This window comes from Beta vulgaris, chromosome 5 (assembly GCF_026745355.1).
Source record: "Beta vulgaris subsp. vulgaris cultivar EL10 chromosome 5, EL10.2, whole genome shotgun sequence".
NCBI classification, from domain to species: Eukaryota; Viridiplantae; Streptophyta; class Magnoliopsida; order Caryophyllales; family Amaranthaceae; genus Beta; species Beta vulgaris.
The window spans coordinates 26377019-26436575 of NC_079206.1; the positions used below are offsets into that span (position 1 = coordinate 26377019).

The window sequence follows — 59557 nt, forward strand, 5'->3', positions numbered from 1 at the left end:
CAATGTAATTATACTATTATAGTACTAAATTTTGGTATTGGATTGTAATTATATATATTTATTTTAAATAAAATTCTCATTTGTTTAATTCTTAATTTTTGTTATTCTAACATTGTTCATTTTGAAATAATAATTGAATTTTAATAAAATGAATTAAATAAAAATAATAAAAGTAAAACCTTGGGCAAAGTGAAAGCTCATAATACCTGTCAAAAAAGAAAAGAAAAGAAAAAGGAAGCACATAATTACAGCTCATAACAGCCTGATTTTACAGCTCATAAAGCTCATAATTACAGCTCATAATAAAAGCTCATAATACCTGCGCAAAGTGGTTTAGCGTTTGATTTTTACAGCCTACGTCCGCCATTTATCGGACGCTAATTAGCTTCCGTCTTTAATCGGACGCTAATTAGCGTCCGACTATCAATCGGACGCTAATTAGAGTCCGATGTTAATCGGACGATAATTCTGAAAATTCGGACGCTAAATTTTTAACGTCCGCTAGCGGACGGTAATTGGACAATTAGCGACCAGGGGTTTTGCATCCGCCTTTTAGCGTCCGTTAACAGACGCTGATCTCTTTAGCGTCCGATCCCGTGTTTTTAGCGTCCGATTTTAGCGGACGGAAAAAGTGACATTCTTGTTGTGTCTTTATTTAGTCGTATTTCCGTGTGCTCCACAACATCTAGCTCGTGCAGAGATCTGAAAAATTTTGCATATGGATTGTACTGCATGATTTCCATCAAGATAGTTATTACATTAGGTCTCAATTCAGGGAAAAGGTTCAAACGGTTCTGTGATTCGTGTTGAGCATCATAGAAGTATAGTTGTAAGAATTTGGGGTTGTGGTCATTAGGCAATAGATTAGGTATGAAATGGTAGATTTGGCCATGTAATTTGAATACATAAATTCCTTTTTGAGTGCATGAATCAAACTTGCCACCCAGAGAACTAAATGCAAAGAGGTTATTGTAGAGTCGCGCATACGTTCTAAAGTGCACAGCATCATCATCCTCTGAAGTAAAGAGTCTAATGAGTTCTGATGGGAACAAATTGGATGCAATTTCAACTTCACCATCAGAACAACAGAACCCAGGTGGTTAAAAAAAAACCTTACTGCAGAACATTTTGGAGAACATTCTGCAGGAGGCAGGCCCAGCGCTGCTGTTGGCATCTCCTGGCCAACACTAATAGCAGCCCCAACTGGTTGAGCCGTTAGGAGCGATTAGTTGACTATATGCAGTACATACTATATAGAAACTACAAAAGCAAGGGTAGGCACAAGTGTTATTTACTCTCTTTTTTTTTTTGACGTTTGACTCGAGGTTGTTTTGGCTGTGCTCCAGCAGCAGGTACGCTGGCTAACATGCGAGTCATGTTATGTTGTCTAGGGGCAACCGTTGAACTCAAAAAACCTTCCGAACTGGTTCCAACTGCATGTTCTTGCAAGGCTCGCATGCGTTTACTAACATGAGTTGTAGGTGGTTTTGTATTACCTGGGCAAACAAACCTATTAAGCATCTAAGCTCAAATACAGGTTACCATAACTAACCATGTGAAGAGGAAATAAGCGCATGGATTTGACGTGCTTTGGACAAAAGGCTAACCGTTTACAGGGCACTTAGAGGCAGGCAAACTAAGGTAGAACCTCAACTGCAACCTAACAATTGCAGAAGATTTAAAACTATAACTTTAGCTTTGTCTGTTTGTTTTTGAAAGAAACTAAACGTACCATACAACAATACATGCTAACATCCCTTATTTGGACCATTGCATGTTGCAATTACAGACATCACATATATCTAACCATTTAAAGCATTGGTTAAAAAAGAGTTCTTTGGAAAAGTACCCATAGAAGCGGTTCTCAACAATGATTGGATTCAATTTAGACTTTGGCGGGAACGCGCATGATTCTTGGAGAGAAAATAGGCAATCCTGCATTTTTGTAAACCACATAACAACAGGGTTACTGCAAAATATTAACCGAGACTATAGTGAAGCAGCACTGCAACAGTTAGAACAATGGATACAAAGCCTAACACAATTCGTGCAAAATGGCTTCTAACATGCACGCAAACATGACGCAAATGTGTTGTGGAAAAGACTGCGGCCACAGCACAGTGCCTCTTGTATTTTTAAGTCTTTTTTTACCCTGTGGTGCATGTGTTTATTTACGTATTAACTTTCAATGGTGCACCGTGTTTGCGACGATTTGTTAAAACCTGTCCACGATTTGTTATTTAGTTTTCACAAGCACAGAGAAACTGGGCATGTTGCAGGCCACCAAAATTGTAGAGGAGCAGACCAATTCAAAAGCAACCATTATATAGCAAAGATTTCATTAGCTGCATTGAAGCACATTTAAGTTGGTACAACCCATCTAAGCTATTACACGGAACACAGACATTACAAAAGGGCGCTTTTGCTACAAAAGGCCAAAATGAAAAGCATAGATAGTAGAGTTTTAGAAATACATCAAAGCAACAACCTTTGTTTTGGAGGAAGGCACAAACAACTCACGATACAAAAGGGCAAGCACAGACAACTATTACAAATGGTTCCTAATAACATAGACAATTGGGATGCCTAGACTCCACTCTTCTTCGCACGCTTGAAAACAGTATCAAGCTCTGAAGGTAGAGGTACTGCAAGGCCTTCAACAAAGCTCGGTACGTTTCCAAACGATGGTCTGGCTCTGCGTTTCTTTGGAGGGAGGGGAGGCGATACCATTGTAGGTATCTGAAACTGGCTACCACGCGGAGTCAAGCAATCTTACTCCACAACCAAAGGGCTAGGTTGCATTGGTTCTTGGATGTTGAGCACACGTTCTTTAACGGTTAAATAGCTTTCTCTTTCAAGAGCACAGAGAATTGATGCATAGTTGGAGGCTTTGTAATTTGCATCAATGATGGCAAAGTTGTATTGGTGCATGAGGAAAGTAATAGCCTTCTTTGCGAGGCTCTGCTTGGCCTGAGCTAAGATGGCACAGGCATTTCCAAAGATATATGTTATCCCATTTGCACTATGGGGGCATGTAATTGTCAGCCATGAAGTGTGCCTACAACCATCAAAGCACATGGTTTCCACTGGAGTTAACAAAGCTTGAGTGTGCTTGACTACCATAGGTAAAACACTCATGTAGTCAAGTGTAATGTGCCTAACAGTAGGATAAGCAGCTAGGTGTTGAACTTCAGATGGCATTCCTGATGGCAGGCCCCTCTCAACAGCTTCAAGTTCAAGCCTCTTAAGTCTACAAAGGTATGCACATCTATCAAACATGCGTTTTTTGCCAGACGTGAAATCCTCAACATGAACACCATATTTACCAATGAGGTCACAGACAGCTTGTTTAGCAGCTTTGTCGCACGAGTCATTTAGATTGCTAGCCTCCCCACCAACATACATATAAGCAATTGGGCCACATCCTGTCCTAACAGCTATGCAAACGTTGTTCTTAGCTAGGTCGACAATACCATAGGTAGGACCTTGGAAGTTTAGGCACTCGGTAATTTGTCTTAATAGAGGTTGGAACGGGATGCGCATAGGGTTTAGTGACATAGCTAAAACCTGTTAAGACAAAACAATTCAATTTACGGTGGATGCCTTTAACCAAAAACAAACACAAAATTCAAAGCACAATATCTCACAAAAAACTCTCCCAATGTGTTTTCACAATCACATGCTTATGTGGGGTTTTCCGATTTTACCAAGACAAGCTCTTTTGGAAAGGGAATTTACCAACGACAGAACACATATCTAGAGACACTTTTATTCCTAAAAGCACAGCCAATCTATCGCTACCCCTAAAGCAAGTTAGCAGACATCTGCAAAGTGGGCAAGTCATTTATTTCCCAAACCCTTTGAACCACTAAATAAGGGGTTAGAACAGGAAAGTGATTAAGACCAAGGACCAATGAATAGCAGCATAAAGCGTAACTTAATGGGAGAAAACAATAAGGAAGCCACGAACACAGCAACACCAAGATTTGTATTAAAAACAGGCTGAACACAGCTAAGCAAATATATGCTCATGGGTTGCTAAGAAGGCCATAACATCGTTTTTTTCCAAGGGAAAAGAAAAGAATTACCAGGGATTTTGAGGGGAAAAATTACCTGGGCCTGGTTTGCAAACTGCCAAGAACAGAGGAATGAGAAACAGCTGGAATCCTACAGGGAAAACAAAACACAATAGTTTAGCAATTGTGCAACAAATCTAATCCACAGGTGTTTCCACAGAATAATAAGCGGCAAAATATAAACTAAGATCCTAATGTTTATGTTACGTGAACATGAGTTTGCCGCATCCACCAAGCATCCATTTTTTCTTTACGGCCCAAAACTAACAACCAAAACCAGTGAACGCTTAAATCATATTTACCAAGACATATGGACAACAGATCATTCAGATTCCAGAGACAGACCATTGGGGAAAACCCCCCTTATAAACCTACTCATTATTCATTGTCTATATGATCACCAAACACCACAAGAACATGCGGTTTTTTTTCACTACTACCCTATATGGTTATCTATCTGTTTTTGCTTTCCAAGATAATATATGGTGCTTGTCTAGATGGCTACATGATCATTGAACACCAAAAGAACACCCAGAGTAAAGCCTAATATATAATGTAACAGAATTTCATATTTAAAGTAACAATAAACACAACGATTCGAAGATAATATATGGTGCTTGTGTAGATGACTACATGATTATTGAACACCAAAAGAACACCCAGAGTAAAGGCTACTATCTAATGTAACAGGAGATAATATATGGTGCTTGTCTAGATGACTACATGATTATTGAATACCAAAAGAACACCCAAAGTAAAGGCTACTATCTAATGTAACAGGATTTAATACTTAAAGTAACAATAAACACAACGAAGACAACATCTTAACTGTATTGCTTTTTAAAAAATTAAGTTTATCAGAGTCAAGAATTGTCAAGTTAGATCCAATGTGCAAATATTTGTATGTTGTTTGTTTTTGCAATATTGTAAAGGCACTAATAAAGTGTGACAGTTTATTATCATCTTTGAAGAATTAATTTCTGTCAAGTTCAACTTGTTTGTATAATTAAACGCAACTTAATTGCAGAACCAGTAACCATTTGCTAACATGAGAAGAGCATGGAGCAATGACCTACCACTCTGAGATTGCAAGCTTTCTATGGAAAAAAAATGCAGAGATAAAGGAGCACTTTCTTTCAAAAGTGGGTATTTATACTATAGAGTAACATTGGAGCTCAAGTTGAAACCCTAGAATGGAAAGTACTGTATTAGGGCAATGACAACATTGTTTGAATAAAATATGGAGGCCTATTGTACTTCATCCCTTGGTCCTGTTCTGCTTTAGCCTTAAAACAGAGAACTATTAACTTTTCCCTGGTTAGAATCTGGTTAGAGGATCAGCAAAGTAGCTTTACTTTCGGGAGGCAAATGTATAAAATATTAGATAAGCTTAGCCCTGCTGGACAGTTCCCGAATTCAAATTTTCTCCAAACAAAAGGGGCATTAATGGTTTGATACATTATTACCTAATCTTTCTCTGTATGATACGATGATGATGACGATTACGGTAGTTAATGCGTTAATAATGCATGATTATTACATTGCTACTGGTTTAGTGTTTGATTACTGATGGTTTAATTCAGTTTTAATTCAGAATTACTTGATTAAGGCCAAAAATATATGATTTAGCTGACGATGATGATTGATAATTTGCAAAACAAAGTGGAAGCTCCATTTCTCTTGCATAACAAACATCCTAATAATGATTGATACTTCATTATTACCTAATCATCTTAAACACGAAATACGAAGCACGATTCCACAATTATCAATAAATCAATTATAAATTGCAAAACTTACCCTTGCAAACAAAGTGGAACCTCCATTTCTCTTGCCCAACAAACATCCAGCCATCCATTTCGCTTGCCCACCACACGCAATTGACCATGACCAAGCATAAAAGTAAACCCATTTAAATTGATAAAATTGATGGAGAGGAGAGGAGAGGAGATGAGAAGATGAGAAGCTGAACCTTGATGTAGAATCCATGACTAAGCATAGAAGGAAAAGGAAACCCATTTAAATTGTTGGAGATGATGAGGAGTAGAGTTTGATGCAGATGTAAAATTCATGACGAAGCATAAAAGCAAAACCATCTAAATTCATGGAGATTCATGGAGATGATGAGGAGCAGAAAATTATTGCAGATGTGAGGATGAGGAAAGAGAGAAGATGCAACCTGAAGGCGCCAAGTTGATTTGGAGACCTCTGGTGTGGCGGGCTGGGACACGTGGAGGACACGTTGACAGTTGGAGCTTTCTCCATCACGCGAGGCGCACGTGACACCCTTATGAACATTGAATTTCACTTGTTTGTGACTCAGAACACTGTAGAAATGAACAGTGCTCAACTTCCAACTTTTAAAGGGTCTAAGATGTAATCACCTTAAAGTTTTCGACTCGCTAAAAATCACTACAACTCATTCTCATACCAAGATTTCGGCCAAGTAAAATCCACATAATGGTATAAATTTTTTCTCCTCTTTTATACTCTTTCTCTCTCTCTTCGATTTATCTTTCTTCCTTCTCTGAACCAGAATCATATCATTTTCTCTAACCATTCTTCCAACTCAAATCTCGAATTCCATTCTTCTATATCCAAATTGACTTATACTTGTATGCTATATATTCGACCATGATTAAAGGACAACTTCAAATTGTGTAATTATAAAAAAATGTATGAATTTTTTATCAGATTTCAAAAGTTAGGGAGGTTGGTTGAGTTTTGGTAAAATATAAGTTCAATTGGGGTTCAATTGGAACATCTAACTTGTGGAAACTCAAATTAGTTTATTTCAGTTCAATACAAATACGATAAGTTCAGTTGAATTCAATTTAGTCTAATAGAATAAAGCCTAAGTATGACGTGGTAAAATAATAAAATCGAAATCCCGCTAAATTGAATTCAAACAAAGCTTCTCACTCGTCCAAGCACAACGAAGAGAGGAGGAGAGGAAAAAGAAGAGAAGAGAAAGTGACAGAGAAAGAGAAAGTAAAAGAGGATAAAAATGGAGGAAAACATGAACAAATTAAGCAAAAGTTTAGCAAACTTCTGCAACAACCTTGAATCCACTTCTCACGCTTTTAAACAATCCCTCGATCGGCGTCCCATTCCTCTTGGTATACTGATCTCTCACTCTCTCTCCTATTCTTATAGAGAAGTACATAATACTCTTTGTATTACTAAAACTGTTTTCTTTTTGTTTCAGATTCCGCATCAACGACATTCATCCAATCCCTAAATCGGAGAGTATCATCAATACTGGGTGACCTCAATTTGCTGGAATCAATGTCACTTGGCACCGTTTCCTTTGAAGAGTTATTGGGTCACTGCAATCAGCTTTACAAACTCAATCATTCTCATCTTCTTCACCTTCATTCCCATCTTCAATCATTCCATTACATTTCCCCAAGTAATTTCACTAAACTGCTTCAATTTTAGTGCAATTTGAGTATTTAGTTAGGTGTTAATTTTTGTAGGTCAATTTTATAGGTGATGGAGTTGAAGATCTTGAAGAGGATTTTATGGCTCATAGTATTTGTGGTAGTCCTGAACCCGAAACACAGTTGTCGGGTTCTCGTTTCAGGTCTATTACCAACAATATGGATGATGATTCTTTGTATCCTTTTTCATTAATTTCGTTTCATTTTCTTACAGTTAAGGCATAATTGTGTTTTCTTGGTTATTTTTGGTTTTATTGGTGTAATTGTTTTGAGGAAGATTTGTTATGCTTGACTGAATTTCAAGATTCGACAAATCACCCAGCTTGCTTAACCTTGGTCTATCTGATATTTGCCTAGCTACACTTGCATCTGGAGGTTAGTGGTACTTCAAAAATTGTCTATCACAGGAAAATTGGTAACAGTCTTACACGAGTTAAAGATTGTTGAAGTCTCATATCTAGACACTAGATTTTTAGGCCTAGCATGTTTAGCCTTGTGATATAACATACTAACAGGTCATGATTTATAGAATAATGATCAGTTTGTGTATGCGTCTTTTTTACTGCATTTCTCTCCAGGTGGTCGCGGGCATGATGCGCTTGATAGTCCACCAAAGTAAGATCTCTAATTGCACCAATACCATTATTGAATTTTTATGATTTAAGCTCTGTAGAAATTCATGTCCTGCGTTTTGATGTCGATGAACAGATTACATAGTTTGGAGGTCCAGAACCAAAATGCTGTGAATTATATTGGTGGTAATGCTTCAAAGCTGTCAGAATGCTTCATGCTTACTCTTGCAGCGTTCTATATAATGTTGTACTAATAATTTCTGGAAAATGATATATAAGAAAAACAAATTATATACCATAGAGAATCTTGATAACGAATCCTACAAACTTGATACTTGTTTCTTACAGGAGAAGAAAGAGATGAACTCAAGTTATCTGAAACTTCAAAGTTGATACTTGTTTCAGACGATGATTATGAAAGTCTGCCTTCTTACATGAAAAGTGTCGCTCCGTGGAAGGTATGATATTGATCTACAGTAATCTACTAATCTTATTGCATAATCCATCATGTTGTGTATATCACTTCAGTTTTGAATTGTCGTTGAAGATACTCGCTAGAAGGTATGATATTGCTCATTCCATAGTCTGCCTTCAAATGAATTGTTTTCAATGATTGTTTCTGTTGTTACTTCAATTGTATAGTATAGGAATCTATAGTGACTTGGTGATTAGACTTTGTTTTTTATACTAACTTTTCATGTTAACGTATAAAGCATTATTTTTGTAGGATCTACAATCTGCAGTTGAGAAGATGAACTCGTTTCTAAGCAAGAAAGGAAATATGGAACAGTGTACCTTTTTCCATCCCGAGGAACTTGAATCCATGGGATTAGGTACATCAAATGATTTTCATCTAAATATTTACTTGAGAATACAGATTTTATCTTTCATGTCAGATATCCTTCGCATATTTGGCTCTTTACACATTTGATCATAGCTTAGCTAAAGGTTTACAATCTATACTAATGGAGGCAAACTTACTGAAAAAGCTTTATATCATTTTCTGCCCCAGCCTTAGAGTTTTTAAGCTCATTAATGATTAGAATTACTGGACTAGAACAATGGTGTTCTTAGCCCAAACTTTCTGAACTGTTTTCGTTTCTGCTCATCTGCGATCCATAGCCTGATGGACCAAAGGTAATCACCAGACAAGGCAGCAGTGGCTGCCAGCAACCTCAACATCTCTCATAATGAGTTAAATCTACTTTCCAAAGCTAATCCATATAAAGGGTAGAATGCATACTTAAATTGGTGCTATTGATAATAAGAACGTTCAGTTGTATTGCCTGATTATTGCTTAAAGATGCAATTAGGTTTGAGCTGGTTGTTTGCTTTATTACTTCATGGTATCTCGACATTGCAGGGACTAAGGGAAGATCATATGTCTTGTTGCTTGTGCGAATGAAGCGGCTGAACGTTGAGACTAATAACGGATTAATTTCTTATAGAGTGTTGTAGAAGATCGGCCAAGTAATGAGCAAAGCTGTAAATATTGGAGACCATTAATATTTACATGTTTAAAACGAGATTATGTCTATAAAAATCTCTGGTAGCGTGCAACTCTAGTAGGTGACTTATGCTTTTTTCTCAGCTTTTGCTTTCACAAATTCGTATTTTACTGTAACATACGCTGCAAATTATGTGCTCACTTTTTAGGTATTTGATAATTTACATCATAAGTAGGAGTGTGACTAATCTTGGTCGAAAGATACTGTCAAAAGTTTTGGGTCATTTGACAAGTCACAACACCAAGTGGTTGTTTGGTATAGGCAATAGAAATTTTAATGATTTTTTAATTTTGGTAGTTATTTGGTTGATAGAAAGTGGGAAAAATAGGGGCAATGAAAATTCATGAGAATTTGAAATTCCTACAAATGTAGAAACTGATTTACCTACCCTCCTCTTAGTCATTCACATAAATTCCTATAAATTACAACTTCCCTTATGACTAACAAACAACTTAGTCTAATTCTGACTTAGTCGGTATTATCAAAGGAAAAGCAAGTGCAATTCCTAGAATGAACATACAGATTTACAAGCGATAAATCTGTAAAAACTCTGGAATTCACCAGAAAGAATAAGACTCTCAAATATTATTGCCAAGATAAAAGATGCCTTATAATGACACCTAATAATATTTAAATAGTCTAAACAAAAACCTAATACAAAAATTAGGAAATAATAAAATTCGGAAATAATTTCAATGATATTTTTTGGGACCTAAACGAACTTAGATGGCTTAAAAAACTTGTAGGTCACAACATAGCGTTGAGTTGGACTCAGAAATGTCATCTACGTTGTACTCAGAAATGTCAGCAACATTAAAAGTGTTGGAGATGTTCATGTCATCCGGAAGAGCTACCACATAAGCATTGTCATTGATCTTGCGAGTCACCTTGAATGGGTCATACTTGTGTGGTTTCAGCTTGTTGTAAGTACCAATTTGGAACCTCTCCTTACGCAGAAACACCATCATCACATCATCTCCCACACTGAAAACCTTAGTTCTCTCGCGTTTATCAGCAACAACTTTATTTTTCTGCCCCATAGCTTGTAACTTAACCTTGGCAGTTTCTTTAATTGTAATAATCTCCTTAGTCATATTCCCCGTTGCTGCACTAATTCCAGGACCTTTAGGCAATTTAATCAGATCAAACACATGCCTAGGAACAAAAGTGTAAACCAGCAGAGAGAATGGTGACTTCCCCGTAGTTGAATGTACCGCACTATTATATGCAAACTCCACCTGGGTAATGCCAAATCCCACAGCTTCGGTTTATCGCCACAAACACTATGAGTCATATTCCCCAGGGTCTTGTTACTAACCTCAGTATGCCCATCTGTTTGTGTATGAGCTGTAAAACTCTTGTTTAGCGCCATCGCAAACATCCTCCAAAGAGTAAACCAAGAATGACTAAGAAACTTTGTGTCTCTATCTAAAGTGATAGAGGTAATAGGAACATCATAAAGTCTCACCACTTCCCAAAAGAACAACTTTGCTACATTTAAAGCATCATCAATTCTATTATAAGAAATGAAATGTATCATCTTCAAGAACCGATCAACAACCACAAAAAACAGAATCCACACCTTGTTGAGTACGAGGTAAACCCAACACAAAATCCATTGCCAAATCTTGTAAAATGTCACAAGGAGTAGGCAAAGGCATATAAAGACCAGTATTTTGGTACTGACCTTTGGACACTTGACATGCATGAGATCTTCGGACTATAACACCAGCATCTCTCCTCAAGTGAGGCTAATAACACCTCTCTTCCAGACCAGCAATTGTTTTGTCCTTATCCAAATAATCGCCAAGTCCACCACCAAGAAGATATCTGATCAACTTTTAATTGAGGAAGAATAAGGAATGCGCAATTGATCACCTTTGAAAACGTAGCTATCTCGAATATGGAACTCTGCAATAGGCTACCCTTTACTGCACTTGGCCCATAACTCCATGAATTCAGCATTCTCCTCATACAACTCCTTCAAACACTCCAAACCCACGATCTCTTGAGCTAAAGTAATGAGTAAGGAAAGCTCTCCTACTGAATGCATCTACCACCTTGTTCAAAGCCCCTGATTGTTGTATAATAAAAGGGAATTTCTGCAGGAAACTCACACACCGAGCATGCATCTTAATTATCACCTTCTGGCTGTGAAGAAACTTCAAAGCTTGATGATTAGTGAACAGAATGAACTCCCTACGAACCAGATAATGTTCCCACTGTATTAGAGCCCTAAATACTGCATAGAACTCTTGATAAAAAGTACTCCATTTCTGCCATGCATCACTTAATTTCTCACTGAAAAATGTCATTGGTCTCTTTTCTTAGTACAAAACTGCACAATACCTACCCCACTTGCACCACAGTTAAATTGAAACAATTTATGAAAATTGAGAAGGGCTAACACGAGGGATTACAAAGCTTCTCTTTAATCAACTCAAAACTCTGTTACTATTCAACTCCCCATTGAACATCCCTTTCTTCAAAAATGTAGTTATAGGTGCAGTAATGGTACTGAAATCGTTGATGAATCTCCTATAAAAGTTGTCATGCCATGGAAACTACGAGCTTCAGTCATTGATGTAGGTGTGGGCCAATCTTGGATTGCACTCACCTTCTCTTCATATACCCGAATCCCTTCTTCACCAACAACAAAGCCTAAGAAAAGCATTTGTTGATACATAATGTACGCTTTTTCAGATTAATGTAAAGTTAGTTCTCATGTAGCACTTGCAACACCTTTTTCACATGCTCAAGATGCTCTTTCATGCTCTTACTATAAATCAGAATATCATCAAAATAAACCACTACAAAGGAAACAATAAAAGAACGAAGAACCTGATTCATCAACTCAATGAAAGTGCTAAGGGCGTTTGACATTCCGAAAGGCATCACCAACCACTCATACACCCCATCCTTGCTCTTAAAAAGTGTCTTCCAATCATCACCAGGACGAATTCTTATTTATTGATAGTACCCACAACGTAGATCTATCTTCAAAATCACCTTAGAACCCAACAACTCATGAAGCATATCTTCCAGTCGAGAAATTAGAAATCGATACTTTATAGGTATTTTATTGATGGCCTTGCTACCAACAAACATCCTCCACTGATTTCCCTTCTTAGGGACTGGAAGAATTGAGACTGCACATGGACTCATACTCCCCCGAATTAACCTTTTCTTCAGCAAATCCCCAATCTGCTTTCTCAGAATCTCATCCTCCTTAGGGATCATATGATAGTGAGGAAGGTTTGGTAAGCTACAACTAGGAATCAAGTCAATCTGATGTTGTATATCACGGATGGGAGGCAAGTCATCCGGTGACTTATCAACAATCAATTCTTTGAAATCCTCTAGGATTTCCATCACTTCCACAGGAATTGAAGTCTCTTCCTTTTCAACACTAAACAACCACTTAACCACCATCGGACGGAAATAATCAGTTTCTTTTATAGCCTCTTCAAGTTCTTTGTTATTGTAAGTCATTACTAAGAAACTGGATTTCTCCCCCTAGCTTATGGTCCAAATTCAAAATAGGAACCATTGGAATTTTATGGGTACCCCAAGTAAACATCACCACATTATCCCTTCCCCGATAAGTCACATCATTGTCAAACTACCAAGGTATACCAAGTAAAATATGATAATGTCCATTTTAAGAACATCATGAATTACGTCTTCCTTGTAGTGTTTCCCTATGGAGATGGGAACTTTGCATGTCATTGTGACCCGAACTTGTGACCCCTTGTTGACCCAGTCGATAGTGTATGGCTTCTCATGAGGTTTTGCGGGCAATTTCAAGTACTCTGCCAACTTATGTGACACAAAAATCTCCGTGCCTGCATTATTCACGATCAAGTTACAAACTTTGTTTTGAATTTAACAATGAGTTTTAAACGAAATCTTGAGCTGGCCCTCGTCTTTGGATGTTAACAGGACCCTTTGCAACACAAAGTTAACTCCCCATCAAACTCCTCCCCTGCAAACTCCACGTCAGCATATTCATCATTCACTCCTTCAAACTCCTCTCCTTCTCCTTCTAAGATAGTAGCAACTCTTCGGGACGGACAAACATTGAATCGATGACCTTTGCCATTACAACGATGGCATGTGTCTCCACTAGGTTTGACGTAGGTATTATTTTGCTTTTGACATGTGCCTTACTTTGTTGTCCACTACTAGAATCGCCCTTATTTCCAGGGTTGGAATCCTTAGGGGCTGCACTCTTCTCCTTATCACCTACAAAATCAATGTTACTCTAGGGTGAGTATATTTTAAAATATGAGAAATTTCGAGGGGATTTCTCTATAAATTTGTCCTTTAATTTAAAGAAAAACTGGATGCCTTTGCCACAGTTTGCAAGCCCAAATTCTCTTGCAGGGAACTCTTCAAACCACTAATAATACATCTAGCCACTTCTGACTTTCTGACTCCCCTAAATCATTATGCTCATAAAAACGCAAAAACTCCGTTGTATATTATGTCACAATCCTCTTCCCTTGAACACACTCTGTATACATCTTATATGGAATCTGCTCATAATCTTCTGGCAAAAAGCGCTACAACATCAACTGTTTCATTCTTCGAAAGACTGGCCCCTTCCATTGTCTTTGCCTCTGTGCGACCAGCTTATGCTAGCAAATAGCAGCAATACTTTTCAACCTAATCGCCACCATCTTAACTTGTATTATGTTCATGAACGTCCATCACTTCGAAAAATCTATCGACATCAATGTGCCAATATAGGAAGTCTTCTACTCCCATAGTTCCATAGAACAAAGGAATATCAGCCTTACAAGATCAAGAGTTAATCATGGAAAAAACATGAAATATAAGAAAAAGTACTAAACAACTTTTGAAAATTCTCTCTCTCGCGGGTTTTCCAACACTCTGCTTGTAGCCATGGATTGACCTCGGGGGTCGAAAAATTCATAGGCAACTAGCAAGGGAAAGGGGAAGATGAATGTTCCATCATCAGCTGAGGCAAGAAAGACGAGATCCATGGACGAAGTTCTGGCGCGCAATATTTGGAGGTTCATAGTGCACAACCTAGCGAGGAAGAAGGTGAGATTTTATAGCCCAAATCTTCGTTAATTACATTGAAAAAAAACAATCTAGGGAGAAAACAAATGTTCTCTATATGGCTAAATGTGATCAATAGTGGGGTGAAAACTCCAAATCTTGTTAATAATCAATTGAATTCTACTGTGAGTAAGAGGGCTTCATCGGGTATAGAAATTGAGGGTAATAATGATGAGATTCATGTTGCGGATAATCATGATAACATCAATCATTCTGCTGTAATGCCTATAATTGAATAGGATGATGTTCAAGATGAAATTCTTTTTTGGTGAAATTCAATGTGTGTTACATTTTGGGGGCTAGCCCACCTTAGCATGTAGTATGCGGTAATTGGGAATTGATAGGATTGCTATCATTGAAAATGGAGTTTATACGATTAGATTGACTAATTAGGAGGATCCTGATAAAATATTGGCAATGAATGTTAATTTTTTTGATGGGAAGCCATTAATTGTGCAGCCATGACAACCAAATGTTGAATGGAGTGTGAAAAAGGTGGATAAGGTTCCTATTTAGGTTGAATTACATGGTTGGACCTAAAATACTGAGGTGAAAGATGTTTGACTAAAATTGTTAGCGTCATTGGGAAGTTTGTGAGGGTTGACCAAGTGACTCTGAAAAGTCTAACCTTCTTTTTTTGCCAAGATCATAGCTGCAGTTCATGTGGATAAGGTTTTCCCTGATAAGATACAGTTTCTGAATAAGAAAGGAGTGGTGATGGAGCAACATGTGTTTTATGCCTGGAAACCTATTTTGTACATGTTCTAAGGGATATGGGTATACTCAGGAGCAATGTGTGTAGCCTAAGAAGATAAAGGTGTGGGTGGTAAAGAACAAGGGTGTGGCAGTTAACCCAGTTGTTACACAACCTAAGCCAATGCAAAATCTAGAGAATGATGTGGTGCAAGATGAGGATAGAAGAGATGCTTTTGTGCACAGGTCTCACCATAGGGTGAGCACTACATCGTGAAAAATAACTTCGCTACTTTGATTGAAGTCACAACTGAGGAGCTCTACTATGAGGTGAATCAGATTGGTGGTAAAGACACAAATGGTGAGATGCAAGGGTTAGAGGCCCCTGAGAGAAATGGATATGATCTTGGTTTGGAACATCACAGGGATTAATAAGAGCAATAAACAATTATAAGTGAAAAAATTCATTTCAACTCATCAGGTTGCTCTAGTTGGCCTCTTGGAAACTAAGGTAAAGATTTCTAAAATAGGAAATCCCAAAACTTGTGCTCAAGATAGTGCTTTACCACTAATAGCATTATTGTGGAAAAATGTAGAATTGTGATTGCTTGGCTCCCAAGTGCTTTTCAAGTTTCTGTGGAGATAATGACTGCTCAAATGGTGCATCTTAAGGTAGATCCAGTGGGCCTGCTCCTTGGGTTTACTGCACCTTTGTGTATGGGTCTAATGATAGGCGGAAAAGGGAATTGTGGAACTCGCTTAAGCAGGCTTATATTGGTCATCATTAGGTTGTTCTTGGAGACTTCAATGTTGTCTAAATCTTGATGAATGCATTGGTTCTCCTGTGAGGGTGCATGAATTTCAGGAGTTTAGGGAGTTGTGTGGCTCATTGTGGCTTGGTGGATATTAAACAGGCTGGTAGATTCTTCACTTGAACAAATAAGCAGGATGGTGAGAGTAGAGTTTTCTCAAAATTGGACATGGTAATGGCCAATGCTAACTGGTTAGAAAAATTTGAACAAGCAGTGATTACTTTTCTCCCTAAGGGGGAGTATGATCACTGCCCTAGCTGATGGATATTCCGATATTGTTAAAAAAGTTTGGCAGAGGCAAATCAGGGGTTGTTTGATGTTCCAAGTCATTCAGAGGTTGAGAATGTTAAAAGTGCAGCTGAAGATGTTTAACCAAAGGGGATTTTCATATGTTCAAGCCCAGGCTTTACAAGCTTATAAGCAGATAAATAGCTCAGGATCAAGCTTATGAGCACTTAAGAGATGCTAAGAAAATTGCTGCTGAGAAGTAGGCTACTGAGCATTATAAGTAAGCACAAAGAAGATACTTGAGTTTCCTGAGAAAGAAGACAAAAGAGAGGTGGATTGATATGGGTGATGACAATACTAAGTTGTTTCACCAATCCATAAAAGCAAGAATACTTATTAATAAAGTGTATGCAATTAAAGACAGATCTGGCACTTGGATGCATGATGATCAGCAGGTTAAAGATGCTTTTATAAGCTTTTATCATGGGTTGCTTTAGAGAGTATGGTGGATAGATGCAAAGTGAAACAACAAATTATTGTTGAAGGAGATGTGTTAACTTTTGAGCAACATAGGTAGTTAACTTGCACTTTCACGAGGGAGGATGTCAAGAGAGTTATGCTTTCTATCCCTAATGATAAAGCACAAGTATGGATGGCTTTAATAGCTTTTTCTTTAAGCACTGCCGGGAGGTTGTAAGAGATGTAGTGACTGATGTAGTGTTAGATTTCTTTCACACTTGGAAACTACTTAAATTTGTGAATGCTACTTCCACTACTCTGGTGCTTAAGGTCAAAAGTCCTACTCATGTGAGTGACTAAGTTGCCTATCTCATGTTTTTCAGTGATTTACAAGTGTATCACTAAGTTGTTGTGTGAAAAGATGAAGATGGTGCTACCTAGTTTAATCTCACATAATCAAGGTGCTTTTGTGGCCAATAGAAGCATTTTACATAAAGTTCTATTATGCCAGGATATTATTAAGATGTATAAAAGAGTACACAAAAGAAAAAGTGTTGTCTCATGAAGATTGACATCCAAAAAGCTTATGACACAGTTAGCTGGAAGTTTCTAGAGGAAGTTTTACTTACTTTAGGCTTTCTTAGCAAGTTTGTGTAATTGATTATGTTCTTTGTCAGAAGCCTTACCTTCTCTTTGATGATCAATGGATGTCCTACTGGGTTTAACTCTAAGAGACGGATAAGGTAGGGTGACCCTATGTCCCCTCTCTTATTTGTGGTATGCATGGAGTATTTTTCAAGAATCATGAGCTACATTGGTAAACAACCTGAGTTCAACTTCCACCCTAGATGTAAATTATTATCCCTCAACCACCTATGTTTTGCTGAGGATGTCATTTTATACTGTAACGGGGACTATAAGCGTATTCTCTTGCTGGTACAAGGGATTCAATTATTTGATGCTACTTCAGGGCTCAAACCTAATCCTAATAAGTCGGACTATTATAGTTGTGGGATGTCTGATCAGCAGAATGGTAGAATAAAGGATACCTCAGGATTTAAACAAGGGCAATTGCCTTTCAGATATTTGGGAGTTGTCAATTAGCACCAAAAAGTTATCTGCTACTGAGTATGAGAAGCTGATTGAGAATATGGTCATGAAGATTAGAATCTGGAGTACTAGGGACATCTCATTTGCTGGAGGAGGCAGTTGGTGAATTCAGTGTTAATGAGCATCATTGTGTATTGGTCTCAGATCTTCCTACTTCCTAAGGTTGTACTGAAGTAGGTGAATTCGATTTGTAGAGCTTTTTGATGGACAGGCACATGTAATACCCCTAAACCTAGCTATGTAAGTTGGACTGAGGTGTGCAAGCCCAAGATGCATGGTGGATTGGGGTTCAGAAGCTTGGTTACCTAGAATGTAGCCATTGTAGGTAAATGGGTGTGGGATACCACTATGAAAGCTGATAACCTATGGGTCAAATGGATCCATGACAGGTATATTAGCGAGCAAAATTGGCTTATCTTGATTGTCCCTAGTACTGCCAGCTGGGTGGTAAAGTATATTTGCAAGACTAAGCTAATGATTTCTAGTAAGTCTGGGCCAGATTGGTTTACTAAACCTAAGTTTAGTACATCAGAGACATATAAGATGTAGGAATTAACGGAGAAAATGCACTGGTGTCAGGCTATTTGGGACAATCATAATGTTAGTTGGCTGACTATGAAGAACATATTGCAAACAAGAAGCAAATTGGCAGCAACTGGTGTTTGTGCAAGTATTACTTGTCTTCTGTGTGAAACTGCAGTGGAACACCATAACCATTTATTCCAACTATGCTTTTAGCAAGCAATGCCTGATCGGGATCAGGAGTTGGCTTGGAATTCAGGTGCTTACTTGCAATTTACCTCAGTTGATTGGTTGGGTGCAAACAAGATGCAAAGGCAGCAAGCTAAGGAAGCATGTATTAATAGAGTATGGGAAGAAAGAAACATTGCACTGTGGAATCATAGTATACATACTATAGTGAAGATTGTAAAGGGTATACAATAAAATGTGAAGGGTATAGTGAAGTTTAGGCTTCCCAGACATATAAAAAGAGGAAGATGCTCAGTGGTTGTATAGCTTATAAGCTCTCATGTTTGGGTAGATGGTTGACAAGTTGCTGTTGCAAGCTTTAGGGTGTATCTTTGTTGTTTGAGCTCAATATTAATTACTTACTTACCAAAAAAACAATAATATCAACCTTCACTCGATAATCATGTTTATGATAATGATTACCTTCATCACTCCTTTCTTCCTCGAAGGGCTCTTCTTCCTCAGAATTCGAACTATCCACGTTAACAGTTGGTTTACCTCTACCCTGTGGAACTTTATTCAGTTCTCCTCTCCTATCTCCTTGCTTAATAATATTAATATTATTCTGCATATTGTTCATTTGAGTAGTCAACGCAGTTATCTGTTCGATCAAAGCAGTAAGGTCGTGGTAAAAGCCACGGTAACACCTTCGAGATCTGCTCCGGTCACTTGTTTTCCCATGGCTATTCAAGATACCAAAATAAGCAGGAGAAAGCCTGCTCTGATACCACCTGACGTAGTTGAATTATCAAAGGAAAAGCAAGCGCAATTCCTGGAACCAACAAACAGATTTACAAGCGATAAATCTGTAAAAACTCCGGAATCCACAAGATAAAATTCGAATTAAATATTATTTAAATATTATTATTAAGATAAAAGCTGTCGTTTAATGATGGCTAATAATAATTAAATAGTCTAAACAAAATCCTAATACGAGAATTAGGAAATAATAAAATTTGAAAATAATTAAAATGATGCTTTTGGGCCCTAAACAAACTCAGAAGGCTTAAAAAGCCTATAGGTCATAGCATAGCGGTGAGTTGGACTCGTTGGTCCGTTTCACTTTTCGAAAAGGTATTTTATCAAATATTCTGACACCGGGAGCCCGACTAATAGAAATCATTTCAAACTTTTTCGACGATGGGCTTCTTCGTCGAACTTTACGACTAACCTTTGAACCTCAAATTCCTAGCAATTTTATAAGGGAATTAAATTCCTATGAATTGTAAATTGCTATAGAAAAATAATTTCCACTGCAATTTGACAAGAACTAAGTATATAGAATATCTATTAAAACATCATTTAAACCAACTTCTGTTGGATTACATGTATCTTTTGTAAAGATTAACCTATGTCAATTGTCAAGGGTGGTATGTATCTTTTTTTTATTCTGTTTTAAGTTTTTCCTTTTTCTCGGAAGACATTACTCATTATTATAGTAATTTTTTAGGATGCACATATATATTGTTTCGTGTAGTCTAGCAGGTTCAATCTTGCAACATAAGGGGCTAATTCAACATTGAGCCCAAATGACATATAATCAGTAGTAGGGGTATTGTGCATTAAAAAAGGTAAGTTTGAGGGTACCTTGTGCAATTTTGAAAATATTGGGGTACAATGTATAAATTGAAAAAACATAAGGAAATAATGTAGACAAACCCTTTTCTCAATGGATAATTCCAAGTTGGTAGCATTACAAAAAAAAAAAGCTCATATAGCGTTTCTAATTTAGAGACGAAAAATTTACAATCCGTCTCTAAATAAATTTTGAGACTGAATTTGAAAATCTGTCTCTAACTTAGAGAAGGAATTTAAAAATCCGTCTCTAATTTAGAGAAGGAATTTTAAAATCCGTCCCCAATTTAGAGACGGATTTTAAATTCCGTTTCTAAAGTGTTGGGACAATTTTTTTCTGAACTTTTCAAAGAAAGTCAGATCTAATTTAGAGATGGGTTTTAAAATATGTCCCTAAATTAGAGACGGATTTTAAAATTCGTCCCTAAATTAGAGACGGATTTTGAAATTCGTCCCTAAATTAGAGATGGATTTAAAATTTTCGTCCCTAAAGTCTTGGGGTAATTTCTCCTAAACGTTTTCAAAGAAAATTATATCTACTTAGAGACGGAATTTTTAAATCCGTGCCTAATTAGAGGCAGATTTTAAAAATTCGTCCCTAAATTAGAGATGGATTTTAAAAATATGTCTCTAATTAGAGACGGATTATAAAACCCGTCTCTAATTTAGGGGACGATTTTGAAATCCGTCTCTAAATTAGGGACGCGTTTTGAAATTTGTCTCTAAATTAGAGACAAATTTCAAAATCCATCCTAAATGAGAGATCGATTTAAAAATTCCGTCCCTAAAGTGTTGGGGGGAATTTCTCCTAGATTTTGCCAAAGAAAGTTAGTTCTATTTAGAGACGGATTTTAAAATCCGTTCCGTCTCTAAAATCAGGGATGAATTCAAAAATCTCCTCCCTAAAATTAGAGACAGATTAAAAAAATTCATCCCTAAATTCACAGATAGATACCATCTCTAAATTGAGAGACGGAATTTGAAATCCGTCTTTATATTTTATAGACGGAATTTGGAATCATCTCTAAATTTTAGAGAAGAATTTTATTGATTTTCATCCCTAAGTCGAATTTACAACAAGGTTTTCAACAACGGATGGGTTTCGTCTCTAAATCCGTCACTAAGCTCATATAACGACGGACTTGGTCAATTTCATAAAAGATTTGCTTCGTCCATAAAGACCAATTTTTTTTTGTAGTGTAATACTCTTCCATAGTTCTTTTGGGAATTAGTAAGATTAATTGTCCAACCGGACCGAAACCTTGCACAAGTAACCCCACCCCACCCCCCCCCCCCCCCCAACCCCCCCGAGTTATCGGACTAGATACTCTAAAGAGTAGAGAGTGATAGGGGAAACAACTACAATCAAAGTGCCCGTAATGTAATGAACCCCCAACCTCAAGGTCTTGAAGCACAATCCCAACCAAGTCTTTCAAGAGCCTTCCTTTCTTTACGAGATCACTCCAATTGGAATTTGATCAACTTATTAGATAAAAAAAAGGACATCCACAACATGCTCAGATTAGCATTATCAGCCTAATAGGTAGAGAGAGGAGGTTATGAAGAAGAATATAAACTTAGACCCCAAAAAATAACAAAATTTAACATGTCAAATTAAATATGAAGAGTATCACCAGACTTCAAATTCTCCAGAAATAATTCGAACTTGAAGTTAATATACCCCAGCTTTTGGATTTATGGTGTAAATTTTTCCTTTTAACCTTTAAAATTGAGCAATATGACTAACAAAATGCTTACTTTTACTCATCAGCCAAACCCAAAAAGAAAATTATTATTTAAGAAAAATATGCTAATTCCGAACCAAAAGGATTTCTTCAATACTGATTCTTGAAAACATATTGGAATTTATACAAAAGAAATGTGCTCAAAAATAGTGTAAAGAACACAGTAAAATAAATAAGCAAAAAAACAAGCACAAGCAAAAACAATTGGTTGAGAAGAATAAGCACTTCATTGCATGTGTAAATCAACTTAAACTACACTTCGCAAGTACTGTTCTCTTTACATAATCATTGAGAAACTGGCATTCTCAGCCATTGCCCCTTGCTGCAATCAGCCAACCATGATACAGGACCCACAATTTATGGCACTAACCCATAAGGTGAGATGAAAAAAGGAGTGACAATAAACTATAACCAATTTACAAGCCTTATCCAAAAATCTTATATACTTCTACATTACATGGGACTCAATACCGTGACATTGCAGCCTCCTGAAGAAAGAACCACCTTCAACCAGGAGACAGAATCATCAGAAAAGCTCAAACAAGATTGTATCATTGTATGCACCATAAGAACATCACTATATCCGGGAAAAATCTCCTCCCTTGCCCTGCTTGAACCAAGTACATCCCCTACATATATATCATCCACTTGAAAAACGGCTAAAATCATGCCTCTAATGTAGCTCCATATGTGCTATAGCCTACCCCTCTTTGCATATTCATATCGATTCATGAGCGAAAGACATTATAATGGTTGGCAAGTCTAAAGGGTAGCTCATATCTCAATTGTAGATTTTTACTGGCTTCTCAAATGTGTGGCGATTCTGCAGAGGTAATTACATAATCAGATTATACCTCCATAAGTATCCCATTAAAGGAGAAAATTCTTGAAAAGAAAATGATATCAATTTGAATAATGCTCATGTACTCAAAAACCCATGTGTCAAATTTTGGCCTTATCCATTTGACATACCTGATTTGCCGTGTAAGCCCTTTTGGGAGTAGTATCAATATGCTCCAAACCTAGGTATTGCTCCCACGCACCATAAACATCTCTCCTCTGTCAACACAAGTCAGCGAGAAACAAAAGAGAAGGAAGTTTAGGAATAGCAGAAGCGAAATACAATCTAGAATATCGAGCATCCAGCTGAAAAAGTTATCCTCCAGAAATGAATAATAAGTATTTTACAAAAATAGTGAAAAGATTATTCCTACAAAAGCTACTATATTATTTCTCAAAATGAGAAAAACAAACTACTTCCTCGCTACCAGTGAATGTACCACAACTCCACCCCCAGCTCCCTACTTTACACTGCCATATCTTCAGGATACCACAGCTAAGTCTCCCTGACAAGAATCAGCAATCTAGTTGAAAGAGAAGAAACCAAAGAGAATGGGCTCAAACGCACCATATTGCCCGAGTCGTCAAGGGCTGTCACTTAGTAGTAAATAAGACCATTACAAGGCTGTTACGGGTGATGTCAAGGCCGTTACAACTGGTATCGGGCCGACACAGCCGGTATCAAAACCATTACAGCCGGTATCAGGCCATCACAGCTACCAGATTCCACTCAGCGTCAGCCGCAACTCTACCGCAGCACTGCGATATAATACGCTTCCACAATATGCTACCATTTCCGTGATTGCAATCGTGATTGAAAATGGGTGGGTTTTGTTATAACTTTAATGTGTATATATAATATAGGGAGTGACTGGAATGAGAAAAACTACCCATAAGTCATAATTAACCAAATCCCAGACCCAGGATCCAATGAGTACTCTCTAATAAATAGTCAAGGTCTTCAACAAGAAAACACTAGAATTGGATTAGGTGACCAAGACCCCCATGTCTGTGAGCTCCAAGTTAGTCCAGAAATGCCTCAATTATAGTGCTAGATTAGAATCCAAACCCTATATCTGAATTACTCTTGTATTTTAGAACAAGGGTCCAACCGTGGTTTTAAGGAATACTTAGAAAAAAATAAATTTAAGCAGGATTAATGAGCTGGGTTGCAACCATCGACAACCAGCTTAGTGCTAGCCCGCTCAAGTATCAGCCTTTTGAGAACTAATGAACTGAGTGAAATTTACAGAAGAAAGTGTACAAGTACCAAACCTGAAAACGGCTGGATACAATGTCAGTATCCTGCAAATACTCCGGCCGACCTAGTGACAAGAACGCAAACTTCCACTGCAGAGGTAATTCACAATAACAGTTAATCAAGAAACCATCAACATGCAATAGAACAGAACTCCGCAAAGAAAACAAACAAACTCTAGTAGCAAACTAACAAAAATATATATAATAATATTTTTCTTTCTGCCCCTGCTGGTGGGAGAGCAATACCTTGGAAAATTCTTCATCAGGAACATGCAACTTCTTTTGTACTCTCACTTTGATTTCAGCTAGGGTTTCACCTTCGCGAATAATCAAGAAAAAGGGTTCCCCAAAGTTCTGCACTTGCTGAGAAAAAAAAAAATTAGATGATTATTAGCCCCGATGATGGACCGACTAAAGTAGCTAGCTAATATATTTAGTATGCTAAACAACTCTATTTATCTTCTCCAAAACAAACTTTCCATACCATCTGATTTTGTGCAGTGTCCTTGGTGAAATGGTAAACATGGATCAATCGATCATTTGGCTCAAGATTCTTTTCATCTTCAGGGATCTGCGACCAAAAAAAAAAATATGATGTCAAACTGCACTAAATTACATGCATTAAGGATACTTAAAACAGATATTCATGACAGAAACTGGGAATTCTAGACTATATAAAAACAAAAGACTTGCCTCCTCTGCACGTAACGTCCAGTACTGGTCATTAATGTTTTCAATCTTTTCGCTAGGTGGAAAAATCTGCAACAATAAAGCATATTATTGATATCTACATCCAAACGATGCAAATTACGAAGAAAAAAAACCACTATTATGTCTATGAAATTGAGAATGATCAGGCAAATATAGAGTAATTGAATTTGCAAGTAATGCTAGATTCAAGACAAGAAAGCATCTAGATATGCTCAAATATCACAAGCTATTCCTGAAGTTAACAACTCGTGCTTTCAAAAATTGATGGTGAAATTATGAGCAAGTAAGCACCTTGTAGATCTTATGGTAGAAAACTTCAAGTAACCTGAGCTCCGCGTCAGGATGTGACAATTCCACCTGTTTCACAAGTAAAGTACTTATATTACCACATGAAACTGACATTGCTTGACAAATGATTTCATGTCACTGTCACCCATATAATCATTATTTCCTGCATCCTTGAGGTTATTATTTAAATTCAAACTGATGCATGTAACATCCCTTAGAAATACAACTACAAACCCAAGCATAATTGCACTTAAACCCAGGTGTGGTGTGATTGAGAGGCACACAAGTAGAAAAGAGATTCTTCAAATACGAGATTCCTCAAAGACCATATCGTTTCATGGATATACCAGCTATGGTAAAATTGTACAAATGTTTGGTAGTTGCTGGCAAGTATTCATATTGTTCATTATCGTCCGGTCTCTGTGAGTATAAGTCATTACATACAAATTAAAAATGAAGTAATATTCGAAAGAACCTCATAGATATCACTTCCAAACTGGTGAGGTTGTGTAAATATTGAAAATAGCTGGCAGGCAACTAAAAAGGATAGAAAGAGCTACAAAATAGACATAAGATTCAAATGTCCTGCCCTTTACACTTGCACGTATTTATATCGGTCATTACAAATTACAATGCAGTTAGAAACTCTAGTTCACACTACTCCAATCGTTTTTCATTCTAACTGAATTTCATAAGCATATAGATGGTGTCTGAACAATCTAGAAGGAAAGCAACTTCCTTATCTCAAGTGGGCCGCTAAATCCAAATTTGTTTGTCCACTAAAGCAAATTCGCAAACGCAAGGCTTCATCCTCCACTCACCTACTAATTCAAACCTAGGATTCATTTGGAACAGATATCCTTAATCACACCCCGAATCTTATAGGATGGAAAAAAAACTCAAGCCTCTATGTTATGATGAGGTTGGGTTTAAGAAAAGGCTAATGCTAATTTACTCATGGATTATTTTTTTAATAAAACCAAAAAAGGCCATTAGTCAACTGAAATCCCTATAGAGGAAAGTACGTATTATCTTATATCATTTCATTTAGCAAGTCCTATCAATTGAAAAAATTGATGCATCTAAGGCCTTTATTTAGGAAAAAAAAAAACTTCATTGGCAAGTGGGAGATGGAAACAACATCACTCTAGATTATTCTCTTAGCATTTAGCAGCCAATAGCCATAGCCAACAAAATTTTCCAATCCCTTTTTGAGTTGTATTTTACATGTAGAATCTTTAATAAATTAAAAAAGAAAAAAATTTTGGTAAAAGCCCTACATGATAATCTCACAGGTGTGTTCTTATAAGCTCAAAAACACGAATCAGGTACTTGGTTAGGAAGCTTTGAACAGAATAGCTATCATTTGGTGGACAATTTGGTCTATAAGAAACAAAAGCTTAAGCTTCAATCATGCAGTCTGCCACATTGAATCTTTCTCAGAGAAATGGAATGTCACCAAGAGGATGGAGTTACTTAATTAAAGACAACTTTCTATTCTAGGCTCATAGCTTTAACTCTTGAAAATAGAATAGAATCCCCACACAAATCATTATAGATTTAATTAAAAGCTTCAGCTTCAACCAAGCAGTCTGCAGCATTGTATCTTTGTCCAAAAAATAGAATATCATCAAGAGCATGAAGTTAGTTAATCCAGAGACAACTTCTTATTCTAAGCAGTAGCTTAACTCCTCGAAATAGATTGGATGCTATTTGAAAGCCCCACATCCAGAACTTTAAAGATTTAATTGTACTGGTTCCAAGCTTGAAGATGAGAATACAATTATTGGCTTTAATTTTAGACTTTGTCTAGCATGCTCGTTTACATGCTTTCAAAGATATTGTTATTGAGGGTTACAATAGTGAAATAAAAACAATGGGACATTCCATAGGCTATCAACAACATTATTTTGGATCTTGTTTCCTTTCACCACTGTTTGCAGAAGGCAAACCAAGCAGCAGCTTTATGGAAAAATTGGTGACTACTGACTACCCTATTGTATTGTCCTTTCCTACAGGCACCCTAGTTTCCTTTCCTTACAAAAGAATTATAGTTATTATACCACTCTGCTCACTTAGTTGATCCATTAGTATAAGGCACTTAGTTTCCTTACAAAAGAATTATAGTAATTACATAACTATGCTCACTTAGTTGATCCATAAGTAAAAGGCACTACTAAAAAGTCATCACAAATTGTAGCGGGCATTGAAGCAGCACTATTTCCCTACACCCCTACCGCCAAAAAAGAAGCACTTTCAAACTACAATTTTGCTGCCGGCTCTTTTTAGTTGCTATATAATGACATGTCACGTTGTAGGAGTGGTGGAAAGTGGGAACCATTCTCTTTTCTAAATTTGTACTCCTGCCGGCTCTTTTTAGTTGCTCTTTTTAGGTAGATGAAAAAATGAAGGGAATAAATGGTAGGGACTAGGAAGAATGTAGGTAAATGACAAAAATAGGGTAATATAGGTAGGAATAATATGGGGGATCACATGTCAAAACAGGAAAAGTAACAACTAAATTGAGGCATCCATTTATAGTAATAGGAAAATTTTCAAAAATTACCTTTTATAACCAACCTCTTTCAAAAAACTACCTTTTAAAAATTTTCTTTCAAAAAACTACCTAACATATATTCCTTTCAATATACTATCATTTTGCATTTATATTTAATACTAATCAATAAATGAGTATCGTTATAGGTGTTGCTGCCGATGGGTTAGCGAGGAAAGAAAAGAGAAACGAGAGGGGAAGAAAGAAAAGCAATTTAAGATGACTTAATTATTACTGATTAAACCCTACAGTAAAATGGTACATTGGTACTCCCATCGTTCTCTTTTGTTTTTCCTATTTGGAATCGAGGGAGGAACCAACGCAATATTAAATGTTTGGCTAGATTCAACATTGGAGAGGAGACAGAAAATAATAAAAAATTCAGATTCCACCTTGAGAAAGAGAGAAATAAAATTTCATATTGTTATTATTACAAGAGAGAGAAAGCATTTTGAAAAGCAAAAAAAAATGTAATAATGGCATTGCAATTCCAAGATTAGAAAATACGTAAAGCATTCTGCATTGTTTCATCATCCCCACCTTCGACTTTATCTCACCTCCAAAACCTTCCATCCATTTTCCCCAATGGCATCTTGCCTCAACGACCACCTCCTCAGCCGCATCCTCTCCCTCCCCATCCCCCGTCCCCGCCCTTTCTCTCTTGCGTCGGTGAATGTCATTGTGCTATTTTTTTCGGCACCAGTCGCCGGAGCAAGGGATCTCCACCCTCATACTGGCGGAGATCTGGCTTAGTGTGGCACTCGAATGGGGAAATCCCAAGGCAACTAGAAACCGCAATACAATGGCTGTTGTATTTTCTCTCTACTCTTCTTTAATGGTGGTTCATCTCGCCTTTTGTGATTTTAAAAATGAAAGAAAGAGCTGCGACATATGGTTGGGGTTAATGTTAGTTTTTATTAGAGGTGATCATGGGTCGGGTTTGGGTCGGGCCAAGCCGAAAAAAATTGCCCATTGGTCGGACCGGGCCAAGCCTGGCCAAAATTTTGTGCCCAAAGCCCGCTATTTCGGACCACAATGAGTGGGCTTTTCAGGCCAAAAAATAGACTAAAAAGTCATTTTTGGCTTGTTCGAAGCCTGCCCAAAGCAAAAAAAATTCGGGCCGAAAAAATCTGCCCAAAACCCGCCCAAAAAGATGGTCGGGCCAAAATGATCATCTCCAGTTTTTATTTATGAGAAAATTTATTAGGTAAAATGTTTTAAACAAATTTATGAAGCAGTTTACATTCTAAATTTATTTATTAAATCTCTCGTTTAATAAACTTTCCGGTGATATTCCGGCGAGCATTATTGGTGGCTTGGTGCAAAATGGATTCTTAAGTTTTCTAGTGAAAGAAAAGGAAGAGAGAAAGGGGGTAAGGTACGAGGAAAGAGAGAGGATTAGGGATACCTCATATGAGCTATGAGGAGAGAGAAGAATTCTATCAAATATTAAATAAAGTGGTGCCAGGCAGCTGTAAACAAGGGACATGGCTGGTATAAAAGAAATTGTGTGGGGTTATTTTTGTCCAAAATATAGGTTTTATATGGGAAGATTCAAAACAAGAAGAACAAAATGAAACTTCCGAATGGGGAATACAGGAAGAACAAAAGAGAATGGAGGGAGTAGTATATTGAAAGAAAAATTTGTTATATAAGGTAGTTTCCGAAAGAAAAGTTTTGAAAGGTAGTTTTTTTGAAAAAAAAAAGTTAATTAAAAGGTAGTTCTATGAAATTTTTCCTTTAGTATATGTAGCAACTAAAAGGGGAAGGGAGTATCAAACAAGTGTAAGAAAATAATCATCTGCCAAAATTACCTCTTAGAGCTGTTCATACGACGCCAACATTTCACAAATATCCTAATCAGTTGGTAATAAGGAGGTCCCATGATTGCACATTTGCATTATTGATACTACTATTAAAGATGGTGCCTTTAATTGTTGAACCAGAACAATTCATATCATCATTATTCTGCATCCCTAACTTACAAGATCCAGAATGAATCAAGATGTCATCCCAAGTTGCTCATCTGAACCTTCTTTCAGTCTCCTGCCTAATGCTATATGATCCTAGAAGACCAAATACTTGATTGTTTTCGTAACCCCTTTCCCCAAGATCATTCTTGGTCTATCAAGAATTCCTTGAAGTGTCCATTGCCATCTCTCCAATCTCTTAACCAGTGTTGTCTAACATTGAATATATCCGCTTATAAACCATAGTCAAAATTCTTTCATCTGAGCTTGCATATTTTAGCTCTTACTCATATTATCATACATCTACATCAACACCTAGAACTTCATTCTTTACCACATTCACCTTCGAAACATTCACCTCTCCAATCTAATGATGTGACCTCGCAATATCTTGATGGGGATCGTCCACATTCCCAATTTCTGGCCAGTATATTTCATTTTACTTTGTCTCAACGTCAAGACTCCAGTTTCCATTTCTTGTCACTATATCTCTCACTTATCATTAACAATCTGTAAACTTTTCTAACAAAATCATCTTTAAATACAAACACCACAGAACCTCATCTTGTATGACTTAGTCAACTCATCAATAAAAGTGAGGCCAGAGTGGATTGCAGCACAATATATTAATTCATAAGCTGTTCCACCTAATCCTTTGTTTGCCATTTTCAAATCCTATATACCCTCAATTCCTCTTTAACATCGTGACACTCAGGAATAGGGGTGCTAATGAGTCAGGGTCGCTTGCAAACTGTTCGAGCTCGGCTCAGTCAAAGCTCGGCTCGAGACGGCTCGGCTCGAGTTCGAGATCAGCTCAAGACCTTAGCAAGCCGAGCCTGAGCCTAGTAGAGTTCGGCTCGAAAGCTCGCAAACATGTTCGAAAAATTTGAAAGTACTATTTTTATACATTGATTTTTAGATCAACTTGAATTTCCACTTTAAAACAAACACATAAGGCCTAGTTTTAAGACCACTTCAAAATTATAAACCACATTAAAATTTTCAGCCCACTTAAATGTTAAAAAATACCAACCAAATTGAAAGTAGGAAAAGAATGACGTTTATACTTTTATAGTCTACTTCCTAGTTGTTAAGGGTTTTCGAAAAAACCATAAATCTCCAATCTCATTCTCCACCAGCATGCAATCTCTAACTACTTCCTAAACTTGACGGCTGGCACTGGTCTTTGGCGGCGAGCACCGGCGAGTAGCGTGCTTTATCTCAGCGAGCAATCTCCAGCTTCGCACACTTGACGGCTGGCGCTGCTCCATACTGGCGAGCAGACGTGAAGAGGTTTATCTCGGCGGCAAGGATGAAAGGTAAGATTCTATTTTTCGTTTCTTTTAGTTTTCTTTATCGAATTTATCTGAATTCTTAAAGTTTCGATTTTTTTTCCAATTCGTATTTTTATGAATTTTTATCATTCTAAGATTGATTTGTTCTATGTGGTTCTACTCTTTAATCTTATTGTCTTTTTTTTTTTGTTAAGTTTTTTATTCTGATTGATTTTTGGCCTTTGATTTATGTTTCTCTATTCTAAATTTCTGTTGTATTGTTTATGCGGGCCAAACTTGTCCACCATTGAACCATATTCATCTACTATTGAACCAAACACGAGCTTTTTCAAGCCGAACAGTTCATGAACTTTCTCGAGCCGGGCAGGAGTTTTTTTTTTTTCGAGCTCGAGCCGAGCCTAGCCTAGCCATGTTCGGTCTCGGCTCAGCTCGTTAACACCCCTACTCAGGATGTAGGGGATAAATGCATGCATTTGGCATGTTGATTATGACTTAGGACTTGCATAAAGTAAATTTCCTTGAGCACTATGAGCCCAACCTATATGAACAAGATGAAAGAAGTAAAGCAGGCACTGAATAGTAAAAGAAATGCATATCTAGCATTTACAAGGTGCAGGCATTCACCTTTGTCTTTAGTTCATCAATTACATCTCCCACGGTACTTTGCTTCGGCAATCTAATATTGTGAATTACCACCTATAACAGTGAAAATTAAGAATGAAAAGAAAATTTAAATTTAACAATAAGTGCTATGAAAGATCCAACGACAACATTGGTCATGGCATTCAAACAAACCTCATCTTTTGTTGCATGATGAAACGCTACTTTGAGATTCTTGAGTCCTTGCAATTCTGGTAAAGGAATATCAAGAACTTCATAATACAAGATATCGGAAGTCTGTCCACCAAAAGAAAAGAAAAATAAATCAAAAGATGAAAGAAATTTTGATGAACAAAGTTCATATAACAAAAAGTAAATATGAATAAACCTTTGGTTGTGACTAGTAAAATTTAAAAATTTGTGCGAGCTAATTCCGACAAGATGGCAATGCCAATTGTTACATTTTGCCGGTAGCACTTAAAAATGGCCTTAACTATTCATTTTCATAGAAGCACTATCCATTTCGGGGAATCTATAGCCGACCCTCCCTATATGTCCATTCAACCTAATTAACTTAACCACCTATGAGGGACACCACAGAAAGTCGCTTTAGTAGAAATCGCCGCATACTTGCAGAAGCAGCTTGTAACTTATTCCCTTTTAGCCACATTAGCATTTATAAAAGTCAAGAAGTATTCTTTTAATGTAATATGACCAAACTTATCATAAAACCAGTGGATTACTTTTTTGTGGATGGATAATGATTAAAAAATAACTAGTTACATCAGCTACATAATTAATTAGTAGAATATTTCCGGAAATTTTGATTGAGTGAATATAACCTGGAAAAGAAAGTGTTCTAAGTGGCGAGTCACCATTAAGCAGCGGATGATGCAGCTAGAAAAATACTCCCTCCGTCCCAAAATATAGTTCCCATTTCCATTTTGGGTGTCCCAAAATATAGTTCCCATTTCCATATTTAGTTCCACATTTTTCCGTAATTTGTCTCGAAAAATCGTGTCCCATCATTTATTTGCTTCTTGAATTTTGTTTTTTCCTTTATTTATTCAACCAAAATGTTACAATCAATGCTCTTTCACCAATTATCTCCATTCTCTCTCCTAAAATCATCTTTTCCCATACAACATTTATTTAAATAAACAAAAAATCTTTACTATTCCAACTTGCATAAATTACCATGAAAAAAGGGAAATGGGAACTATATTTTGGGACGGAGGGAGTATCAATTTTGCTGTGGCAATATGTAACGAGGTTTTGTGTAATGGAAACTCCAAGCTAGGCCATTGGTTTCAATTCTATGGATGATATCAACGAATAAGAGGGGGACATGAGGGATCTTGAGGCAATCCTAACTTCCTAATTTGTGAAAAATTGGACCAAATATTATGGTGGTATTCTGATGATTGGCAAACAACACTCTATATGTAGTCCGGATAATAGATATATAAGATAAATGAAGAAAATTTCCAACAACGAATTATTTTTATAATTGTAAGTGTAAATAATCGGTAATGCCAGAGACAATAATTGACGGAAGACTAAACCCCAACACAAGGATCTTCCCAAAACCTAAATCTATACACTCATCATCTTCTTGATTTATCCGAGGCTATAACATGGAAACTTTTGTGGCCTTTAAAGAGCTGGGTCAACTACTAGGTTATGAACAATAGATGTTTCTTGATTTTGATGATAAACATATTCATTATAGCTCAAGCACAAAGTTTTTTTTATGTTTTTCAGATTTCTAATCAGCCTCCTTTTGAATAAGGGTAACAATCCCCTTAGTGTTCGTATTTCTATTTGGAGAAACCCTTATTGTCTATCTAATATACTTTCATTGTCTTTTTAGCTGCAGCGTTATGACTTGCACATTTGCTGACGCACAAATTTGACCATCTATATATTTAATTATAAATTCATAAAAATAATGTAACATCAATATTTTCAGAATATACATTGACAGAAATTAGTCATCTAAATACTAAAATTTGTGCATACTCAAAAACTTCCGGTCATGGTTTAGTTTGAATATAGTGCCAAAAGTCAAAATGTTGCAACCAAAAAGTTGGAACCTCACATAATTCATCAGTTATTTTAGAAAAAGAACTTCACATAATTCATTCTAAAGAAAATATTTATCAAGAAATATTAGAAGATTAACTTAAGATGCAATCTCACAGATTGCTAACGCAAGCAACCGGCGGTATACAGGCATCACTATAATAAACAAGGATGATGACTTTCCTTATAGCATATAATATCAAACTGATGTAGCCCACAGCATTTCTCTTATCCTTTTCCTCATCATGTCCAGTTGTTATATTATGATAGCTTAGCTCAGCCGACTTCCCTTCTATGCTACCTGGGCTTCCAGTAGCCATGAAGACCATGCTTTTTTAAAAAAAAAATTTACAAGACTATATGAGATCCATCCAACACCATCCCCCTATTGATTCAGTTTCTGCCACATTTGCAATTAAGCAAAACACGACTTTCCCTTAAAAGAAGCAGCACCAACCTTCATGTCCTTCATCACTACTTTGTACCAAATAAAGAAAATTAAGGATAATGTCCCAAGGGGAAGACATGTAAATACGCTCCTGCTCTCCCAGAACCATGCAAAGCAGATGCAAATGTCGAGCCAATAAGAGAGCAAATAACATAGCTAAATATATAAACAGTACATCAGATTGAGTAGAGAGATTTACAAAGTGGACCCCAACTTAATCCTACGCTAAATCAGCTATGGTTGGAGAGGAAGCATTGAATTGAGGTAAAGATGATATGGAGCATATAAAGATATGAAATACGAGATAATGTGTAAGATATGTTACATCATATAATACCTAAAATTCTAAATGCAAGCAATAAGTTAAAAGTTCAAGAGATACCTGATTATAATGAACCAGCATATCAGACAAATGATCTACTCCTCTATACTTGATAGGCTGTGGTTTAGGCTGTTGAGAGTAGCAATTATGAGATGTCAGCCTAATTTTTGAAGCATCATCCAGTCCAAGTCGCTGAGCAACTCTTTCAACAACTTCATCATATGTATTTATTTTTGACCTTAATCATACAGCAAAAACAAGGGTTAGATATTTGTCTGATAGTTGCAAAGATATGCACATGCTTATAGCATTGGAAAAGGCAAACTCACAACTCCAGGCAGAAATCATCTTCTTTGGGTCTCTCCAGAGATCGAAAATGGACAACCTGAGAGGTTCAATCAAAAGAAAGGTTTTACAAAGTTATGAAAAATTTCCTTCCAATCAAGTAGCAAGAGGCTTTATGGATGGCAATCATATCCGAATCCGACATGATTAGAAAGAAAAAAATCCGACCCAAATCTGCTAAACAAAAGTCCGAATGCGAATCCGAGAAAAAAATCCACATACGAATACGAGGTAGATCCGACTTGGATCGTGATTAGGTCCGAAAAGTCCAACTTATCATTTATTATGCAGACATGCAAGCAGTGCACTTAGGAAGAGCCACAAAACCTAAAAAAAAAAAATCCTTCAGTTAGGACTTTAGGAGTCCCTAGTTACCCCTGAATATTCAACAGCCGCATCTCTCTCATCGGTCATCATCCCAATTTTCGCCACTCTCTCTCATCCCTCCATGTGCCTCATTTTCACTCTTCAGCACCGTCAGTATCATTCAATCTCCATTCTGCCATGTACACTCAACACTCTCCCCTTAACTTCTCCGCTCAATCTTTCTCATCATCCTCTTGCAAAGATTAGATATCTGAAGCATGGAATGGAATTCAAAGATTACAAGTGCAACATTATAATCTACTTAAAACACAACAAATTCAAATTCTGGAATTCGTCTCAAGAGTCAAGACAGCAAGCCAAAATAGTTATTAGTATGCAGGTAAACTACGAGTCCTTCCTTTCATTCTCTATGTGAACAGTGAACTAGTGGTTGCTTTTCTTTTATATGTGAATTTAGAAGATATTGCCATGTGACTTTAGATGGTTTTGCTAATATTTTTGTTAAGCACCTACTGAATCATGGAATTATGCTCCATTTGTTTAATAATTGGATATATTTAACATTGTTTGCATTCATTTATTAAAATTTTGTGGTTTTTGGATTCGAATGGGAAAAAAGAATTACTGGAGAATTGGGTCAGAGGTTTTATAGTCTGTCGGACTCGGAGATCTGGTATTTCCGGAGTCGGATTCGGACTTGGAGGCAGATTCCATGTCCGATTAGTAATCAAATAGGATTCCCGAGTACGATCATTTGTCATTCATAGCTACAGAAATGCACCTATCAATTAGATCTACAACAAAAATACGACATCAGGAGTCATTTTCCATTAACTTGGTGAGCTAGCTCAGGTTTAAAAAGTGCACGTAGCACAATGGCGCAAAGGGTCCTGCAGCGCACATCTCGTAGGCCAGGGGAATCTGTGCCTTCTTTTTTTGACTTTTGGTTTTGAATTTTCAGTAAAAGATCCCCATAAACAAGTAAAATGGAATATACTAAAAAATAAGAAATATTTTTAGAATATATCAAAGAAGGAAAAAAGCAAAGCTCATGTAGTCACGTGTACAGTGTACCTCACTAAACAAGTGAGGACATATCGGAGGGCAGAAGAAAGAAAAGTACACAAGTTTGATACTGACTCATGAAGCTTCTTACACTTCAATATAAAGGCGCCTCCAAATCAAAGATCAAAGCAAAACACAGAAGGGGGAGAATGGGAATTTGACAAAATGAGACAATGAAGAGAGAAGAGAATATTAAGAAGAAAGAAAGAGAGCAGATATAGAGAACAAAGAGAGCGAAAGAGATAACTGCCCTAAACCAACTAATTGCTATGGCCAGCAGAAGTTATGGTGCCAAAAACTACGGGAAATGCATTACCGGTGTTCTCTGCCATGACCGGTGAAGCAAAAACCGCCAATTGCTTTAAGGTTTTAGGGATCTCAAATTTAGGTCTCAGATTGAAGCAATTGAACACAATTAAATTAGGAGTTTTGCTTGAAATTGGATCTTAAAGCATTGGTAATATTTAATTTGACAATTTTTTATAATTCTTAACTCAGATCCACTCTCTCCATCATGCGTCTCAACTGAAAGTGACCAGGGAATTATGCCTTGCTAGAGGTGTTGGCATCCTGGTGCCAATCGTAGGTCACTGGGCCCGACAAGTGAAAAGAGATTTGCCCAGCAACTATGCACCCCTCGTAGAACAAAGTATGATGGGTGTCAAGCCTCAAAGTACAATAGTATTTCCAACTTGTGATTCACGATACTTGGGTCTATGGATTGCCGGGTATCAAGCTCAAGCCTCAAGGTACAATGTTCATCGATCTTGTGATTTTTTAGTTGTCATTTTATTACGAAAATTATTGCTATCTAAAATATTATATTTTTAATGGCCAATCAAGTGATATGACTCATATCTGTTGGTGCTAAGACTGCAACCACTAGATGAAGTTCCTGGATTTGCCACGGCATACAAAGGCTCTCACCTACAAAAAGAAGCTTAGCTTTTCACATAATATTGGCTGTCAACAAGAATGGCACCAAGGAGGCATACTTACACTACACACACAATGAAAAATTACAAGAAAAATTCACCTCATATGTATCAAAACCCACATTCTCAATCTCTAACGGGTCATCTGTGAAGGTGAAAATCCTAAGCATAGCATTTGCAAAGAAATAGCTCTAGGGGGTAAATGCAAATAAGGTTCCCTCTTCATAAATCTTCCGAGAATATAATGGAGATTCCATTCCAAATCTTAAACCTCAAAAGTGAAGAAGAAAGAATGATATGCACAACCAAGCATGTGTCACCTCAAGAGAATCCTTGGCATTGCAGAGTAACTTTCACACAACCCATATTTGGTCTTAAGCACACAATGCTAAAGGGATGTAGTACTCTTGAGCGCCAAATGCTGCAGGGATTTAGAATCAAGAACAAGAGTCACAATCACTTTACCACGAGCAACATTTTTCAACACCAAGACCCTGGAAGTCCTTAATCTCCCTAGTAGCCCAAATGGTCACAAAAAGAAGTTAAACTTGAGCATTCAACCCCAAGAAAAAATGATAATAAAGTAAATCATAATGCTCAAGATATCTGGAGTAAATGTCTCAGGAACAAAATAAGCATCCTAATAATACCTCCATATCCTAATATTTGCAACATATTCATTTTTCAGGTGGTTCATGTTCCATTTTCATATGTTGCAAGTATTAAGAAACTGAGGTCATATACTACTAAAACATCAGCAAGAAGTGCGGAGTTGTTAATAATCCACAGAGACCTACATCTTACTCCCTCAGCTTGTTTCAGTTGTTCAGGATAACTTCTATATTGCAGAATTCACGAGTGATTGTTTAATGATTGCATCAATACAAAAACCCATGTAATAAGACAGCAAAGACCATATCACTCTTGAGAGTACTATGACCTATGTGATTCCCCCAAAAAGTAGGAGGGAAAAGATTTACTAAAAGTGGAAAATTTTATGGTAAAAAAGTTTCTATAAAAAGAAGTGGACCAACTATTTCAAAACAACCCAAAAAGAAAAGTAGAACAAGAAAAATAGAGTATGTTGATAATGAAACAAAAAATATTCAAACACCAAAGGAAGTTCCTTTATACCTGACGATTGTGAACATACTCTAAGAATGATGGTACATCAGGATAACGGTATTGTTCCTCAGTATCAATGGGAGAAACTTTCTGGTAGCAGATGATGTCACCATCTTCTAACTGAAATCACAACAAGACAATGTTCTAATGACACACAAACACATATAATATTATAGACAAGAAAATCATCAAGAACTTACCTGGCTCAACCTGAAAGATGCTCTCTTGTCCAGGTTCTCACACATGACACATGGTTCAAACTTTATCTCCTATACATTAATAGAAAGGATGACTCCTCAAATGGAGAAGCTCTAATTACAAAAGAAGAAAATGCTGACAAATGTAAATTAGCAAGAGGTAGAAAAGAAGTAAAGAATGGATCACATATGACAAACCTCAAAAAGATCAATCTCTTCATCAGGAGCGTAGCCAGCCATTTCATTAAGTTTAGGCAAAATTTCACTAGGTTTACTGGTACCTTTGACAAAAAGCCTACCAATAAACCTGCCAACATACAAGTAATACATAGCAATTAGTACAAGATAATAAATATAAATAAAAAGTAGCTGTTGGAAGATCCAGCATACAAAGAGAAAACTGGCTACCGGAGTTCTTCTTTCACAGAATCATATAGCTTGAAAAATAATAGTATATCCTCTTTTGTTCTATCTGGAGGAGCAATTGGGTGAAGATCCTGAGGAGATTGAAAAGAAATAGTAAAATATATATTCATCAAGCTAGTATGTCCTAAAATTCTCTCTCATGAATCATGATAACGGGAGATCCAATTCATTAAGTTATCAATAATAGAGCTTATATTATATTATTATATATTACGGAACAAGAAGTCCCTCTGCGTCATCAAATGAACTTTCTGTAACTTTTTATAGGGCAGTCCACAAACTACCTACCTATTTCATCAAATGGATATTTTACCCCTCCCAACCTGTGATGTGGAGCTCTCCACTAACAGTCTTTCGAAACGTTCTCGTCTAATATTCCATGTGATGTGGGCCCCTTCCACTAAATCTCCCTCTCTCTCATCAACTTTCTTTAATCCTTACTATCACACTATCTACAGAAAAGCCAACTCTCCAGTCTCCGCTACTAGAACTATTAAAAATAGTGCCAAAAGCTAGCAGAAAGTTCATTTCATGACGGAGGGAATACTTATTTGTTTCCCAATTATCCAGATAAAAGAACACTCTGATTAAGGTAGGCAACTAAAAAGATCTTCATTTATTAAAAAAGCGAAGCTCATGAAGTTCAGAAAATGTGTATTACTAATTTTAGTAGTGGAACCCATGGAAGGACATCCCACCAAATATAAAAGGCAGAAATTCCGGATGAACGTAGTTCGTAACTATAAAATAATAAAGTACACAAGTGACTTCCAAAAATGCGAGGTAAACATACCAGTCCTATCTCTACTTCCAGAAACAACTTCAGTTCAGCATTGTGCATCTTATTTGATGCCTCTCTCAATTGCCCTACCTGCAGAGTAACTCAACACCCAAAATTATACAAATCTGACCATATCTATAGCCATCTAATGAATAATCAAGTTTTATATTCTACAACAAATTTTGCAAAATGAAAGTCGGATACACAAAGAACTGAACATCAAGGGACTCACTTCTATGATCATAATTCATACAACGAGCAAAGATAAAAGCACATACAGAAAAATCAAGCCCAGTATGCGTACAAATAACAGCAATTAACTTATACAACAATCACCAATAGAGGTTCAAGGACAATAGGACATAATTAAAATCATCTAAGCAAAAAAAAAAAAAATTTGATCACTCCAACTTTTTCCCCTCTAGGAACCCCCATGTAAAGAAAGGGCCCAAATGCAAAAAAAAGCGAGAATAAAGAAAAACCAAAAATTTGAAGCATTTAAGAAATTGACCAAAAGCAATTCTTGTAACTCCAAGTTGATCTACACCTCCCGGTAATCACCCACTAAAATTTACTAGAAAATTAATTATCCAAATCAAATAAATCCTTCACGTCCATTACCCCTTCCCCCCAAGTACATACCCCCCTAACGAAAACGGATTGCTCATCACTACTAGACATAATAGAAGATATCATATAATCAGGCCAGTCCAATGTCCTTGACGCTCCCTTTGTCTTACAGAACCCATTGAAAAAAAAAAGGGGGTAATATTTCATACGGTGAAAATTTAGGCTCAATTCATAGTGCCTGTTTACAATCATCTGAAAGAGCAGTAACTACTAAGTCAAACATAAATTCTGTTCCAGTTGACTTATATATTATTCAAAAAAAAACTGTTTACTCACAGGTTGGGCTTCTTCACTTGGAGTTAGAGGCCGATTGGGGCGATAAGTATGGTTCTGACGCTTTGCCCATATCCAATATCGCTGGAATTGAACAGGTATACCAAATTCTTTGGCAACCTCCTCCTGGTGAAGCAGCATGAATAATCAGAAATAAGTCACTGTGAACAAAGATTTTTCTCTAATGATGCTGAAGCACCACAAACACTTTTCAACAGATGCAAGAAAAGAACATACTATTCAAAGAGGACACTTTCAAACACAACATCATGAAACCAGCTTGTAAGTTGCCAAAGTATCATAGTGATAATAGAAGGTAGAATAGAACAAATGCAACAGTGGATATTTTTTAACCCAATTATTACCTTGAAAAGGTTAAATGGCATCTGTTTCTGAATACGGAAACTGCGCACTTTGTCGTGATCTACAAGATCAAAATAGATGTCCTTTCCAATCTGTTCTGCAAGGTCATCATCTCGTGCAACCTAGAAGTGTTAATCAATTGCTTCAGTCATATACCAATCAAAACAGGAAGCTACAATATAATGAACCACATAAAGAAGAATAAAATAAATATTATAACCTTTATGATAGTATAAAGATGCGCCTGAGCTTTGTACTTCCTCTTGTCTTCCTTCTCTTCTTGCTCCTTCTTCAATCTTGTCTGAAAGAAGAGAAACAAGTAGATTCTAGTTCACAGCAGGATCAGATAAGCATAAATTATTTCCTGAAGAGATACAGAAAAAATCCTTACCCTAAGGTGTTCTGCAATGTCTATCTCATCCACATTACATACTACTTTATCCTTGTCACTTTCACGTATATACACCAGCATGTAAGCGTTTGAATATTTTGTAAACTTGAAAGGGGCATTATTAAACCCTGGGTTTGTCTGTGGCAACTGTTGAACAGCAATAGCAAATGGAACCAAGATTAGCTCAAGCATTATCTTTTACCATGCTAACTCACAGCTCTCCAATAAGAACAATTAGATGTAAAAGCATCTAGAGATATAAGAGCAATGCGGCTAGCAACATATACCTCCTCTTCACCACCATACTGCTCTTCTAGTGCCCTCTTCAAATCCTCCTTAGTAACCCGCTCATCATCAAATTTGAACCTGAAAGAAAGATTCGATTACATATCTTAAGCATCTTTATCATTTATATTTCCTTGAAAGTAGTAGAGATAAACCAATATAATAGAAAGAAGTCAATTGATAAAAGCCCATGTACAAAAGGAGCACAAAGACCCAAACAAGAAGATCAAGCCCTCGAGCTAATTACGAGGGGTACTTTCTACAGGAGAAGGCAAACCTAAATAAAGGTACAGCCTAAAGTAGTGAGCTATAAAGTACAGATGGAAAGTTTATCACTTACCAGCAAATACTGATAAACTACACAAGAAAGTTTATCATTCACATCTTAGTAGCTTACACTATTTCTTACACTATTCAAAACTACTGCCTCCGTCCTCAAATAATTATCTTGTACACTATTTTGGTCAGTCCTTAAAAAATTGTCTTTTTACCTTAAATTGAAGAAAACCTGAGACCACCCACTCAACCCAGGTGATGTGGGTCCCTCCACTAACTATCTATCTCTTACTCTTTTTTCATACTCATGTGAGGTGGGCCCCTCCAGTAGCGCTCTCTCTCTCTCTCTTACTTCATCAACTTTAATTCATATTTTACTCTATCTACCCAAGAAAACTTACACTTCCCCACTATTTACTCTTAATATGCGTGTCCAGACTTAACATATTGAGGATGAAGGGAGTAAACCGCAACAACTAATAAATCCCACAACAGAAATAATAAAATTGTCAGATTCTTTAACCTTCTACTTTTCCATGCATTGCATCAAACTATAAACTAAGTGGGAAAAAGAAACTAGGAGACTTCCAAAATCTTAACCAATTTACAAATTCTCTATTTAATAAGCCTAATTTCCTAACTTGATATCTCATAAATGCTAGTTCAATCCCCTGATTAACATTGGAACCCCCTTTCCAAAAAAAAAAAAAAAAAGAAAGAAGAAAGAACGAACTCTAGGTGACCTTTACCCCCCCCCCCCCACCCTTCAATCCAAAGTAACCTTTTTTGCCCATCTTTCTTTCTCAACTGATTGTGGGTAGTCTTCACAAAGAGTCAAAGACCCTCAACCCAACAACAAAGCAGCTCCATCAATAAAACTCACCATTCTCCTTCAGGAAACTTCTCTTATAACTCAACCCCCAACCCCAAAACACAGTTTAAGGTCACTAGAAAGCTTGTTAATGCAGCAGATATTCAAACCATGCATAAAATGTCCTGCTTGGCGAACATGATCATCAGTCTGTTCAGACAGCCAAGATAAACACTATCTGTTCCTCACTAGCAAGGACATTAGATTATGTGCCCCAACATAAACAGCAGCAAAAGAAAGAAGAGGAATTTTGCAACGATATCCAAATGACAGTATAATATTTATGGGCAAAATGTCCAAACCCCCCTCAAAAATCCATTGGGACTTCAGAAACTTCCAGGTGTTCTAGCAAGAAAAAGAGATGTAGATTACCTAGATATAGAGGACTTAATGTTCTCTCAAAAGTATGCAGTTAAGCCAAAGATCATAACATGGGACATCTCAATATATCAGCATCAAGACTCAAGAGTGTTCATGATTAATAAAGCAAAAAGGTGTATTTTCAGGAGGCTTTTATAAATGAAGGCATACAGGAAGTGAACAAGGGAGGGGGGTTAGAATGCTCTTGGCATAAAAAGCTTACCATTGGTCAGAAAGGGTTGGCCTAATAAATGCGTAATAGTGTCCACCATGAACTCCGCCACTATGTACCAAAACACTGTCAAAAAGAAGAACCCGTCAGGACTTCTAAGCAATCATGACAATATATCTAAGCCAGGTAGGGAATTTATTCAAAGCTAAAACTCTATCATATGACTGACAATATTATCATTATAATTATCATGAATAACTCTGCCATAAGTAATTCTTCATAGTAGGGACAACCACTGTTAGACAAATGCAATACTTGGTAATGAAAGCATACTGGAACAGCATATCTCGACAGAATCGAAATTTTGATTGCATATCAGCTTCACAGTACAGTAGAATGTTACGCAATCTGATCTTATATTATGAGATTTGAAGTCATCATGATTTACACTTGTCAGCATATCAGCACAGCTATATGTAGAGCATTCAAAGGGTCATGGAATAAGAAAAAAGATGCAGGGGAAGGCATCTCAGACCGCACCTGTGAAGTGTGTAAAGATTTCGAACACTTTTATCAGCTCCAGGAGCTAAATATCTGCCATTTTCTCTATCAAGGTCAAGCTGAAGAGGAAACTCATAACGATCATTGATCTGCATTATCACAAGCATAGAGCAACATAAGATATCTCCATTTCAACTCTTCACGTGTCTCTTACAGCAGAACATGCACCTAGAGGTGTGGCAAACATGTCACTCAGATCAAGTTTAGTTTGGGTCAATCCCGTTAGGTTGTTAGGGTCATATTTGGATGATGAGTCACGCAGTTCGTAGCGATTCCATTTGAGTGGGGTCATGTTTGAGTAAAGTGTCACTTACTCCCTCTATTCCATTTGAAATCTCTTGACTAATCGAAATTTTGAACATAAATTCTCATCAATGACAAGGAAAAATCATGTCATGTAGGATCTTGTTAGATTCAATTCCAGTTGTAATTTTGTATTATTAAAATAAATTTTCGTAAGTCTTACAAAGCCATAATTAAAGATATTAATGGTCAAGATTTGCATTTGGAAACTGAGAAAAAGAACATAGGAACATCAAAATGGAACAGAGGGAGCAGCTTATTAGGATAAATCTATTAACACAGGTCAAATTACAATCGGGATCAACATGATTTCTCTCAAAAATAGTCATCTAAAAACTAAAGTTGGACATACAATTTGGCCCTTGTCTACAGGACAGTAATGCCAAGTCTACCACCACTCACCTTACTCCACAGGACGTGAACATCTACAGGAGTACGAAACTCAATTTACAGGTATAATCTACCACCAAGACCACCTTCTAATAATATGAGCATATACTGGTCAAGAAAAAAACAGGTCTTGGCTTTCCAGCTCTAATAAATAACATTGTCCGTAATGAATATCACCACACAAGATCTTCATATCACATTCCTAATAATATCAGCACACTAGACATGGGATAATGAAAAACCAGGCACTTCAGTTGAATTCCTATCACAAAATAAAAACAACACGAACCAAGGGGGAATAATACCAAAACAGCAAAAAATACACACCCCAAAATAAACATCTAGCATAACACAAAAAATCAGTACAAGAGCCATAGTTGTAGTCTTAAGTAAGGTGCACCGAAGTGCAAAGGGTCTCTGCCTCTCAGGAGCCTAGGCCCAAGGCACGAGACAAAGGTGCGTGTGTTGTATAGGTGAGATGTACCACTATTTCTTACTTTTTTTTAGATTTATTTGCTTATTTTGTATTAGAATACTGGATGAGCCCATGTAAATGTTTAGACACTAAAAATAAAAAATTTATTACTTATCACAAGCAGCCGAATTTTATTCCATAAGTGTTTATTCGATCCAACTGTACCACGTAATCTTTTAAAAGGCGTTCTAAATGAGTTATTTCAGCTGCATGCTTTTTTTTATCGTTTCAATTTAGTATTCAAAATACAAAAAAAGAGCGATCGTAACCTTAAACGCCCAATTAAATTAATGAATATAATATGTTGAATATTGAAATTGACGAAAGAAACGATATGAAACAAACAAAAAAAAAAACTCCCTTAAAAAATTTAGAAATAAATCTCATTTTGCAAGTCCGGTTTTCCCCAATTTCGATATTTTGATCAGTAATTAGACCCCAAAAACATCATGCAAATAAGGAATTATTTTTGTCAAAATGTGTATATTAAAGCTTAGGTAACATGCAACTTGGAAATGTTTGGTCTTTGTCTTTGAAATCAACTCGGATCTCCTTTCTCACGTGCTAAAAAAGGAGACAAGGCATTGTGCCCCGTGCCACACCAGAGGAAGCTGCAAGGGGGCACATCAGGTCGCCTGTCATAGATTGCAATACCCATCCTCGCCAATATTAGTTTCGGTGTCTACACTCACCCCTCACCTAGGCGAGCCTTGGGTGTACTTATTAAACTAAGGTCATGGTGCTTAGGACTGGCCTCTTGATTGAGGTAATTAACTTCGAGAACTGGACAACACACCCCATCAACAACAACAACAATGACAATTTTAAGGCCTTTATCCCATGCCATTACAACTTAAAAACAAAAAATTCCTCCTCCATCCCATATTATATGTCCACTTAGCCAGTTTTTCTTATTCCACATTATCCATCACATTAAGAATCAACACGAGAAGCTGTCTTTATGTAGAACCAATGCAACATTGCTTTAATGTTTTAAATAAGGGAAATGATATATGTAGCCCTAAGGGCTACATATAAGAAGTTAATACATTTCCTGAAATAATATTATTTGAGGAATCAATGACACAATCACATGTCAATCGATATAATTAATGCTTATTTATTGCTTAATATTTCCATTTTTAACTTCTTATATGTAGCCTAAGGCTACATATAGCATTTCCCTTTAATAAACCAATACAATCACAAACTTCTTCTTTTATGTGCATAACCTTGAAAAATCTGTGTTTCAAAAAAGAATAGAAAATACAGTATAAGACAAAGTAGTGAAGACCTAATAGAGCAAATGTGAAAACGAACAAAAGCAGCAAAGTAGAACAATGGGGGAAAAAATAGGAGAGGATTCTTTTAGAAAGAGAAAAAAATGTGCCATTCCGCTCACTCCTTTGACTGTCTGCTGACTTGTACAACACGCCAAAGCACTTCGTCTATTTGTTTCCTACTTCTAATCGCCATGAACAATTCACACGCACATGCGCATGCACACACACACACACACACACACACACACACACACAAAAGCAGCAACAAAAGACGCTAATAACAATCAGAAGTTACAATGAAAGTATGATCACCTTTACCATAGTGTCCCGCATAAAATCATATTCAAACCTCTTGAGTTGGAGCTGAAGCACTGGAGGAAAGTCAAGGAATAGAACACCTTTCTTAGCATCCTGAAACAATTTAAAATCATAATATTCAACATTTCACAATCTAACTCATTGCAAGAAGCTGTCCCAAGATCACGAGTGGGCGAAAATGCTAAGCATTCAACGCGAAACAAACTAAAACATATTCTTCCATTAAGGTCCATCACAGCAATAATGGAAATAACAAATACTACTTACTACTACAACATATAAGCCAAAATAGTAAGAATAAGTGCAAGTCCCAGAGTAGCGATTATAGTGCAGCCATGTCATAACTATGCCACTTACTAGCAAAAATATCTCCCAATAGCAGCATAAACTTTCATCCAAAAGTTTGCCACTTTTTTCAGAACAGAAGTTCGTACATGATATTTTTAAATCCTTTTGTCATTGCATGTTGTTCCGCATTTCCTACTTTTTATTTATCATATTCTTTTCAAATTTTGACCTTAATGCTCCATGATACTGTGTCATTAACCATTCACTTAACTTATATTACTTCTTTTGGTCACTCTTACTTTGCTGTAAGAACTCAACCTAAAACACTTCGATACATGAGCAATATATCATAAAATAGAAACATGGGGAATTATTAAACATTCTTCAGTAAAATTAAGGTAACTAGGCTCCTAAGTACCGTAATAAAATCAATAGCATCACTAAAGTTGAAATTAGTTCATCGCATCGATATATGAGCCAAAGTATGTTCAAGTGGTTTCACACAATTTACCAGAACATAGTAAAGGGGAAGGGCTCTTCTGCTCTTATTTCGAAATATGACTCACTTTGTAACCTCATTTAGATATCAAAATCAGAATCCATGTGTCTTAGGTCTAAAATCATATATTACAATGTATAAAAAAGCTCAATGAGACGACAGGAACCTCATTGAAGTGAGGTGCAACTACAGATGATCCAAAAAAGCTGATGTAAAAAAAAAAAAAATTGTGCGCCTCGAGCTCTTTTGTGCTCCTCAAATGCACCTCTTTGATATCACCTCGCCTAGCATAAAAAAATAGTGCTTGACACCCAATCGCCTTGCGCCTGAGGGCCTCAAGCGCGTATTCTAATACATTGATGTATTATACATCCTTCGATCCTTTTTGTACTTCCTGGTTGCTTTTTCAAAGTTTCCCATGCAAACTCTGGCCAATAATTCTAAAATTCCACCTAAAAGGACGATGGACAACATGATAGTGTAGTGGCAATGTGACATAATGGATTCTAACCCTCCTTCAAACAAATAGAAACCCTAATGAGTATCAATCCATATAATTCATCTACTTACGCGCAGAACCAAAATAATATAATATAGGTTAGAGAGATGACGCAATAAGAGATAAAAGTTGTTTGCTATTCCTATTATAATTTTTCTACAAGGTATTATAAAAAACAACACCAAAGCTAAACATGCGAAGCTTATAAAGTCATATGATCTTCATAAAATGGAATGAAACACATACAACAACATTTGGTATTGAGATTAAATTTTTATTCATCATGATAAAAATACAGAGTAAGAATAAAACTAATGACGATAAATACAACAAAAACAAAAAAAAAAGTATATATCTATTTTAGAAGATAAACTCCACGAGGTTTTCCTAGTATAAATTTTTCTACAAGTTATTATGAAAATCAACACCAAAGCTAAACATAGGAAGCTTGAAAGTCGTATGATCTTCATTAAATGTAATGGAACACATACACAACATTAAGTGTTGAAATTAACTTTTTTGCATATCACCAAACGATAACAAGTTAACCAGATCCAAAAATATCACCTCACTACACATTTGAAGTGCAAGTCTTCCGCGCACACAAAAAAAAAGTTATTGCATTCAAATATATAAACATAATGGATTACTATTGAGGGGTCCTAGAAAATGGGTTAGTAAATAACTAGAAAATGGACAGAAAGAACACTAAAGAATGGGTTTCTGATGGGGGATAGGCCAATATAATGAAACAGAAGCATAAAGCAAACAATGATGAAGGTCCAGTTTCACTTGCAAATCCCGTCACGTTATTCCATTTTATCTTGATAGGCACAGCAAATCATAAACCAAAGCCATTTTATGTAAAATCTGCATGGTGTTTATTCAAAAAGATGTTTTAAGCATATATATACACATGGAAGCGATGAGTATTTTACAAGGTCACAAATGGCGAGTCCAAGTAACCAAACCCGGACAAGGATTGTAACAGTAGTCATGCATTAAAATTGGGAAGAATAAAGCCACCCTTTTATGGACAAAAAGCAAATGTAGAGTTTCATCTTATTCAAAAAAGCAACAAACATGATACCAAGGAAATTCACCCATATAGAGCACTAAAGCTACAAAGAAACATAACAGATTTTCCATCTCACAAGGAAGCTAAGCGGAGGGGGCAGCAATTGATGAGGAGAAAACAGTAAGACCAAGGAACCACTATGACCTCGTCTAAAAAAAGGATAGAACCAACGCTATAAGCACCTTGCTTTACCTATTTAAAACCATCATATGAACAGAACATCACCTCAAAACCTCACACCCAGTCTTCTTATTTCCATGTGCATCACCATATAGAAAAGGGAACAAATTCATTAGTCTTCTTCTCCGTGCTTTAGAACATCTTCAATTTCACAGGCTCAACTTAAAAGAAGATAAAATGGCATAAAGAAGAAACTGACAAAGCAAAAGGCCACTTCGAAGTTAGAAGTCCTCTCAAGAACATCGTTGATCTTTCTGACAGGACTTAAATTTATGAGGCAAGGTAAAGAAGTAGCCCGTTTGAGGCTCCGCATCGGAGTTTTTAAAGGAAGCACCACTGTTACCATTCAACCAGACCATAGCATCATCACCTAAAGGATCAATTTGGATCCCTTCATAATTTCAAAATTAGCTAATGTACATGGGTTTTGTCATATCTGCAAATCGACTAGGTCAATTGTACAGAAATGATTGGTGAAAACAGAGGGGGGAAAACTATTTACAGCTGAGTTGAAACAATTGCTGAAATATTGAAAACCCTTAGACTTTCAGATGAGTACTCAAGAGGGATACAGATGATTGAGAGGAGGGAGAGACCAAATCGGATTCTAACTTTGCGGGAAAGAGAAATCTGTTTTCGCCAAGATTCTATTAATTGCCCAGAGGAAACAAAAAAAATAACCACACAAAAAAACTACACCTAAAAGGAAACCAGTAACCTCGAAGATAGAATTACCCTGAAAATCCTGACCTCGAAGATAGAATTACCCTGAAAATCCTGATGTCCCATAAAGCACTTCTGTTTCATGGTATTAATGCAGCTACAATTAAAGAGATGGAATTCTATGTAGCATAGAAATATTTCCTGAAACGAAAAACATCTATGGAACAGGGAAACTGGGCTATTTTCGAATTTCAATAACATGGAAACGGCTGGAGGATCGGAACGAATTCGTTTATCAGGTCGCTGAACTCCCGAAGGGTTCTGTGCTTCATAGAAGGAGTTACACAGAAATATTCAAATGATGATAAGATATTTTTAAAGATTAGTACACAGCATCCATTAATAAAGGTTCTTTTTCTAATGCATTTTATAGTTTTAGTATTGCAGGTCCATCCATTCTTATAATACATGGATTTATGAGCTGTAATTAAATTGGAAACATGTCAGCATTATTACTTTCATAGTCAATCCCTGAGCTGCAGGGATCAGCTTTTGTACATAGTCAAACACAAAAGAAAAACAAAAGCTGTTCAAAACTTCAAAGCGTGCAAAGGAACAAACTGCACCGGAAAAAGGAAATACTCAGCAAGAAATGGAAAAGTCATAGAGAGGGACGAGTGGCAACAGAGACAGGAAGACACAGACAATACAAGGCAAGATACAAACTCACATCAACCAACGCTGTGAGATGTTTGTAAAAGAGGAAAATTACCTGTAAACCATGGTCCTCAGCATGGTACTTGTTATCACCTTCCAGACGTTCAACTTCCACATACTTGTCAAATGAAGCATACACATCCCGACAGCCTTTAACATCCAATTGAAGATCTGATACCAAGAAGTCAAAATAAGAACAACTTTTACAATAAGGCAATAATCGGAAAAATTTCATAGTAAACTTAAATTTATAGAGTTACCGTAAAATGATTCCTTCCTCGTGGATTTATAGTCTACATTGACACATTCAATATAGTTCATATGATGCCCTTCAAACAACTGTTGAATAGTTCCCTCAACGACAGTTCCCTGATCCAATAACACCAACAATAATAACTTCACCAATTGAAAACTGATGATTCTTGTTGTAAAAAAGCAGCATAGTTACAACAAAGAAGAATTTAAGCCAGTCTACCTTCATCTTGTCTTCGAGCTTCTCACACAAAACTCTATTAAGTTCCTGTACATCGTGTTGCATGAAAGAATCATATGTGTCCCATCCAAAAGACTTGGTCAACTCTTTGGTTGAGACACTTGTATCATTATATTGAAGCTTGTAGAACAAACTTTGCAAGGCCAGAGGGATGCTATTAAGAGGATTATCGTTTTCAGTTGTCGGCATATGGTAGACAGCCTGATACACAACATCCAATTCACTATATCAATGCGATACGGAACAATTATAGTGCTACAAGTATGACTGAAAAGAAAGGTGAATAAGCTAAGTTATTAAGAAACCTTTCTGAAGTAAGGAATATGGTACAAAGTTTGCAAAAGGGAATTCATGTAGCAAGTTGCTCCCTGATTTTTGAGTCCAACAAAGCCCGTCTCTTTCTTTGAGTCATACGACCAATAATCCATGACACGACGAACGGCAACCTCAGCCTCGATCACCAACGTATCATTGGCAAGATATCCCCTAGAAGGATCATATACTTCGCTAAGAGGCATGAACGATGTGAAACCCCAATCACTCTCTCTAGCATTGAACTGATGTTGTGTCTCTGCAATTCCAAAAGATGCATAAGATGGATCCATACTAGGTATTCTATAGCAGTCCACAATCTTAGATAAAGAAGAAAAACCAACCTTCGAACCCCCTCAAAATATTAAAAAAAAAAAAAAGAGCAACAAAACAATAAGAAAAAAGTTAACTCATTATTCAGCAAAAACAAAAGAATAAAAGAACAAATGCATCCCACAAAAACTTCAGATTCCATGAAAATTTCTTTGCAACCGCACATTAATACCAGAAATGTTCCAACAACGAAAGCTCACTCTCAACTCTCAACACAACCTTCCCCAAAATGAAGCCAAAATCAATCATTGAACTAAAAAGGGATTCACTACATGGCAGCCTTGAAAAACCCTCACAAGCATAATCTAAAGCAACTGAGTGTTTATCTCTATGCTTCTGAGCATGCCTCACAGCATCAGAATTGTTTCATCCCACGCCATGCTACATCATCACTACAGTCGCAGTAGCAGCTCTCATTCTATCTACTATTAGTACTTCACCTCTTCTGTCATTATATAGAAAAGTGCTACTTCCTTTGTGAACTCTCCTCTCAGCCTTACATTAACCATTTTGCTCATAAACCTCTCCTCTAAAGTATCGATTCCTTATTGTATCTCCACTACAAACTTTCACCAGATATTCGCACCTCAAAGTGAATTTGTACTATTACCAATTTACAACACATGAAAGAGTCAACTCTTTGATTTTTAACTAATACTCAAAGATGAATGATAATGATGACTTGTATGTCAGCTTCTTTCTCAGGAGTCATCGTTACAATATTTAATGCTAAACTAGTTATTAGGCCCGGGCTATGCCCCCGGTAAGAAAAGATTTCATTTATTAATATAATATTTTATAATAATAACACTAAATACAACTTAGCCTAGTGGTTAAAACTTTAGTATATATACTTGAGGTCTCGAGATCAAACCTTATACTATGCATTTTCTAAAATTTTTTATTGTACATAGATTACATGAACTAAAACTCCCTAGGGGGAGCACCACATGATACAGTTTCTTGTTTATGCACGCCTTTTAATATATTTGTATAAATATTTCTCCTAAAATAATGTTATGCATCATAGATAATACTCTTGCCTGCTACTTCTCGGTAAGGCAGTCCAAACAGATGAGTAGAGGCATCCTCCTTGAGATAGAGATGGCTTCCATCTAGGTTGCACCAATACGAGTACGGGGACGGATACGGATACGGGGACGGAAAACGGCAAAATCAAAATTTCAAAAAACGGCTACGGCTTGGATTCGGCAAAAAAAAAAAAATTAATGAAAAATATTATGTTCAAGTTTTCCTACATCTGCATTAAACTTTGTACAAAAATATTAAAAGACATGCGTATGAAACTATTGAGAAAAAGCTTTCCTTCCTATAAATAATTTTCATTTAGCAAAAAAGAAAAAGAAGAAATGAAGCAATAACATACTAAACAAAGTTGTGCAAAGAGCCAAAGACAGTTGTAAATATAATACTATAATACACCACTCACTTTCACCGTTTCACGTGCCTTTTTTAATCACCCTTCCCCTTTCCCCACATACTGTACAAAAGAAAAAAAAGTAAACCAAAAATTGACTTTCTCTCTCCCCTGATCTTCTTTCCTTCTCTCTATTCTGATCTTCTTTTTCTCTCTCCTCTGATCTTCTTTCGTTCTCTCTCCTCTGATCAACAATTCTAAGATAAACAACTAAATTTAATCGGCGAACAAAATTACAAAACCCTATAATTCGAAAATAAACAATCGCCTTAGAATCGAGAAGAGAGATGATGAGAGGGTTGTTCCAGCCTGCGTTGAAGAAGAAAACCGGCGAGAGGAAACCGGTGAAGACCTTGGGTACGTGGGTGTAGTATGAAATACGTACCCAGCCCGTCCCCGCGTTCGAATTTTCCGTCCCCAACAACAGCCCACGTACCCGGCCTTATGGATTCATTCTGGGTATGAATCCCAAGCGAATCCGTACCGTACCCGGTACGGGAAACGGTCCCTGGGGGGCGTATCCAGGCATCATAGGCTTCCATTAATGAACGCGAAGTTAAATACGCAAAAGTGAAGCAGAAGACAGCAAACAGCTCCCAAATCTAGAAATTATTGGCTTCACCCATTATTCCCAAACATGGATGCCTTTCAAGAAAGGAAATATACACGGATATTCCTTCAGCAAACAACCTAATCAGTTTGAGAAGGCAGTTGACTACTGTATTATTTGCATATTAGGACATCCACCACCTAGAGTGACCAGATCATCTAGTTTTCCAAGAATACTTCAAAAGGTCCTTCACCAACTCACATGGTTGATTTGGGATATAAGGAAAGAATAACATGAAGAACTTTACGGGGAAATCCTTGTCCTGCCAAGGGTTTAAGTTCTATTTCTCGAAAAGATCTTGTATAATTAAAGTCATGCACCTCATCAAGAACATCAATAGTCGATCCTAGCCACATTAACCTTTGCAAAGCTCCAAAAATTGTTGGCAAGTTCAACCCTAGAAGGCTCAATATAGTAAAGCTTATAGTAGAAGTACTATGATTTGGCTTTGTACTAATAGAAGAATCAAAAAACATGATTTCCTATTAACAAAGAAGATTATAAACTACGAGAGTAGGAGTTTCGTATAAAACATAAAGAGATCTCCCATGTTCGAGAGCAACAAGTTTCAACGGAAAAAAAAAAAATCAAAGGAAGAGAGTATAAAATTACTTAGTCAAAGACTTAAAGTAAAACAAATTGCAAATAGCAGATATAATATCTACATTTCACGACGAGGAGCTCCTAATTGTCTCCTTTCTTTTTTTTCTCTAGTATTAACTCAAAAACTCAGGGCTTCTTTTCTCACTTTTTTCTATATAATTTCTTATAAATATGTTCATTACACCTACTTACTTCTATCACACTTTCTCTTGTAGAAATATGGAGAATCTATCCCACCAGCATTTGTTACTATCCTTGGCAACAATGGTTGGGGCAAGAGAGGTGGAAGAAGAGCAAGAGTTTCAATTTGTGGCACCATTCTTCTCTCTCGTGGCTGTAGAATGCACCATTGAGATGAGAATAGAAACCTTCTATTATATTTAGTTATGGCATTTAATTCTCACAATGAATTACTGAAACTGCATTTTGTAAATGAAGGGTCCGTATTCAGACTCACTTATGTGGGTTAAAATTGAAACCCAATTCGAATTACCATTTTGTGTTGCAATTGACAGTCCTATAGATTACAAAGAATACAGCTCCTTCATCACATAATAAATACCCCACTTCCCGTTTCGGCAATGATCCAATGACTAGACTCGTACATTAAGAAGGCAACTTTGAACCAACTGAATTTCACAGCAAGTGTCATAGTATCATGCTTACTTCAGTTCTCTTCTAACTCATTCAAAGCAATCATGTCGCTCATACTCCAATTTTTAATTTGTTAAGCAGTTCCAACACAGATATATCAACTTGTTCTATGTTTAAATGTTAAGTTTCAAGGATTGTAACCACGTATCTATCTATTCAAGATGTGAGGTAATGTCCATAAAGAGTACAGCCTAGCAAATGGAGGATCACAGTAACAGAGACGATAAATATTTTAAATGGAGGAGCAATACTAGAATAATAATAATAATAAAGATACACAAATTGAATTAATCAACAAAATTTGCAACCAAAAGAACTTATGTGACTATGCAAAAAAGTAAGCACATCTAAACATCATTCCAATGGGATCCAAGACATAACCAACTCAAGGATGTAAAAGCAAACTAAACGCAGCCCGTCCAATTGGCATAACCATCCCAACGTAACAAATCCAATGACTAAGCAAGGACAGAATATACAATAATTGAAAAGCCACAACCAACCATAACCATATACCTTTTCTTATAGAGTACTTCTGATGAACTTGATTGACCACTGTCAAGCTAAAAGCAGCATATCTACTCCAACCATATGGAAGAGCTGGAGAATCCGCAACATCAAGATACATTGACATATAGTCCACATTATTCCCTTTCGGGAATATCAAAATCCGCCTATCATAAAGAAGGCATTTCAAAAGGCATACTAAAACCAACAATATCAAAACCTAATTTTGCTAATAAGATAGATCAAATTACCATTTATAACCACCGACAACGAAAGCTTCAGAGTAGTGCTTCTTAGTGTTTAACCTAGAAAAGCTCTCAATCGTCCACGTAAATTTAGAAGTTGGGGGTTCCTCCACTGCCTGATTCTCGGCCACATGATTAGCATCTGCTTGTGATACAGCTAACAACACACATAAAAAGTATATATCAACTGAAATGATCAAGAAGACCATATGCAATCCTGGTCCCAAGCATTAGTATATATATTATGCTAACTAGTCACTGCAGCATAAATTTTCAGAGAAACCTACACACTAATAGAAATATTCAGGAAAGGTAAAACAAATAACGGGCAGATAAATTCAAAAGTTTCAGTTTAAGTAAGAGCTGACACCCGCCGTTCTAATGTGATCACACTCTACAACAGGACCCAAAATGACACATTATGATCAACCCATTCACTGAATTCCTCAAAACTAACAAAGGAGCCAAAGAAAGGAAATCCAAATTCTCAAACCACAAAAAGCTAAAATTGAGGTAGTAAACTAACCAAACTACAGTTCATTACAACAACAACAAAAAAAAACAACATTTCAACAGCAGACCTTCCATGGGCTGAGGACCTTCAACGACGGCATCCGAATGAGGCACCAGCATCTCCTCATCCTCCTGCTGCAAAACAAAAATAATCACTCGTCAGAAACCCCTAATCCTCCTAAACCCTAGACCCCAAAAAAATCAAGAAAAAACAGAAACAAAACCGAAAAAGCGGAATCCAATTCACATCGAAACAAAACAAACAAAATGCTGGACATTCCAACTCAAATTAACACAAGATCAAGCACTCTAATTCATATACAAATATCATAAACACAAGAAAAATCCAAGTGATATAATGAAAAATTAACATTTGAAATTAAAGAATTAAAAACGTACATCCAATGGAGGCTGAGTCATCATAGTCATGGGAAGAACGAAGAGGAGTTAGCGAACTCCGCCGATCAAGGAAGTGATGAAGGAGGAGAGAGAAAATAAAAGCAATCAAGGTGAAAATTGTATCGTAAAATAGGCTTTCTTTTGGTTTTCGTTTCGTTTTTTGTGTGCGTGTGTTTTCAGAGTTTGAGGATTGAAACTCTCACAGACTAAAAACGTTTCCTCTATTCTCTTTTCTTTTTTCTTTTTTTTTCTTTTGTCTTCATACCCTTAATTTTGATTATCTTTTTATTTTCTCTTCTCACTTTTCATCCTCACTTAAATTATTGGTTCATGAGCATAATACATGATACATTATCAAATTATGTACATTTTATTATTTCATTTCGAATTATGTGTTCTTTCATTTTGAATTGTTATACTTAGTTATTACCTAATAAGTATGGGGTCTTTCTTGAATAAAAAGAAAATGTTGTGAAACGCAAAGCATAAGCACTTTGTTAGATGTATAATTGAATTACTACCACCATTAAGTATACTAGTCAACCATCAAACATTTGTGCATATTGTCTCTCAACACATATCATAACAACTATGCAAAATTATGATAGTAACTTACACATCACTTTCTTAAAAAATCGTGCATGTCAAGAGATGAAAAAACTAGTTTCCTCTTACAAGCTGGTGTTAAATTGAATTTTATCAACACATACAAACTCTATGCTTACAACCCCCTCATGCATCAATCACAACCTTCCTTTTTTCCTCAAGTTCATGACCTTTTTTTTGCTTACATATGAGAGCTAACACTTAGGAGCATTTTGCACTTTTACTAAAATGACATTCAATTGCATAGTCTGTTTAGTTGCATTTTATATGTTAGCACCTAAAATGTCTTTGAATTTCTTCATATATAGTTCCCGAGTGATAAGTGCCCTTTCTACCTATAGATAAGTGCAAAAATTGCAAGTCCAAAAATAATTCAAATTTGCAATCATTGAACCTTTTTCTAAATCATGATCCATCATCCCACTTCTTTTCAAGTTGGTTTACCCTAGAGAAATCTCCAAAAATCATAACAATGATTAATTACATTAACTTTTTATATCATAAAAGTAATTTCATAGTGAGTTTTTAGAAGTTCAAAAAATGAAAATGTAGGATTTCCTAAGTGAAAATGAAGTTAGAAACCTTCAAAAACACATCCTTTCCACCTATAGACAACCCGGAATCCAACAAATTCCATTGGTGCCACATAGTGGCAACCAATTTTGTTGAGGTGCAACCTAGCCTCGTCAATTTTCTCAGGCATCAATTTTCATTATGTGCTGTTACGCTAACTGCTGAAAATACAACCTTTAACCACATACAAACGTTGCCCATACAAATCGATGGGTCTCAACAATTATAGTTTATCTACGCTGAGGTTTTTACTAGTCTTTTAACCAAGTTCTCTAGTCTTCTTATAGAAAGGAGCTCTTCCTCACCTATTTCACCATCATGATTCCTCATTTTAAATCATTATTCATGTTCATCATTATTCATCACACCTTGTTCATCATCATTATATGTTCCCTTTCACATATTGTACTTATTCATATGTTTTCATTGTTCAAGCATCTTTATTCTCAAATACATTCATAAGTCGTAAAGACAATATCTCAAATTTAAAATACTCATTCAAGATGATTAAAAAAAATTTACTTGAAGGCAATCAAAGTACATAATTCTAAGAGCCCGTTCAAAAAGTTCTCAGCATTGGAATAAAAGTCATGAAGACAATAGTTAAATGGTTAACTCGTAATTTGATGAACATGCTTCAACCATATAAGGATGACAAATGTATTATATGTCCACATGAGGCATTAAATAAAAAATGAACATGGTTGTATACTTGCTTTAAGATAAGTGAAAATTGTTGGAGGTAACTTACAACCAAATATGGAATCACTCGTTATAGTTATTAAGGAAATATTTAACGAATATTGGTTCAAGTAAATTTTTGGTTCTGTAATATTTTATGAAAACCCAATTTTAATTATTTTGCAAGTTGATTATTATGAATAGGAAAATTATTGGAGTTAACCTACAACTAAATATGGAGTCACTCATTATAGTTATTAAAGAAATATTTAATGAATATTGGTTCAACTAAATTTAGGTAACTTTGATATTTTGCTAAAAAGAAATTATAATTATTTTTGCAAATTGATTATTGATGAATAGGAGAACATATATTTAAACGCTAAGAGAATGGGCCTATTAACTATAATTTTCTTTAGGGTTACTAATTGAATCATGAATAAAGTATTCATTTGAAGAAAAATCTATTTGATTTGGGAGAGGAGAAGCAAGGGGGCCGCCATAAATTTTGATGTGCCCTTGCTTTTCTTACTCCAAAAGTATTCTTTTCACCAATCCTTACTTAATGTAAATCCTAATTTTTTTCCAACCAAAAAAAGTTGTTATAGACTTATAGCAGGCAAAGGGAAGATCTTGACCTATTATTGCCTTGTAAATACCCTTAGAAGAGCTCATTTTAACCTCATGGAAAGTTCATACATTTTCCACTAGATATTAGGTATGCTTCAATCACCTTATGATTATTTACTAATATACATAAGATCTTAGGTGGTTTCAAATATATAATAGTGCAACACCTCAACAATTCTCTATTTTCCATAATATCTTTTCAATATAAAACTTAGAGAATTTTCAAAGCATTATCGCCCGTATAATTAATGTATCGGCTTTTTCAGAATTTTGCAGTGGAAATAATAATAATAAATAATTTTGAAAATAAAACTTAGTCAACTAAAAGCCAACTCCAAAAGTCAAACCAACATAAAGTCAAAAGTCAACCACAAAGTAAAAGTCAACTATAAGATAATATAGTCAACTTAAGCTCTCCGTGACTTCCCGAACCCATGATTCATTATCTTCAA

General features: G+C 36.3%; 2 protein-coding genes across 3 annotated transcripts; one reads left to right on the forward strand and one right to left on the reverse strand.

Moving 5' to 3' along the window:
• Positions 1-6975: 6975 nt before the first annotated feature.
• Positions 6976-9770, forward strand: LOC104893215 (hypothetical protein). 2 transcript variants are annotated; one of them, XR_007274393.2, is made up of 9 exons: positions 6976-7195; positions 7285-7488; positions 7569-7695; positions 7824-7894; positions 8098-8134; positions 8228-8277; positions 8440-8549; positions 8805-8924; positions 9455-9770. XR_007274393.2 is itself a non-coding variant. In XM_010679313.4 (9 exons), exons 1-9 carry the CDS (start codon positions 7084-7086, stop codon positions 9547-9549), a joined length of 912 nt encoding a protein of 303 aa, XP_010677615.1. In that variant the 5' UTR covers positions 6977-7083; the 3' UTR covers positions 9550-9770. The 2 variants fall into 2 exon arrangements, 1 of the variants encoding a protein (XP_010677615.1); XM_010679313.4 differs by having other exon boundaries at positions 6977-7195; positions 8819-8924.
• Positions 9771-22267: 12497 nt separating this feature from the next.
• LOC104893216 (ubiquitin C-terminal hydrolase 12) lies at positions 22268-56819 on the reverse strand. Its single transcript, XM_010679315.4, has 32 exons — positions 56616-56819; positions 56285-56351; positions 55710-55860; positions 55468-55625; positions 51307-51572; positions 50984-51202; positions 50769-50877; positions 50564-50679; positions 46579-46677; positions 43795-43904; positions 43306-43380; positions 41578-41656; positions 41291-41437; positions 41120-41200; positions 40902-41021; positions 40540-40662; positions 39646-39723; positions 38835-38923; positions 38625-38733; positions 38430-38498; positions 38239-38349; positions 34762-34817; positions 34493-34670; positions 31773-31874; positions 31602-31673; positions 25162-25227; positions 24853-24918; positions 24644-24730; positions 24406-24522; positions 24175-24249; positions 23032-23118; positions 22268-22882 (listed from the first exon to the last, which is right to left on the reverse strand). The coding sequence occupies exons 1-32, from the start codon at positions 56643-56645 to the stop codon at positions 22841-22843; spliced, it is 3354 nt and encodes a 1117-aa protein (XP_010677617.1). The 5' UTR covers positions 56646-56819; the 3' UTR covers positions 22268-22840.
• Positions 56820-59557: the final 2738 nt, after the last annotated feature.

Coding starts and splice junctions, on each gene's coding strand:
- LOC104893215 (XM_010679313.4), top strand. CDS start 7,084: ATGGAGGAAAACATGAACAAATTAAGCAAAAGTTTAGCAAACTTCTGC. Junction 7,196..7,284: donor TCGGCGTCCCATTCCTCTTG/GTATACTGATCT, acceptor TTTTTGTTTCAG/ATTCCGCATCAACGACATTC. Junction 7,696..7,823: donor AATATGGATGATGATTCTTT/GTATCCTTTTTC, acceptor CTGAATTTCAAG/ATTCGACAAATCACCCAGCT.
- LOC104893216 (XM_010679315.4), bottom strand. CDS start 56,645: ATGACTATGATGACTCAGCCTCCATTGGAT. Junction 40,663..40,901: donor TGCCATTTAACCTTTTCAAG/GTAATAATTGGG, acceptor CTGCTTCACCAG/GAGGAGGTTGCCAAAGAATT. Junction 23,119..24,174: donor TTGTATCCAGCCGTTTTCAG/GTTTGGTACTTG, acceptor TTGTGTTGACAG/AGGAGAGATGTTTATGGTGC.